Source organism: Parus major, chromosome 1, assembly GCF_001522545.3.
Source record: "Parus major isolate Abel chromosome 1, Parus_major1.1, whole genome shotgun sequence".
Classification (NCBI taxonomy): domain Eukaryota; kingdom Metazoa; phylum Chordata; class Aves; order Passeriformes; family Paridae; genus Parus; species Parus major.
Genome location: NC_031768.1, coordinates 26919090 through 26990030, shown reverse-complemented (window position 1 = coordinate 26990030; position 70941 = coordinate 26919090). Strand labels below are relative to the sequence as shown.

The 70941-nt window shown below is 38.0% G+C and overlaps 1 protein-coding gene across 1 annotated transcript; it reads left to right on the top strand.

Moving 5' to 3' along the window:
• The first annotated feature begins 11445 nt into the window (after positions 1-11445).
• Positions 11446-35092, top strand: SLC5A7 (solute carrier family 5 member 7). The gene is made up of 8 exons (XM_033513202.1): positions 11446-11789; positions 18456-18569; positions 21057-21212; positions 23849-23997; positions 27618-27761; positions 29544-29697; positions 30884-31101; positions 31891-35092. Exons 1-8 carry the CDS (start codon positions 11612-11614, stop codon positions 32512-32514), a joined length of 1737 nt encoding a protein of 578 aa, XP_033369093.1. The 5' UTR covers positions 11446-11611; the 3' UTR covers positions 32515-35092.
• The last annotated feature ends 35849 nt before the right edge of the window (positions 35093-70941 follow it).

The window sequence follows — 70941 nt, the reverse complement described above, 5'->3', positions numbered from 1 at the left end:
CAAGGCACTCTATTGAAGCACAAAGTCAGAGTCAGCAAGCAGGAAGGGCTGCTGAGTTTCAGAAGAGCTTCTCATTCATTGATATAAGTTTCATCAGTTTTGTAGGTAAATCCTTTCCTTTTATACTGTTTGAAAGTTACTCCAGTTTTGCAATCTTCTGCTAAAACCCACAAGGCCTTTTTCTTGTTCTCATTACTTCTAACAGCTGGATGGATAGCCTGTATACCACAGAGTGTGCAATAAATAATGAATCACTTTGAAACACTGCTTTCATGAAAAGTCACATACAAATATGATGTTTACTTGTAATTTGTTTAAGTTATAAAAACACTAGCTGAAAGGGTGACTTCCCAATAAATCTGCTAGAGTACTGGGTAATGGAGCCTAGCCTCTTTCCTTTTCTTACTTTTTAATTTTTCACCTCAGCTAATTTATGAACCCTTTCCAAAATCATACTCTAAGGCACATTTTTTAACAAATTCCCCAAGTGAAACGCATCTATGGATTTGTCACAAGTTCCTCCAATTTTTAATATCAGTTTTTCCCAGTTTCAGTTCAATGAGCAACAAATAATAGAAAAATACGAGCTTTCGTGATATTTACATTTGCTTCCCACATGTGTAAAAGCACTAATACCTTAAGGATCAGTTGTTTTTTTTTTTTCTTCATAAATAAAACAATAGAAGTACTTATTAAAAATGCAATTAATCAAAACTGCTAAAGAATTTTGTACTGAAAATGTCATTTTCAGCAGAGCTTTAGTAACATTCATGTATTTTAAACCAGATACTTAAGCTTTTTACAGATTCACAGATTGGTTTTGCTATGCAAGCTTCCTTTTTTCTTGCCCTGCTCTGACCCAGGTATGCAGGAACCACAGATCTTGAAAAGTGACATTCTCCATTTCCTGAGCACATCAATATTAGCCACTGGCACAGTTATGAAGATAAAGTATGGGGTTTTGACACAGAGAACCTCGAATCAGTTGCCAACCAAGAGCCCAAGAATTAGTGGTAGGTACAAGGTTTTCTGGTCAACACTGGCCATTGTAAACTCAAACTCTACTTTAAAAATCCTTCTTTCTCAGATGCTCAAGTATTGTCTGTCTTCACAGGTGGAATATTTTGGTCATTTACACTCTGCATTGCAGACCAAGAGTCCTGTAAAAAACTATAGCGTTTAGGGACAGTGCTTTGTTTCTATAATGCACCATGTTTTTATGTACTGATCCAAGTTTCAGTGAAGTCAGATGCAGTAATTCTGTCAGGGACTGAAGCAGCCTCTGAGTTGGGATTATACACTTACTGATATACAGAAGATACAAGATACTATTTGTAATTTTATCAAAATAGATTAGTGTGCCAAAACCTTTCTTACTGCATTTTAAATACATACTTAGATCAGAGAAACACAGACACAAAAAAGTATGGTTTGGATTAAAGCATTCTTAAATGAAAGAGGAGATAAAACATTTTTGTCCACAGTCAAGAACTTTTCAGTGAAAACATTTTTCAGCTTTAACTGATATATATATATATCAGTTCAATATATCTGTAGGTACCAAGATTCAGAGTTAAAGAAGTTTGTAAATCTATTAATGGAACCACTGAAATCCACAGGATTATCATGATGAGCGATTAGTTATCCATAAAGAGAACTTCAATTACTGAAAGTAGAGCCAAACTGCTACATAGGGATGCAATCGCTAAACAGTGATAGCAATGGACATATAAACAGATAACTCTCTGTTTTAAATAGATGTCATTACAGATACTGTAAACAAGATATTTGTATCTAAACAGACAGCACTGACTGAAACAAATCACAAAGTGATAAACACAGAGGAAAGAACAATGCCTTGTATCAGATATATCTGTGTACAAGGGCTACAAAATGCTCAAACACTTGAATCCCTTGGACTGAGATAAATGTTTATATTGTATCTTTACAAAGGTCCAGATTATCCTGTTAATCTAGTTCTCTTCCCTTTCTGCTCCAAATAATTTGAAACCACTTCAAAAGGAAGAGTTTTTATTGAAATTGGAAGTACTTTTTAAATCTCATTAATTCAAACTTGTTTTAAAACAAGAAAAAATATTCCAATTACCTTCAACTAATTATTACACTACTGTGTTCAATAACATTTCTGAATGTGCATTAGTAAAATAAACAAAAAAACAAAAACAAACCAATCTACTTCTTCCATGAAGTTTGAAACCACTGATAAAATAATGACTTGTGACTTGAAATACTGTGTCACTAATGTCCTAGTGAAACTGGACATTATTTCAGACCAGAAGTATTGCCTTCATTAACCTCATCATTACATGTGTAGGTTTTCTAATTTGACAATTTTGCATGAATTCAGGAAAAGTTTAATATTTAATTGTCATACAGTTTGCACTTAAACATTTTCTTTATAAAATCCTGAATACTCTATCTAAGATTAAGACTAAACCAGGAAACCCACCCAGATTTCCTTCACATTCCTCCAAGGATATATCTACTATGATATCATTTTCCCACACTAATTACAGGCACTGTATTCAAATTCCTGGTAGAAGTATATTTGCTTTTTAAAATCACCTCCTATTAGTTGACATTGACAAGAGAAATTACTTCAAATGTGATAAAATCAGAATAATTTTACCATTTGCTTTCAATTAGGCTGCAAATGTTATTTCAAGGTCTCTGACTTAGTAGTAGAGAAATAATACATTTTCTATTTTTATTTAGACAGATTATTTAATTTGAAAATACCAAATTGCATTTCTTCTAGATCACTTATAAATTAGATCACAGAATTAAGGGCTCTGAATCATGTGCCCTGATGGCTGTATGCAGCTTATTGGCTGCCAAAAATCTGACTTTTTTTTTTTAATATTACTTGCTTTTACAAGAAAGATTTCCATTTTTGTTTTTCCTCTGTTCATCCATGCACTATGTTTGTTTGTGTTATTTAAGATATCACTATGTAGGTACAGACTTCCATTTTCTTGGAGGAATGGAGTAGTGGAGATGAATCTTTGAAGAGACACTGGCCAATTTTAAAGACAGAATTTAAAAACTCTGTAGAAGACAGGTATCATGTTTACTCTGAAAATTTTAGAAGTGTGAAAAAGCATGGTAATATCATGATTTAGTGGGTTTGTCCCTGTCAATCTATGTATGCCTAACTTTCATTGTGGAAAAAAACACATTAGTTTAAATTACATTTTATGTGGCTTTCACAATAAGCTAAGCAGATGTAGACTTTAATTAGGTTTCTGTAAATGTAATTAGGTTTCTGCAAATGTTAGTAGATCTAGGAATTTTTCTGACAAGAGTTCATCAAAAACTAGTTTAAATTATTTTTAACTATTTAAGTAACTCTCTTCTTTCCTGAGATTTGCAATTGACTACCACTAGTTTCACCTTTTCTGTTATTACAGATCATGCACATAGCAACAGATTAATTCATTGCCCAGATAGGGTTATCTGACTTGTGTGACTATTTCAGCTATACTACTCAAAAAATATTGCTTTAAAATTTTTCTTTAAAATATTTGATTTATCTAATTTTAAAAACCTCACAAAATCAAATTAATTTTTCAAGATTTTTTCCTCAAGAGATCTTTTCTCAAGATATTTTCCTCAAGATATCAAGGATTTGGCTATATCTTTAGCCAAAATATATGGGTGTGAGTGAAGAGAAGCTGAGTCCAAAGAGTACCAGTTTTTGATAAAACAATTTACCCAGTGCCACAGAGAAAATGAATTATTAATTCTTGGGATCAGTTACTGATAGCAATACCTGGAAGGCCAGTTTTTCATGTTGTTCCCACTAGATATTTCCAAGGAAATTGCCACAGTTTAATCACCATAGGATTTTCTTCATTTATTTTTGTCAGTTCCTACTTGGTCAAATTTATGCACTGAAAATTATGTTTGTTATAAGAACACGAGCACCATACCTACTAATAATAGTAACATCTAAATTAAAGATCATGTATCTTTGGATCATACTTAACAAAATTAATTTCTGTATGGTTTAGTTTAGTGCCTAGGATTTTTACTATTTGTTTTTATTTTCGTTTGGTTTTAATTCAATTTGTTTTCTAATTTCTTGGTATATGGTGGTATCCATGGATTTATATTACTCATCTGAAGTTCATCCTGAGAAAGAACCAGCCATCAAAGGCTTTACCAAAATTCTTTAGAGGTTTCCTCTAAAGACAGAAGTCCTACCAGAACAAAGCAGCATAATGCTGGGTCTGGCAGGTTTTCTGGTAAAGGTACAGAAGCATGTTTTTCTGAACTCTTCAGAAACTACTGTTGTAAAGGTCTCTTCCATGCTGTCACCAAAAAAAAAAAAAAATCCTTCCTAAAATACGTTTGAAAACTTAAAGTTCCTGAAATGCTTCTCAATTTCTTTTTTTTTTCTTTTTTTCCAATACCACAACAGAAAATTTTCTAATAAATAATGAACCATTTGAATCTAGACAGGTTAACATCAAATCCTCATGACTGGCACCTCAGGGTCAAGTAGCAAAATGTAAAAAATAGCTGAGCATGGATTAAACTCATATTTGTTTTTTCTTCCATCCTTTTCAGGATCACTACAAACCATTATCTCTACGGTTTTAGAATGTTCATATAGTCAGTAATGGCTTCAAAAGTGGTTCAGAAACTTCTCTCCCTCCTTTGCTTTCTCCTTTTGCTCTGGGATTTCTTGTGATGTGAGATTTGATTGTCTCCAAGATCTGCAAACAGAGCATGTGCATCAGTTTGCTCATGACTGTGTGACTTCACTTGCTGGGGTGAAGCAGCCTCCACTCACACACTTCTCTTTCTGCTTTGGGGTTTACTTGGCTTTCTGTTTCCTGTGTGGTTGAGAATTACTAATGTGGTTTCAAGATCATCATGCTCATGTAGGCATGTTCCTTCTCTCTTGGGTATGTGGTTGGTCACTGACACACTGTAAGTTGTCGTACAAGGTGAATTATAAATGGTAGAAATGCTAGCCTGCAGCTGAGGGTGTTCCTATGCCAACTGTCCACCAGTTCAAAGGACCTTTGTTTTGAGCTTGATAAATGGTGGGTCTCCATTCAGACAGATTTATTGCTCAGGAACAGATTTCCCCAGAAATCCAATAAGCATTTCAATCAACTTGATCTCATTTGTTTCATGTTATTCAAATAAAGGTGGATCTCTGGTTTATCTATTTTCCTTTATTGATCCTAACTCACTGTATTTAAAAAAAAAAAAATCAAAATAATGACATGCATTACTTTTGGATAGCTTGCCAAACAGATATTTAGCATTATGTTTTATATTAAGAAACAAGTTTTCATTCTAGTTTTATTTTGTTAAAGTTATTTTGCTTATTTCTCATGTTGTTCAGTGATGCTGATCAGCAATGCAGGAAAAAAAAAGGAAAATATGCAGCTTCTGCATCACTTTAAAATAAATTTCCTTAGCACTTATTGCAATGGAGCTTTGATGTCACTGGCTTCTGGAAACAACGGAGAATATTAGTATTCAGTAATTATAATAATGCACAACTTCCTTACTTTCTTCATTTTAATCAGTATCATTCAAATGTAAGAGTTCACCATAAAGCAGTATATCTGATCTGATTTGCTCTTATTTACAAAGTAAAACAGGAAAAATGCAATACAGATAGTGTCAGACAAAATAAAAATAGAACATGTACTATTTTCTCTTCCAATCCCTTAATTTCAATGCTTTAATGACAGCTTTCTTTTAACAGGTATTCAAAATCTAATTCAGTTCAATTTGCCTGAAATTTCTCACAATAAAAGGCTTGTTTTTAATTGCATACAACTTTTCCAGGCACTAGGCTACAAACTGAAATTTTTCATGCCAGATGTCTGACTTAGATTGAATATTGATTTTCTTTTCTTCAGAACTTCAGAAAAAAACAAAGCAAAATGAAACATTAGTTGCTTCTGAGATTTGCATAAAGCATCAACAGAAATTGACTGGACCTAATCTTTTAAATATATAAATCTATACAAAGGTGTCACGTATTCCACTAGTGTGCTCTGTAGATAAAATTATCTGTATTTTTGAAGCACTAATTTTTTGCACAACAGAAACCTGGAGAAAATCACCAGTTTTATTTTCATTTCAAAGTTTGAATGAAGTGTACATGTAAGACTACATGGCTAATGAGAAATATAAAAACTAATAGTAAAGATTAACTGTTATTTGAAGAGACAGGCATCTCAAAGAAAAATTAGTATGTGGTTATGCAATTAAAGACTCAAAAAGTATATGGACAAGAGGACATTAATATTTTACACACAGTCTTAACTCTGTTTCTCTTATGTTTTTAAGTACTAAACTTCAGTTGCTTATAATTTTTTGTTTTGTTTTGCTTGTTCATTTTATAGTAAAAACTGTCTGGAACTATATCATGCTATCAAAAAACACATCTTATATCATTTGTCACAGTACAAAAAAAAGTGTTTCATTGACACTTTATCCAGTTTATTATCAAAAGAGTCACATCAGTGATCTACACTGTCTGGAATCCTAAAAGCTCAGAACTGCAGCTGTATCTTCCTAGCAAGGTAACCAGGGACTGCAAATAACTATCAAATACATCTTCCAAAAGAATTCTCATCCAGGTGGGGTTTTTGTGAGCTGTTGAGCAAATGGACTGATAATTTTTTTGGGAACTTCATGGTTAATCAAGAAACTGCAATGGGAATCTAAGATGGACACTACCCCAAAAACCACATGATGGAGAGGCCCTTTTTTTAGAATAATTCTACATAAACCTTTCTGTATGGAAAACTCAAAATACAAACCTTAAACTAAGCTGTAGTAAAAGTTATTTTTATTAAGGGAACACACCTCAAAACCCTGGGGTTGGTTACTTGTTGTTGCTGTTGTTTTTTGTTTTCTCTTAAGAATAACAGTGTTTTTAAGTAATTCTGTAATCCAAAATCATAAAATGCATAACTACGTCATGAAAGTTTTAAATATAGAAATCTATGAGAAATTAGAATTTTGCCTAGGAAGTTTATATAGCCATAGAGGTATTTATTGTTAAATGTCCTACATTGTGACTTAAACCTGTGACTTCTTTAATATAGTGAATCATAGCCCTCCATATCAAGGTTTACTGGCAGTAGACTTCAGTTTCTGCCCCTCAAATTTCCTATTATTCAAACTCCTCTGAGAAAGCAATTAGCAGGAAGTATTAAAATACAAAGCAAAACCTGTTTAGCCTATTTTTCCTTTAAAAAATGTGTTTTTTATTTTTATCAGCTCAGTTAGTTGTATCCAGGGTGACTTTTTCCCAAGCAAAGTCTTGGTGATGGACAGACATTTAAAAATTCAAAAATCTGTGCTATTAACAAGAGGGAGTCCAAACAACCATATGTAGGCTCAATAAATCTTAGTAAATATTGTAACACCTTTGAGTAAAGGACAGGTATTGTACATGAAAGCTAACTTCCATTGCTTCCACAAAACACTCCTGAATTGCTGTATCAAAAGATGTGATTAAAAGCAGGAGTCCATGTCAATTTTCATAAAATTGTAGAATTGTTTGGGTTGGAGTGGACCTCAAAGATCATTTAGTTCCAATCCCCCTGCCATGGGCAGGGACACCTTCCATTAGGAAGAGTGTCCTTTCTCAAATATAAATAAAACTAAGTTTCAGGATTTCTTTTCAAATGGCATGTTCTCAAGCTATGATCTTTTAAAAAAAGAATATTATGTTTAGGTGGAGTGCAATTGCTTTAGAAGACAAAAACTACCAATGTATTGCCTCTTTTCCTGGAAGAGATGACCTCAGTTCTAAATGTTTCGACAGCAGAAGTAATCCTCTTCGGAAATACGGTCAGGTCTCGTATGGAATGAGTCTTGCAGTTGCATGAAATATCTCTAGCATCAAAGCACATCTTTTCCCAAGGGATATAAGATTTGCTGTGCTCATTTGTGCACACCCTCAGGTATCATGAGAACAGAGCTCTGTGGGCTGTGGCTGCTGGATGCTGTTGGGGTGCAGCTGGCAGAACGCGCACAGGGATCCAGCGCAGCACAGTCCTCTCCCAAGAGAAAGCACTAGAAATCTACCTGATAGAGTAGCAGTAGATGAAAAAAGAAGGGATAGTAAATTATTAAATCAACTAATATTCACTAAAATAATTGTCTCAGTTCTTCTCAGCTACATCCAGGTGAAGACAATTTCAAAGCCCAAAGCCATATCAACTAAATGAGCCTAGAGATTAAATGGAAATCTCATGAGAGGATGTGTAATTTAACATATTTGTAGTTAGGTAACTACAGGAGTAAAGTAGACATGTAAAGCAAAACTTGGACAGAGTTGATTCATTGGGTAGACAGTTGCAAATCATTCTAGAGCATCAAAGAGGCAAAACTTGCCACAAGAGTCTACATAAATGAAAAATAATAGGTGTTCAGGATTTGTTTTAATGAATATCATTAAAATATGATTTATTTAAAATTAATTATTTCCTAGAAGTAATTATAATTAAAAAAAAAGTTTTCCATTCCATAAAAAAGTGTTAGTATAACCCACTAAGTACAAAAGAAATTTGTTATAGTCTTCATTGAAGATCAGAGTTGAGATTAATTTCAGAAAGGATTTTTTTTTTTTTGGTTAATATTTTTTAATTTTCCTAAGATAGGCTTGAGCCATGTTTTGCATTGTCAATACTTTTTCTCTTGTATTACACTAAACATAACCAGACTAAAACGTAATTAAAACTTCATGTGAATTTAGTTTAACATCTGTTTTAGCATTCAAGCATTTTCTACCATATTTTAATTGCTATAACTTGTTTTTTTTCTTTAAAACTGAGACACCCTCATTGATTCCAAGGAGGTGTATGACTTCTTGCTACTGTTTATATATTAACCATATGTACATATATATATATATAAAATTCCTTTAAATACCTATTTGTGTTTCCTCCATGGCAGTATTTCTGTTTAGGTGATGCCTTGATGCTCACCCATGTCTAAGATATGTCTCAGCTGCCTACTACTGGGAGGAGAATTTTACTGTGCACTCCCAAGGCAAGCATTGCACCAATAGATTCACAGAATCAAGAATCATGAGTCTTGCTGGCAAAAATAGTAACATTTCTAACCTTTAATTCTTTGGCCACCTTTATTTGTGTTTCTCAACTGAGGCCAGACCTGAAAGCAGTCTTATGCGCACAATCAATTTATGAGTGCACAATCATAATTTATTGCCCGTGAGGCACATAATGAATGGCTGGGGCTAATGTGGTGTGATGTGCTCAGCAGTTCGTGAGCAGGCAGACAAAGCTGCTCTGCTAGCCAAGCTGGCCAGGCATTTGGCAAATATGCAGGAAAGTGCCAGCCCTTGGGTCGTTCTTTGCAGTGGACTGAGCTTTTTTATGCATTACCACCTTTCTTCTCTAATTTTACATCTTCTCATATTGCAGTTTTCCTCTTGAATCTAAGATGATTTCAGATTTTTTTGTTTCAAGTTAGTTCTTTTGCCAATAGCATCTCTGTATTCCTGTGGGCTTTTTATTTCTACTTTTCAACTTGTACGAGCCAGTGGCCCATGTTATCTGCCTCTCAAGAGCTGACAGAGAATGCCACAGTTCAGCATGATCTTCCCTTTGTCAAAAGTGGGGCAAGGGCATATGTGGGTCCTCTTTGCACGTGTACTCTTATTCTCAGCACTTTAGAAGCTCACTGTCCGGCACCATTTGGAGACAGAGCAAAAGTGCAAGCACAGGAAAGCTGGTTTGACCGTAGCACTGAAGGGGAGGTTTATAAGAGGCACAGTAAAAAGGAGTCTCCCAAAGAACTAGCTGTCCCAGAGCTGGGAAAGGCCAATGCGTGGTAAAGCAGATTTGGAAGGGAGGTGTGGCAAAAGATGTTCCAGACCGGCCTCTCACAGACGTACCTTGGCTCTGTGCTTGCCCAGTGCTAGGCCCAGGGGTGGCAAGGAAAGGCTGCCAGGGAGGGTAAGGGGAGCACAGAGCCCACCTTCCCACTCCCTATCTCCGCTCTCTTCCCTTTCTCCGTCACTCTTTTCAATTTGTCTTTTTGGATCAGCCCTTTCTTTTCTTCCTCTTTCCCGTTGGTTCAATATGATCCTGTTCCTTCCTGTCTCCCCTCATTCCCTATTGTCTTCTCACCTCAAATTCACTTCCCAAGCCGGCTTCCCTGCCATGACACGACAATCAGTCTCCCTTGAGTCATCCTCACTTCCCCCCAACGTCCCCTATCACTCTGACGTCTTTCCCCCCTTCCTCCCCCCAGCTCTGACGGACGCGGTCCTCTCACCCCACTGAACCCTCCTCCTTTATAAAGGGATTTTCCTCTTTTTAATCCACGAGACCCCCGTCGCAGCCTCAGCGCTCGGCGCACCGTCGGCACCGCGGGGCGAGAGACGATCCTCCCTTCGCTCCGTCCCTCCCCCGCCAGCGGGAAAGCCCCGGGCGGGGACGGAGCCCCGGGCGGGGGGGACAGAGCCCCCGGCGGCTCGGCCCCGACACCGCCCCGCGGCATGGGCGGCCGTGCCCCGCGGGCTGCGGGCCAGCGCGGCGCCGGAGCGCAGGTGGGCGGCGGGCTGCTGGCCTTGCCCGACGGCGCGGGGCTGCGGGCGGTGCTGCTGCTGCTGCTGCTGCTGCTGCTGCTGCTGCTGCTGCCGCGGGCGCCGAGCCCCGGCAGGTAGGGCTGGCTCGGCCCGCTGGCCACGCCGGCGGAGCCGCGGAGCCGTCGGGAGCGCGGACGGGTCTCGCCGGAGCGGCTGTGCGAGAGCGAACGCGGAGCGGCAGGGTGGGGAGGGGGCTCCGGGAGAGGCTGGGTACGGGGCTGCCGCCGGCTGCGTCGCTCGGGAGTTTTCCCCCGCTGTAGTTGGTATACTTCAACATTTCTGCCTTCCGACAGCTTTTAAGCTTGCCGTTTGCTTCCCTTATTGTGAGAGAACAGATTCTTACGTTTCATGCTGGACAATTAAATGTTGCGGAAAAGAAATCGCAGATTTTAAAATACGGGAGATGTTAAAAGGGGGACAAGGCTTAGCATTCCAATACAAACAGTTAAAAGATGCGTTTTGCTGTTGTAGCTATTACTTATGCATAGTTCTAGTATTACTAGTTCTAGTACATTTGAACTATTACATAGTTCTAGTATTACTTAAAGCAGTTTTGTCTTCAAAACAGAGATTTTTGTAACAGTCCACATGGCCAAGATCTTCTATCTCTTGTGCCAAACTAGTCTGTGACTGAAAAGTTCCCAGACACTGAGGACTTGGTGATACCAAAATAATTCAGTGCTCAATAACTGACTTAAAAGCATAGTGTAGCATTCATCCACGTCGTTCATTCCCCTTTGTGCTCAGAGACCGTAACCACAGGTTGTTGCTCCACAGGCGTTTTAATTGGCATGTGACATTAATCTCAATTACATCTGAAATTCTCATTTCATAAATTCACCAGAATAGTCTCTTTAATAACCATATTTGTACAGGGTCTTTGTACACTGATTCTAACAAGCAGGCGTGTTAAAAGCAGATCTATTATTGCATTCTTTCCAGAGGTCTTAATGAAATAGTAATAAAAGAAACAGCTGGGACTTCAACATGGCTTTCCATGTGGAGGGACTGGTGGCCATAGTTGTCTTCTACCTGGCAATCCTGGCAGTAGGGATATGGGCTGCTTGGAAAACCAAGAACACCGGCAGTGAAGGAGATCGCAGCGAAGCTATTATAGTCGGTGGAAGAGACATTGGTTTACTGGTTGGTGGATTTACAATGACAGGTATGTAAAAAAACACTTTTTCATTTCCTAGCCAGCGTATAACTTGTCAGTTTTCCACCTGAATAAATTTCAGTCTGTGTGTTGAGTAATGCAAAGTGGGGAAAATATATATGCTTTATATATGTGCTTTTTATCCAGTTTTTTAATGAACAGCCAAATGAGTAATCTGTATAAAAACAACAAGTATTTGTAAATCTTACAGGAAGAATATATTTTCATTAGCTTTCATATATTTTTATTCCATATTCACCCGTAGATCAGATAGGTTTGGGACAAAAATATGGAATTAATACAGATTAATTAGAAAGTTTTAAAATAATTGTTATTGTTTTTAAAACCATCCATATTTGTGTGTTATTCTTGGGTTTGTTTAATCTGAGTAAAACAAAGTTTATAGGGAAAATGATGGGTAGGAAGGGGAGGGTGTACAACATAAATTAACTTTCTAAAAGAAAATTGGCACAAGTCTAAACTTGTAATTGTACAGATTTCAGCAAAATTATTTTGTGGATTATTTTAGCTTCTTTTTCAGCAGTTGGACAAAATAATGCATTACTCTCAATAGTAGTATCAGTAAGAAAAGGCTGGGTGAAGGAGGAGTTCTTCACTGATTTTGTAAACAGTGCTCTCTAACTCCCAGAGCCAGTCAAACCAGCCTGGCTAAATAAGATATTCATAATACTGTCTAAAATCTCAAAACTTATATTATGGTATTGGAACAAAAATGCATTATAGGAAGAGTGAATACACCCACCATTATATTAAGGTAAATTAATTTTTAGGCATGTTTATTTGTTGTTGTTCTTAATTTAATCTTAATCCTATTCAGGCAAAGCCCTTTCAATTGTCAAATTGAATTTATCTGACTATATTTTTTTTTTTTGCTGTTTTGCCCTATTCTGCTTTCACAATTATCTAATCGGGAAGAGAGAGGTAAAACTTGGGCCAGAACACTGCATTCTTTTTTTGAGATAAATTCACATTCTTTTGCAGGGGCATTTTGCTCATTCAAAGACTGAATATTTAAATACTGAGTAAAGAATGTTTGTAAAAGTCAATAAAGTTTGAATAGAGTCAGATGTTCTACTTTTTGCACTATGCTGTAATTTACTGTACCATGCATCCATCAGCTACTGGTGCATAAGGCATGATGAGCTCATAGAAAGAGCTGGTTAGACTGCTTTCTACTGAATGAAATGTTTTCAGGAGCACTGAAAACAGAATATTTTGCAGAAATATTGGTTGCCACAAAATGATAAACATTAAATCAGGGGAGTTGAGATAAAAAAGGCATTTCCCACAGAAGTGACTATGACTAATGGCTTTGCATGTAGAAGATACCAATTCTGGTCTCCTTAATCCAATTTTGCATGAATATTTTGTGTAACAGCTGAAGCACAGATGAGACCTGAACTGGGATATCCTATATCTCAGGCACATTCTGTAGCCTCCACAATTCACAACCACACACGTTCATCCTGTATTGTGCAAGCTCCAGAGATGGCACAATATCTCATCTTTGCAGTAGAGTATCAGAGTGATCCCAAAACCTTTGGGTATCTAAAGCTGTCATGGAATTTGTACTGTCAGGGCTTACACTCTCTCTCCCCTGTGCCTTCCTTAAATCTGGCAATTAAAGCTTGATATGGTGACTAACCTACACTTGTAGTCGTAGCAAACCACCTCTGGCGCATAAAACAAGGTCTGGGCACAAACCTGCTGAGCCAGGGGTTAGTCCGAGTTTCGTCTCAGTTAGGGTGTTTGGGTCACTCGGTTTCTAAAGTCATAACAAAATTATGAAAGTAAGCTGATGAAAATCCACAATAATTTTTACAGCTTGATAATATTTGCAAAATGGGCACATCGTTCAAGGACATACTCGCTTTTTTAAAAATGGTCAATGCTGATTTTTCACCTCACAACCATGACTATTCCAACATCATCTTTATGTTTTTCAGGTTTAATTTTCTAAATATAAACTAGAAAGCAAAGCCTACCCCACAAAAGGAAAACAAGAATTGTTTTAAAGGTCTCCAGAAAGGATACTTTTTGTATGTACATGAAGCACTGTGGGTTATGAGATAGGGCCTTATTCTCTCTTTTTTGCCTGAGACAAACTCTGCAATGTTCCACAGGTATTGGCTATGAAAGTGGTAGAAGTTTCTAGGGTTATTTAGTGGAGAGGATGACAGCACTTATCTTAAAAATTTAAAATAAAATTCAGAACATAAGCATCAAAGTCAAGATTCCAGAGTAATTATAGCTGATTTTCTAAATAACATAGAAAAATCTTAAAGCACTACCTATGAATAACAGTTGTGGATATTTTTGGATATTTGTGGATATATGCTATGATCCTGAAGAAGAAAAAGCTGTATCAACCGGCTACTGAAATGCTGAGCACAAAGCCTGTTGACAGTTGAGTGTGTCTGCAAGTAAGATAATAGAAAGAGTGAAAAGGTTGAATTGTGGATGGATCACAGCAGCTCATGTTAAAATGAAATTACACTGTACCAGAGTAGACACATATAATCTTTGTGTAATTTTTACATAATTATAGATAAAATGTTTCATTAAATACTAGCCTTCCTTATTTTTGTGAATGAATTTTTTTAAGAAGTTATATCTGCAACAAAATTGAATCTAATTTGATTTTGGTGATTGAGTTTAAACCTCGAAGGAAGTAGCTGATATTACATAACTAAATGCTTACAAACATGACCCACAGGTAATAATCTATTGATGTAATTTTTGCATTTTAGTTAGATAGAGCTATGTACCCTCCCACATGAAAAAGGAATATTACACAGTTCTATTTTATTCTAAACCTTGGATCAGAATTTTCATTTTACAGAACTTGATGAGTTTATTAAATAATTTGAATGGTCAGACAAAGAATTGTTCCTGAAGAAGTGCCAAAAGATTTGGTTTCCTTGTATATATCAATATATATCAAGAACTCAGAGATCAACTTCTGTGTCTCATGGGAACTAGAAGAAAAATTGCACTCCTTACCCTCAGTATTTGTCTGATATTTTTTTAAAGTGCATGTTTTAAATGGATGTTGGTATTTGCTGCATTTTTTTGTTCTTCAGATGGCAGGCAAAGAGAAGATTAAAATAGATTACCACATGAATGTTTCCATAGATTATTAAATATTGTATTCCTTTTGGCTGATTTAGGTAAAAACAAAAAGAATTTCACCAAAAATAATGGTATTAAACTAACTTTAAATTGTGGCTTAGCAAATGAGGATCAGAAAATTAATATCTAAAGTTGAAATCCCATCCTGTCTTATCCCTTTATTTCATTTCTATTGTATTTACCTGTGTCAGTGTACGTGCTCACTAGCCATTCACCCCCTTAGAAAAAGACATTTAACACCTTCCCGGAGCTCTGTGGTCCTTGACAGATGTTCCAGAACAGTCATGTGAACAGAAAAATTGATTAGCAGCAATTTTTCAAGCCCTAATCCAGAAATCAAGGAATAAAATTAAAAATAAAGGCTAAATCCTTCATGCCGCCTTACACAGCAATATCTGTCTGCAGGGCAGACAGTGGAGGGTAATGACCTCCACAACATCACACAGAAGGGAATTGACTTGATCTCCTCCAGAGGAAAATGAGGGAGCTAGGCATGGCATCCAAGTGCCCCTTGGAGAACATCTGACACCTCTGTGGCAGCCACTGGCAAATCAATGCAGCAACTGGAAGCCCTCTTCACCACAGCTGCAGCAATGCATATACGGACACAAATATGTGTGTCCTTGACTATGGAATATCATTCCCACCTGTAACCAAGTATATAATTCATGCTTATGCATTTTCTGGGGAAAGAGACAAATAAGATTCCCTTTCTAAATATTTACCTTTTGATATTGTATACAGGTGTTTATTCCATGTTGAGACACAATAGGCAACAGACATCCCAGGTAGTCACAGATTTTTCAGTAGAGAATGGTGTCTCTCAGGGGTCCTTACAGGGACCAGTACTGTTCAACAGCTTTGTTGGGGCTGTGGACAATGGGGTTGAGGGCACTCTGAACAAAGTTGCAGATAACACCAAGATGGGTGCTGTGGTTGATACTCTAGAGGGAAAGGATCCCATACAGAAGTACCTGGCCCAGTGTAAGAAGCCAAGTGTAGAATCCTCCAGCTGAATCAGGCCAAACCCAAACATGGATACTCAATGTCCTTTTTAAAGTGAGAGGCCCAGAACTGGACACAGTACTAGAGGTGCCAATACAAAGGGATGATGTTTTTCCTGGACCTGCTGTCTGCACTATTGCTGATGCAGGCCAGGTGCCATGGGCCTTCTTGGCCACCTGGGCACACCTTGGCTCATGTTCAGCTGCTGTTGACCAGCATCCCCAGGTGCTTTTGTGCTGGACCGTTTTCCAGACATTGTGTCTCAAGTCTGTAGCACTGCCTGGGGTTGTTATGAACAAAGTCTAAGACTCAGCAATTGATCTTGTTGAACCTCATGCACTTGACCTCAGCCTACCTCTCCAGTCTGTCCATATATTGCACTCCTGCAGATCAACCCTGACCCAACTTGGTGTTATCTGCAAATTTGCTAATGGTAGATTTAATCCCCTCATCCAGATAATCAGCAAAGATGTTAAACAAGACTAGGCCCAGCACTGACCTCTGGGAGACACTGAGAGAACTGGGGTTGTTGGCCTGGAGAGAAGAAAGATCCATGCAGACCTGATAGCAGCCTTACAGTACCTAAAGGGGGCTTATGGAAAAGATGGAGATCAGGGCATGTAGTGATAGGATGAGGCACAGAGCTAGGGAACTGAAGGGTAGATTTAGATTATCTATTAAGAGGAAATTCTTTACTGTGAGGAAAACACTGGAACAGGAACTGGAACACTGGAACAGGCTGCCCAGAGAAGTTGCGGATGCCCCATCCCTGGAAGTGTTTAAACAAATTTGAGAGGGCTTTGAGCAATCTCATCTAGTGAGTGGCATCCATGCCCATCACAGAGAGGTTAGAAATAGAAGATTTTTAAGGTCACTTTTAATCCAGACAATTCTATTATTCCGGAACTCTGGCAAACAAAGTATCATACTCCCCTCTATCTTAATTCATACTGTCAAGAGTCACAAAATCCCAAACGTTTGACAACTTGGTCTTCTCATTAAAAACCAGCCTTAACCCATCTTCACCATGTGGTCCCATATCCCACCCCCTATCTCTGTGATACACAATGGCTGTTGATAACCAAAACTCTAGTTGTCACAGGTCTCCTTGGGTCACTTCTTCTGTTGCAGTCTTTCTCTGCATGCACACCCCTCATCAAAGTCCATTATACCATTTCCAGCAACAGAATGGTTCTTTCCTGTGCTTCCAATTGCTGAAACGGGGACAATTGTAATTCTCTGGTTGCTGGAGATCTTTGATTCCAAAGCCACAGCGCAATTCAGCCACATAACCTCTAGTAGTACTTGAGAGATATCACAGTCAAGCAGAAAAGAGTGGTTATTCAGCTCTTAATGAAATTTCTTAGGGAATTTTATTACATTTTCTTAATTTGTTTTTCTCTCCAATTGTTTGTCTTAAAGACAAAATCGAGTTTGCTTGTATGATGGTGGATGATGGGAAAATTCTGAGGAATGTTTAAGGAAAACACATTTTGAAATATTGTGACTTTTTACACAGAAACCCTAACTACTCTTATATTGAAAAGTAAAGGCTTTTGATACAAGCCAAAACATTACAAAAATCTAAGACTTGTAATAGTCTGTCTGCCCTTGTTCAAACTGCAAACTTAGATTTATAAGACTTACTCATTATACAATAGAGATAAAAAAAAATTTTGCATGTAATCTGCAAACAGGAAGAGATAAGCTTTATTACTTGATTAGTTACAAATTATTTTTGCAGATGTAGTCACAATACATTTCTGTGTTGGAGTTATTGTCTCACATATACTGTTGATCCCAAATTCTCAAATGTAGAAATTTCCCTTAAAGGCAAAGAATCAACTTATTAAGTGTCAGAGGGTGGTATATTAAAAATAGTGCTTTTTGGAGAGAGAGAGATAAAATCAGATTGGAGATAACAGATTGGGCTATTGGAAATAGCACATAGCTGTTATGGAATATGGCTCAAGGAAGCACAAAAAAAATGAATCAAAGTTTAGAACTTACATAGCAACACAAAAAGCAACACTATATAGAAATATTTTGAGAAATCAGAGTTTATAAATATGCTTCATGTAGAAACAATTTAAAATTTAACAAGGTTTAAAAGGTGTTTTTTTTCATTAAGGTCCTGGTAAATAATGTATTCATAAAAAGTTTGCTTAATTTAAATGTTCTTTTTCAGAGTCCCCCTTATACCTCTTCTTTATTTGTACTAACACAAACAAAATAGTAATGCTAAATAATGGGGGACTCAGCCCTCACATCTTCACTGACTGTACAGAGACTTAGACACTTTGATGATTACCTCAGTCCATTTGATTTCTTTTTTTGTATGCTTAGGCTGTAAATTCAAATTAGGGCTGCCTTTAATAAAAGAATGCCATTCCTGGCAGTTGTATTGTTCATGTAGTAAAAAATAATATATCATACATAATGACAACTTTATTATACAATATGTAAGATTTTCTTTCTTTGTGGGCATTAAAGACTTTTCCATCTTTTCCTTTTCAGCCACATGGGTTGGAGGAGGCTACATCAATGGGACAGCAGAAGCTGTGTATGTCCCTGACTATGGTCTAGCTTGGGCTCAGGCCCCAATTGGATATTCCCTTAGCCTGATTTTAGGTAAGCAATGACTAAAACTAGTATTCCCTCTTTTTAAAAAGTTCTGATATCCAGTCAATTCTTTGAAATAAAAAAAACCTGGGGTCTGATAAAAGGTTGCCGAGGTAAATTGGATCCCTTAGGCTAGTGCGTTTGGTTATTGAAAAAAAAAAAAACCAAAACAGAAAATCTCTATAAATAGTTTGATATCTCAAGTCTCCTAAACTCTTTGTCAGTACCTGTTTGATTATTCCAACTATATTCTGCTGGTAGAGGGTAGGGAGGTATGTTTAAATTATCAATGCCAAGTTTTATATATTCATGTTTTCTTTAATTGCCTATATATCAGGAACATGACCCAGGTACCCAGGTATCAGTTCACCTATAAATCTTGGAATTAGACAAATATCCTTTTGGGTTAGGAAAGTGCTTACACTTTATGGATCTCCATCAAGAATCTAGGTAACTTTTCTAATTTTGTGTAGGAAGTATGTAGTACACAGTACATAGCACATTAGCCTGGAAACTGTCTCCTTAAAACTGGAACATGCAGCCCCTTAAAAGCAGTACGGTGCTCTAAATCACGTGTCAGAATGCAAATGCAGAATCCTGATATATGCAGGGTCAGAGTGTAAAATACAGACAGTATTGTAAGTTTTAATGCTGCAATAATAATGATGCAACTCTTTAAAAAGCATGTTGTTACAGAAAGAAGATACAGTGTTTTTCATATTTCCTTAACATGACTGATGTACTCACCTTTCTAATATTACTTAACCTCTCAGTCTATTCTGAGTCTATTCTCGGGGTCCTCCTACCTAATCTGTCCTGCTGTTTCCTTTGGTTGCTTATCCAGATCCTCTTTCACATTTTATTTCCTATACAACTTGTTTTCCTTCCTCTTTCTTTTTTTCCCCTTGAAAATGCTTTCCAATGGTCTGTCCTAGTTATCCTCCCTTCCCAGGCAGAAACTTTCCCCACTGCAGATGTTCCTCTCTGCCATTTGCAGGCCAGCTCCAGCTCTGGCAGTGGTTGCAGACAGAGGAAAGAATTTCTGTAGGCATGATCTGTACATGAAGGTTTGAGGGGAGGAATTCTTTATTCTTCTTTAAACAAATAGTTAATAAAAATTATAAATAAAAGGCAGGGAAAAATATTACTGCTTCAGACAGGAAGTATTTAAGATTGATGTCATCTCCTTGTTTGTTCTCCATACATTTTTTTCCTTATTTTTTTAAGCAATTTAGCTTTAAAGGTTAGAATACTTCCTATTTCCCTTGACAGCTGTTTGAACATTCTAATAGATTATGTTTTTTTTTCTTTAATTATCTTTCGCAATGATGGCATAACAAGTAGAACAGGAAAAGGATCCATTACCAAACCAAGAATCACAAAGTAAAAAAAAAAGCTGATGGGTTTCTGCACCTACCTGCCTAAACACAGCATTCTTATAAGCATTTTGGGATGACAGTGTGTGACTGAGTACCTTCTGCTCAGGGAACTTGATGAAATGAAGAAATATGAGTTATAAAAAGCAATACAAAGAAATTTGGAAAGTCTTCTGCACAACACAATGAAGAAATTACATATCTTGTCACGAGGAACCTAATTAAGGGCTGCCAAATGCCATACAGTACGTCTTATTGGGAATTGACAGGGTTTCCAGTTCATTATTATACTTTATACAGCAGTTTAACTGTGGTAGGAGTCTACTTGGTTATAGCCATGTGCAGATCTCAACTACACAAGTTTCCCTACATGGGCTCCTTCAGCTTTCCTGAGATAGGTCCTTCTTTTTTCCCAAGACAGAAAGAATTTGAGGAGGGGAAGCTTTTGCACATTTATGTAGATATCCAGCCCATATACCAGCCAGGCAGAGCAGAATTGTGATATGTCAAAATTCCTGAACATACAAAAGTGAAATAACTGTATGACAAATATTCATGGAATATGACACCAGCAGAACTCAGAAGACATCCGACCTATCCTGCAGGTGTAGTAAGGTTGTTTCTAAAAAAACATAATAAATCTGAATTGTCCTGAAAGATTTGCTTAGTGTGCACTAAAACACATGTGAAATTCTATTTCTGATTCAGGAGTCTCAGACAGTTTTATTTTTAGGACTATGTGAAACTTCATGCTGGATTCTGGTCTAAGAATCAACAGGATTAGGTCGAAAAGCCATTCCCTTAGGCTAATCCAAAATAAGACAAAACTCTGACAGCATCCATAATGGGAGATTACATAAACTGAGCCAGAAAAAAATAAGAAAAAGCCTCTTTTTAAATTATTGGACTATAGATATTAATGGAGTGCATGTGTTTAAATAGTTCTGTAGATGTATGTAAGAGTTTCCAGAGGATATTTTAACTATACTTTTTACTTACAAACAAACAAACAGTGTTGGTGACATTTTTGTACCCTTAACTGACAATGAATGTTTTATCCCTTAATGGTAATGCATTTCTAAACTGCAGATGGTGTCTTAATGCTGCTTTTTCTTTGTAGGTGGTCTTTTTTTTGCAAAACCCATGCGATCCAAAGGCTATGTGACAATGCTGGACCCTTTTCAGCAGCTTTATGGAAAAAGGATGGGAGGACTACTGTTTATTCCAGCTTTAATGGGAGAAATGTTTTGGGCTGCTGCCATCTTCTCTGCCTTAGGTAAGGAATAAGCAGTATAAAAATTTATTGCAGGTAGAAATTATTAAGAATATCAGAAATGCATTAAAATTCTGGCTCCAAATGGTAACTATTTAAGTCTAATAATTCAGACTGTGACATTTCTAAGACCCATGCTAACTAGCAAATAAATCCAATAATGCTACCCCTTTATTATTTTGATAAGGGAAAGACATGCAAAGTATCTATTCATTTTCACGTACCTTAAAGCTGATCCTCTTCAAAAAGCATGAAAGCATTTAGGAACAAATTTCTGTTAATAGTGAGGGTGACATAAGTGATTGCAAGTGCCCCTTTTGTGTTAAATCTGACCCAGCTTTTCTTTTACATCTCTGGGATGAGAGAAGTCGGTCAAAATTTCTCTTAATGATATGTAACAGCATTTCCAATGCATCTAAACAAACCAATCCTTTGCACATAGGAGGTCTACATATACAGAACATTCCATAACACAAATAATAGAAGTAAACCAGATGCTGATAATAAATTGAAGAATTATTCAATTCTAAATGGATTTATTCCTGAAAAAATGAAGAAAATGCTTAGGAGTCAAGGAACGATTTGGAGAATTAGTGAAACTATGACTCAATAGAAAATCACTCAACTTCTCATCCAGTCCTGAAAAAAAATCAGCTTCCAGGGTTTTTAATTATATTTCAGGCCTGAATTTAGCAACCCCTTTAAGAACAGAGAAAGCCCTTGAGTTGAAGCACCAGTAATTGACTTTTACCAGCTAATCATACTAATAATGCACATGCATGTGGTAATGCCTTCTAGCATAAGCTATTTTAAACAAAAATAAACTTTGAAGGTACTCTCCAACTGAGCTCTGATGAACTGTAAAGCAATGGGGAGCTTGTTTACCACAATTTCATCACTAAATCCTTAAAAGACTAAGAAAAAATGCATGCTGAGGTGATAGGAGTTGAATAACTTGAAGAACACTCAGAATATTTGGAATATTTTTGATTAAGGACAAGCCATTCTCTTTTATTTCAACACAAGTGGTCTGAATACCTTTCTAGATTTATATAACAGCTGACGGTTAGAGACAGTTAAAGACTGTCTCAATGAGTATAAGTATCATTGAAGATTTTGATTTTAACTATTCTGTGAATAATCTAGTTCCGTTTCCACACCTATCCTCACTGATGAATGTTTAATCCCAGTACTTTTCACTACTTGCTCTTCATCACAGCTTCTTGCTTGGCAGGGTTGTAGATGGGAAACACTGGCCTTAAAGCTGTGGAAAAGCTCTGAGCTTGTAATTCTTAAGTACATGAACTTTGAAGGCTCACTGTGCAGCAAAACCACATCTGTCAGCTCCCAGAAGCTCTTATATATCACTCATCTTGTTGTCTTCTAAGGCCAAAACTCTTCCAAATATGTGCTCCATAATATCCATCTACAATAACTGCAAGCACTAAAAGTTGTTGCAAGATGTTTCATTTAAATCATTCTAATTAGAAGGAGAGGAATTTTTTTAACCCAGTCTTAAAACTTTGCAATCACTTGAAATAGCTAATATATTTAAGGGAAATGTAAAACCATCCTGATAGCTGCTGGAGGAGCAGTGCAGGAGGCCACAAGCTGATCAGGAGGTTTCTTGAGTGCACTGGCAACAACTTCCTGACCCAAATGATCAGGGAGCTGATGTAGGGAGGTGCTCTGTTGAACCTGGCACCTAGACACAAGGAAGAACAACTCAGAGATATAAAGGCAGATTTGGCTGCAATGTTCATGAGATGATGGAGTTTGTGGTCCTAAGAGGGGGGAACAAGGCAAACAAACCACCACTGCAAACACAGACTTCAGAGGAGTGGAGCTGGGCCTTTCCAACATTCTGCTTAGAAGAACCCTGTGGGAGACTGTCCTGGAGTCCAGAAGAACTGGTTGATATTCAGGGATCACCTCCTCCATGCTCAAGAACAGTTCATCCTAACAAAAGGGAAAATGTGGACTGCTGTTGAATGGGATGGGGCACCTCGTGGCAAAAGATGTGGAAAAGGCTGAAGGTATTCAGTTCCTCTTCTGTTTCATTCTTTGCTGGTAAGACCAGTTTTTAGGAATCACAGGACTCTGAGAAGCCTGGGAAAGTCCAGTGCAAGGAAGATTTGGGAAGAGAACCAAGTGAGGAAACTGTAAAATACGCTGGACAGACACAGTTTCATGGGACTTGAGGGGATGCATCCTGCAAGTGCAGTGTCAGCTGGCTTGTAGCATTGCAGGAACACTCTCAGTATCCTTCTGAAGACTGTGGCAACCAGGGCTGTGCATAGCTGGTTTTCCCAGACAGAAGACAAGAGAGTGAAGTGAACAGAACAGACCTTGAGCAACTTCCAGTCATGAAGTGCTGTTGGGACTCTTCTCTCCTCCATTTCCTAAGAACCTGCAAAATGACAGATGCTAAACTTAGACCAACAGGAGCATCTCTTTTCCCATTTCCTTCAAAGGTGGATAAAGGGTGTGCAGAATATAGAGGGGGGGGATTATTAGTGCTAATTAATTACTAAGTGTCAGACCAGAACTGATAATACGCAACTTAACAAAGGTGGGCCGTCCCATCAGACGTGCTGTGAGATACACACTAACACACAGTGCTTTGGTTTTCCCCTTAGGTGCGACTATAAGTGTGATCATTGACATTAATGTCAATATTTCAGTCATTATTTCTGCCCTGATTGCCACTATGTACACACTTGTGGGCGGGCTTTATTCTGTGGCCTACACCGACGTAGTTCAGCTCTTCTGTATCTTCCTGGGACTGGTAAGTTTGGACTTTTTTGCCCTGTTTTGTCAAGGATTTTGCCCTGAACAGCTAGAAGGGTCAAGTGTGTTCTGGGGTGTACCAGGCACAGCATTGCTAACTGGTCAGACTCACAGAGTGCTGACTTTTAAAAAGAGTCTGCATTTGCATCAGTGTACAGCCCGTACTTTGGAAATAGTGCTGTCCAAGAGGCCTGATTCTTTTTGGCTTTTTTCCAGCCAGTCTGGCAGTCCAACCACTCTTGCAATTTTCCTCTTGAGTATGTATCTAATTCAGAATAGGACTGGTGCTGACTCTTTCCCTGTCTGTCTGTAGGACTGTGGCTTGGGTACTGGAAGGAAGCATCAGACGCAGGAAGCTGTTGGTAAAATAGTCTAGAAATACTGTCACTGCACCTGCAGAGTTCATACTCTACTGCTTCTCTTTTCTGTGGTTGTCACCTACACAGCTTAGTTAACCTCCTGTTTACTTAGTTAACCTTCTTGGTTTTTCTCTCATTTGCCTCCACCACCCTTGGAGACCACAATACATGAAATCTCACCAGATGTCTTGCCTGTTTTAGTGTGGTGAATATCCCTCATCAGCTATTAATGATATGCTAGTGGGTAGCCTTTTATTTACTGCTGTTCTTTAAGCCCCACACTGAAAAACATCAGTGTGACAGGGTCCAGATCACAAGGGTACAATTGAAGAAACTGCTGGCTTTGGCAGCAAACAAATTTTATTTACAGTAATAGACAGGTGTGCATAGTCACAGGTGTGCAGAAAACTGCAATATGCTAAAATAAATGGAGTGGCTCAAGATGAAGGAACCAAAGGGCACCTTGGGGGCCTGGTGTTCTTTCTCTGCTTTCAACAGAGTTCTTGTGCAGCTCTAAGGAAATTGCTTCAGCCAGTGCTTATACAGGTGGTCATTAACCAGCTGTGTGTGTGTACTTATGTTGTGGCATCTTACTGTGAGGACTATGGCCTTTAAGTGATTTAATGGAAATGGTGCTAAATAGCCTGAAAAAGCAAACCCAGGTTCCAACTGGCCACCTCAAATGTAAAGCTATTCCAGACCTTCTTCCCTCATATCTTTGCTCTTCATCTGAATGATGGGAAAAATACTATCTCTTTCGTTAACATTAAGTGTTAATATTTGTGAAACATTGAGTTTCTACAGATGGCATGTATTACAGAAATTCCCAAAACTGGAGGTAGATCAAAGTACAGAAATTGTCTTCCATTGTGATCAAATCATGGACCACTAGAGAGCTTGATCCCATGGGAATAACATTAAAATCAGCATGAACCCGATGGGGGGATGGGAAGTCAATGAAGGTTGTACAGAAGTCTTCTATATTATTAGATCTATAGCTCGATACTGTTTTGCTTAATTCAGGTTGGGCTCTTTACATAATTTCCCATTTGAACAGCCGTAATGTAATGCTGAAGAACCCATATTCATGAACTCAAGAGTGTGATCAGTGAAGCTGAAGAGTCGGTATCTAAATGTTCATGCTCTAGGGAGGCAGGTTTAGATGAGATGTGACAGTCTCACAGTAGATGTCATAGCAGAGGATGGCACAGGTTCAGTTATGCCAGCAACTTCACCAGGCTCTGGAGCAGTTTTTACTCCTACTGTCACAGAGCTTTGCTGCTTCTTCCTCTAATGTCTGGTTTCTCTCCTGTTCTTACCCAAGACAAAAGGCTTGTTGTAATCACCCCTGTTCCTCCTTTCAGCCACAGCTTTTCCCTTAGGCTTTCATAACCTCTACCCCAGTCACTCCATGTCCATCTTTTTCTCTTTACAGTCTTATGTAGTGTCTCTCTTTCCTTCCTCACCTTTCTGCACCCACACCTACAATTGTCATCTTGTCATATTTATCTTGCCTGGTGAGACTTTCCCTGAGCGTGTATCCCAACTATTATCTTTTCATCTCATCTGTATTATTAATTCCCCATTCTAAACTCTGTATTTTCCCAAATAATTCCCAGGAATAGTTCAGGGCTGTCATTTTTTGCAGGAAAAGGAGTCTAAATATATAGATGTGTATGCAGATATATAATTATACATACATACATATTTATGTGTGTGTCTGTAAATGATGACATCCCAGTAAACTGCAGGGCCAAAGAAAGTGTCTTGATCTGGTTTATTTACTAATGAAAAGGTAATCCTTGAGACCACAAAGAGCTAGGTTACTGTGAGGAGCTGGATTATTTTACAAAACCTCGTAATGTGTTTGCAGTACTATACCAATGAAACCTTGGGCTGTGGCATGCAGACTCCAGACAGACTTTTAGACATTTACCTTACTGAAAATCTCAGCAGAGTATGGCCAAACTACATCTGTTCTGAAGTTCATCACTTGGATGTTTGACATTTGAGATTCAGAAACAAGAATAAAAAAAAAAGTCTGTTTGACATCCTTGTTCCCCCTGAATTTCTCAGGAAAGAGAGTATTAATATCCTTTAATTTTGACAATATGCTTATTTTCCCTCAAAATATCTTGAAGACAGTTGAAAAATTTTGGTGCTCTTTCAAAAAAAAGCTCAGGCAGCGATTGAAATGGAAATCTTTCTGCCCAACTGCTTAAATTGGTAAAGTTTAACTGAGGTGAGAATCTTATGGTACAGGACAAACTGCCTGAATAACAGGCAGTGCTACAAAATATTCTTCACATACTATTGTAATAATTGTGCAACAAAATAGAGAAAGATATTTGACTTTCCCCTCCCTGCTCCTGTCGCCCCTGTACACTTAACTCTGGTCAGTTGAGATTGTGGCAATCTGTGTGGTTTTGGATATCACTGGATCCTTAAGGATGCTGTGCTTGTGATGATCTAGTCCATAAAGTGCAAAGCCTGGTTTTCACCTTGGTCGAAGCTGCTGAGTTTCTCCTCCACAGAAAGTCAGTGACTTACACAATTGCAAAATGATTTTGCAAGTAAACGCACATAAAGTCAGTCGACTAAGGAATTGGGGCTTCTGGCAGAAACCATCACTGGCAAGACTTTTTTGATTTAGATAAGAAACAAAGAGACTGAAAATGGTCAAGAGATCCCTAGAACGCATCTTTCAGAAAAGTGCTGTAACACTGGGCTAATATTAGTTCTAGAGGAAGAGAGATGAGGCTGCACCAACAGCAATCCTGTCTTTTCATAGTCTTCCAAGACTTAGTTTAGTATTGAATTGAAAACAAATTTGCAAGCCTTCTGATGTGATGTCTCATGCCTGTATGCTGCCATGTCCTGATGCTATTAAATGAAAATTTGTAAGTAAATATTTCTCTACTGTGTGGTCCGGGAAAGAGTTTAAACAATATATGAGGAGGTTAGGTAAAATAAAACAAAGTTCTATAAATGTGTCTTTGCTGCTGATTTTGCAGTTTCTATTGATTAATTCTCTGCACAAACTCTCCAGAACACATGTGAGCTATCCACTACCAAGCCCTCTGGATTTCAGAGATGTCCCATCTGCACAAAATCTGACTTCTTGCAAGTCATCTTGATAATTTGGTATTCAATCTGTAGCAAGCAAGAATAAGAAGACTAGATGAGTCTGAATATTAAAATTTTACAGATTTAGAATATCTTCTTTGCACCTGAGCACATTGTTTCTCTTTGGTTTCAGTGGATCAGTGTCCCCTTTGCCATGTCCCATCCTGCAGTAACAGACATTGGGCTCACGGCTGTGCACCAGGTGTACCAAGCACCTTGGCTTGGATCTGTCAACTCACTTGACATTTACACATGGTTGGATAATTTCTTTTTACTGGTAAGTAGTGATCTGTATGAAGGAGTGAAGCATTTAAGCACTATGTTATTGTGACAGGTGAAAATAATAAAGTCTAGTTAAGAGTTTCTATCAAACTGAGAAGTTTTACCCTCTTGACTCCTGCTTGATATTTCTGCACATTTGAATGATTTCAGGGAGATATCAGCCAGCATTGCCAGGAATGCAATTTAAATATCATCAGGCTGAAAGAGCTGACATGTTAAAATTAAATAAAAGTGTGCAGCTAATGGTTAACTGATGTCATTGTTGGCAGAGGAATTCATATATTGCAGAAGGCAATAAATACATTATACAAATGATAAAATATGCCTTAGGTATAGGTGAAGAAACAGCTGTGCAGAGATGGATGGCAGAAATTCATACATGCACACATGCCAGAATGAACCAAAGTCTTTCATTATTTAATGCCTATATATTACACGTGGTATCAGTGGTTATTAAGTACTTTCCATTAGAGGATGTAGAAACACATGCTAACATTTTCCATTCTCAGTGGCCCTGTGCAAATTTACACTGGTTTTATTATCATGTACTTTGGGATTACATTTTCTGGGTTTTTTTAAAATCTTCTCAGCCAAAAATCTTCAGGGTTCTTTTATAAATAGTCTATTAAAGCATTTTATTTTATTCAGCATTCTCTCAGAAATCTGAAATATGACATTAGCTCAAGTGGCTGTATTCTCTCCTGTAAGCCCGAAGGTTTCATTTCTGCTGTTGACCAAAGAAAAGTTCTAATATTGCCAAATTATGACATATTTTCTTTTTCATCTTGTCTGTTTCATTATTGCTCAAGAAATTTACACCTTCTTGGAAAGCTTTGATAAAGGAACGTTATTATCAAGGCAGCAAAGAAAAACAGTCATAAATAGCAAGTCAAAACCAGACTTGTCTGTGAAACTAATTTAGTCCCTATGTGTGCATGAAGCTATATGAAACACCTGAATACACACTTTGTGGTCCAAATGCCTCCTGCCTCATTTAGTGTATAGAACTAGGTTATGAAATTTGCTTGGTTTTTTTTTCATGCTGTTACTTGCTTACTTAGTGGAGACAATTCAAATCCTGCTCTCAAGACACAATTGTTAGCACTCTAGTTTTCAACCTTTGGTAATACTCTTTTGTGTCATATTTTGCAGAAATAATTTTAAATCAAATCAGGATATTCAGTTACATATCTGAATAAAAGAGGAGGGTTTTCACCATAAAACAAAACTTTTCTTTTTTTGGTTTTGTCTTCCATTTCTATTGGTATTGTATTTGCTGAAGGCAGTGGGAGAATAATTTTTCAGATTACAGAATAATCAATGTATGCAGAATGTCTCGCTTTCTGCAAAAGACTACATGAATTCACAAAGGAAGATAAAAACTTGCTTTGACATCATGTCAGAGTCTAATTTTAGTGGAGGAGGAGTACTGGAGGAAAAATTCTTCAAATATGAAATATGAAAATAGTGCTTTTCATAAAGCTTTATCAAGCAAAGTGTTGATGCTAATCGTATAAAATCATATAAAAAAAATAACATCTAAAAGAATGGCATTTATGTGGACTGACACAGGTTTGACATTGCTTGTGAGAATGAAAGCTGCAATTATTACTGGCTGGCTGATATTATAAATGAAATTATTCACTATTAATTATGATAAATTATAAAGTAACAATATGGCTTTCAGCATTCAAGTGATCCTTGTACATGTTCTCTATATGGTGATAGTAAAACAATTCAGCTACCCCCCAGCCACAGCATGCTGTTGTGTTTGCAGACATTAGGAGGAATTCCATGGCAAGCATATTTCCAGAGAGTTCTTTCCTCATCTTCTGCCACATATGCTCAAGTTCTGTCATTCCTGGCTGCTTTTGGCTGTCTCGTGATGGCTATTCCTGCAGTGCTGATTGGTGCAATCGGAGCATCTACAGGTAAATTATTAAAAATCAGTAGTACAATAAATGTAAAATGAATGGTGCAATAAATGAGTGAAAATAAATCTTGTGTTAGATATAGGTGACATATAGGTTAGATAGCCAGGTGGCATCATTTTTCAACTCATGACTCCTTCAACAGTAGACTACACAGAAAAATAATGTTATAGAATATTACTCCCAAAGGAAATTGTTCCTACTGCATTGGATGAAATTAAATAATTTTGTACATTCTAGATATCTACAGACACAATACTTCTATTCAATGTTTGTATTAGATTCTGGTACTTTTATTTGGTTGTACCAGTAATAAGGGGAATGGGAGCTGTTATTTAGTCTGGAGAAAAAGAGACTGAAGGAAGACATTTTGCTCTCTACAACTACCTGAAAGAAGGCTGTAGCAAGGTACATCTCTCACATAACAAGGAACAGGACAAGAGGAAGTGGTCCCAAGTTGCAGCAGGGGAGGTTTAGAATGGATACAGGAAAAATGTGTTCACCAAAAGGTTTGTCAAGCACTGGAACAGTCTGCCCATGGAAGTGGTCGATTCACCATCCTTGGAGCTATTTAAAATATATGTAGATGTGGCTCTTGAGGATGTGGTTTATTGGTGGGCTTGGTGGTGCTGGGCTGATGGCTCAACTCAATTATCTTAAAGGTGTTTCCCAACCTAAATGATTCTGTAATTTTTCAGAAATTTCTTACTTTGACCAATATATCCTTGCCAAAGTTTTTTTGTCATAGTGAGAGAGATCCCCTTCACAGTGACTGTGTAGCTAAACTGTTAAAAATATTCTGTTAGAAATGTTTACATTGCTTTGAGCCCTGTCTGTAATCCAGAAGAGTAGTTAAACACATCACAAAAAACCATGGATCCCAGACTTATTTTATTGAATAAAACTACATTTATGAGCAATTTAATGTTTATTTTAGAGACACGGAAAAATGCTGAGCAGAATTAAATCTGCCTAACAGAAACTAGTGTGACACTGCCTCTCTGACATGCCATCGGTCTGGCTCCGGTAAAAGCTTGTTCACTGAATGCACATGAAAATGTGGTACTATCGGTAGCTTGCTGTGCATGAAGTCAAGAGGTGATATGACTGCTAATGTTATTTATTTTATTATTTTTTATTAAATATTTATTATTTTTATTATTACATCCTTGTGTCCATATTACAGCTTGGAACCAGACTGAATACGGTGTGCCGGACCCCAAGAGCAAAAAAGAAGCAGATATGATTTTACCCATCGTGCTGCAGTACCTTTGCCCAGTCTATATCTCGTTCTTTGGCCTCGGTGCCGTATCTGCTGCTGTGATGTCCTCAGCTGACTCCTCAATTTTATCAGCAAGTTCTATGTTTGCTCGGAACATTTACCAGCTTTCCTTTCGGCAAAATGTGAGACAATTTTTTAGTTTTTACTTCTAAAGAAAATTTTAGGTGAGACCTGAACTAGGTGATACATAGACTACAAATTCATAATAAAACACCTCTGTCATGTTCTTGCCTATAACTAGAAAAATAATTTCATTACTAACAGTATTTTTAAAAAACTGAAAATCATAAAAATAATTCTGGTTGTGATTGATAACAGAAGTAAAAAAGCTGGCTTGGGGAGGGCAGCTGTCAAGAGTTCTCATGGAACTGCAGTTTATCCAAATAGATAATTACCGTTCCTACAAGTGTAGGTTCTACTTAAATTCTTCACAAAATGAGACATTTTTCTAATGTTTCATTTATTGAGAATTTTTTGGTAACAGAATGGTCTAATGAGTTGGAGTTTTTCTTAGAAAACAGAAAATAAGAAATTATGATGCTGACAGGTTTTTTCTATTTGACACGTATTGTGATTCTATTTAAAAGTTATTTCTTACACTGCTGTTTTTATTCTTTGACTCATCATCAAGCTTTTTGCTACATTCAAAGAGTAATGGTTTTGGGAATGGCAACCATAACCCTTTTTTCTCTGAGCTTGAGATTGAAATAGAGATATTAGTTTTCAATTATTATTGAATGAATCATGCAAAGCTTTCTTTTACAATTCAGTATTTTATATTGACTGTAATTATATTGACTGTGATTTATATTGGCTTATATACAGTCAGTATTATATTTTGACTGTACATAAGTGTAGGCATACATGTAGGGACATGAAAAAACCACCTAACACCGCCCTTTCTTTTGTAGGCTTCAGACAGGGAAATTGTGTGGGTCATGAGAATCACTGTTCTTCTGTTTGGAGCATCAGCAACAGCAATGGCACTGCTGGCTTCGTCAGTGTACGGCCTCTGGTACCTCAGCTCTGACCTGGTTTATATCATCATATTCCCCCAGCTCCTGTGTGTGTTATTTATTAAAGGAACCAATACCTACGGTGCCATTGCAGGATACCTGTTTGGCCTCGTCCTCAGAATAACCGGAGGAGAACCGTACCTCTACCTTCAGCCCTTGATCTTCTACCCTGGCTGGTATCAAGATGATAACAATCTCTATATCCAGCGATTCCCATTTAAAACACTGGCAATGCTCTCCTCCTTCTTTACTAATGTCACAGTCTCCTACTTAGCCAAATACTTATTTGAGAGTGGGACTTTGCCACCAAAGCTGGACTTTCTTGATGCTGTTGTTGCCAGATACAGTAGAGAACACATGGACAAAGCAACTCTTGTAAAAAGCGACAATATTGTATTAAATGAACTTGCGCCTGTGAATCCACGACACAGTCTAACTTTGAGCTCAACTTTCACAAACAAGGAAGCCTTCAACTACGTTGATTCAAGTCCAGAACTGTCCAACACTGAAGATAATTAAAAAATCTTGTAGCCACAGGCAAAACAATGAGAAGCAGGATATTCTACAAAGAATAGTAAGAAGTGTTTTATGAGAAGAAAAGCAAGAATTGGGAATAAATGCCACTGCACATTCTTTAAGTTGTATCTAGGAGCAGGAGCATCCTATGGGAAGAACTCTTTTTCTGCTATTATCTAATATGTTGGATTAGATCACAGAGTGTTTACTAAAGTATGCACTCAATCCCATTCCTTTTATCCAGAGCTATACACTGTACAATTAAAAAAATATTAAAAATTTAAAATATATGTAGAAAAAAATGTGTAACAGTTCTTAGCTAGGATATCATATGAAGAGATTATAATACAGTAAGTCTGAAATATTATCACTCAGCATTTTATTGGCATTAACTGAAAATATATTGCCACAGCTATAAGTGATTTATTACTAAAGAGTTAGTTGCTTGAGCAAAGACAGATAGACAACTTCCCTGGGGTTTTGGTCTGCTAATTTTTTTCCTTATAAAGAAATTTAAGTAATACAATCTAGTATTTTATTATTTGTGTGATACAGCAAAATGTACAAAGAGTAATAAATTTCTCATAGGAGTGCTAAACATGATATATTAATTTTTAAAAGTTAAAATTAAATCACCAGTTTAAAATTATGTTATACCTGATGTGAGACAACCTTAAGCAAAACATTTTAATATAGATGTTCTCTTTCTTCTTCTGTGGTTAGTGACTGTCACCAAAATTATTAGAGCAATAACTGGAGTTGAAATTCAGCTTGTGAAAAATGGCTCTTATAGAAAAACTCATAAACTAAATAGAACTTTTCAGTGTTGGGAGAAGAAGCCTTATCCTGACTTATCATCAAAATGAACACAAGCAAAGCAGTCTGACACCAAGCTACTTCACCAGTGAAATAAATATTGAAAAGTAAAGAGAATCAAGAAGGCTTGAAAAGAGAGATGTGAGGGTTCTCCTTGCAGAAAAATCCCAATTTTCACTTACTAAAAAAGCTATTCCTAAAGGTGCCAAAAAGTCTTTTGGCTTGGTCATGCTGGAATTACTCTGGAAAATCCAGGTTTTCCATAGAAAATAACATTTCCTCAAAAATGTCTCAAAAAAAACCCAAACAGGCTTGCTGGACATCTTTCCACATCTCTAAGTGTTTGCCTCTGAAAGCAGCTTGGAGAGGAGCTGAAAGGAATGCTGAACCCACAAACATGGTGAGAGGCACCGTGGTGTCTGGACTCCTTCCCTGACCGCTGTCCTCCTGGCCGTCACACTGAGCCTGCAGAGCAGCAGCAGTGGCCAGGTGCAGACAAGACTTCGCTCACAAGTGGAAATGCTGGCCAGAAGCAGCAAAGAGGGGAGATGAGGCCTCTGCTGACTTTGCCCAGGCCAGCAGGAACATGCGATGTCGTTTCTACTTGCCCACGGCCAAGATGATTGTGTCTGTCCCCATTGGTATGTGCCTTTCTCAGTGCAAGCTCTAGTACCTATATTTCTCTACAATTATGAGTTATGCTCCAATAATTCTTTTTAAAATCTGTGAATGACGCAAAATGTTCATTTGAAATCCAGATATCCTCCTGTTGCTGGTCACCAGTGAAATTTCTTTTTTTGGCACTCGCAGCACGAGGAGTTATACTGGAGGATAGGAGATGTAAGAATAGGTTTTGCTGCTAAAGGAAGAAGCCATCAACTTGTGCATTCAACATTGACATAAGCTTTCACATGGTTGAATCCTTAGATATGTTTTGCTCCTTTTGTGGAGTCTTAACAGCAGATATATATATATATATTTAATATGTAGAGAAAATTAATTTCAGAGATGTTGATTTTTATTTTTTTTTTCCTTACACTGCATTTAAAAATAACAGTGCAACTCAGTTCAGAATACTCATTGTGATCTGCAGTACTACTGTGCTTACTAATATGGAGTGTGCTCTGTGTGGAGGGAATCAAAGCCAGGATCTGCACTAAAAACTCAGAAAAGCTGTTATAGAAAAGAAATGAAAAATTGCTGCGAGGTGAGTGAATAGGTCATCAATGAAATTCAGGGTGCTGAGTATCACGAACGAAACACGAGCCCAGCAGTATTAATTCCCCCATGAACCACAGAAGAGAGATGAGGAAATAGACTTCAGAGAGGAAAGAAGGGAGGAACAGAGCCACTGCCGAGTTATTCTCCATTTTCAGCCCAAATCCACTAGTCTGAATCTTTTCTTATAGGGAAATATCAAGTCACTGTTTTACCTGCTTACATAGCCAATGCCTTATGCTGTTGTTCCAAATTAAGTTAGAGGATCCCATTTTACAGTCACCTGTAGGCCTTCCTAAAAACTTTTCTCTTACCTCAGTTTTGTCCAGGAGTTGCTAGAATTTCACTATGAGATACTGCATAGTGACCAGATGTTTTGAATACAGCAACATTTCTATATTACTTATTTCAAAATGCCAGCTGTGGGAAAATAAGAAAAAGAGAAGGGGATTGAGCTGGAATAATTTAAGAAATTTTGATTGAAGCATAAAAATATTTTTCTTCAATCTATTTAATTGTTTCCATAAAAATGTGAATGGTTTTAAAATGCTCAAAAAAAAAAAGGTAGGTGAGAAAAAGAAGTGTTAGTCCAAAAATTTCAAACCAGATGCTTTCAACACTATCAGAATATTTTACACTTTCTATCCTATAGATCTTTTTTTAAATTATGTGATTTTATGTGGTTTTCCTGCTTAGAAGGACTACAAAAGCCAAACCAAACAGCCCCATGCAAAGACTGTTTACAGGTTTTACTGCCTTAGCTCAGATGTCCTACCATTAAATTTGTACAGAGCCATTCATGTAACCAAAGGCTATATCTGTGATTGATAGCTGTGGGGAAAAAAACAAACAAAAAACCAAAACAATCAAACAAAAACTATGTTACTTCCACAGGCAAAATGCCAACAGGATGTGATTCTTTAAGCAGATTTTATTTTCAGAGGAATTATCAGTCTTTCTCCCCTTTTGCAATTTGTGGACAGTAGTACTGTGCAGTAAATTGGATTTATAATCAGTGAAGCAAACAGCTCATTTTCAGACACTGAGGTTATTGTTTCTAAGCCTAGAATTTTAAGATAAAATATTAGAGATGCAGTCATATATTTTACTTTCATATTCTTAACATTTGTGAATAACATTTATTTGACAGGTTTTTTTTTACCTCCTTTGCATGAGATGTGTTCATAAAATCAAGGTTGATAACATAGCTGACATGTCAAAAAAGTTATTTCATCTCTACTTGTCCAAATGGGATGGTAAACATGTTATAAGCAAACCATACTTTTGTGAACCTGAACTGAATGTAAACTTTGAGTGGATCAAATAAAGTCAGATTTAGTCTTTTATTTTCATATAGTACAAGAATTTAGGATTTCAAATAGAAGTATCATAGGAGAAAACTGTGATTCATTTTTCCTTCTGCCCTTCAAGTGTATTGGTAAAGTTCCACGTGCAGTTAGTAAGTTATTGTAAGTCTGCTATTAATCAGGGCAGTATTTGTGGATGTAGTTTAAAAAAAAAAAAGTATATTTTTGTCTGTGTCAGAAATGTTCTATTAAGACTATACTTAACAAAGCAGATAGGAAGCATAATATAGATATATATGTTTTAACTTCATTTGTATTGTATTCAATAGCGTCCATGCATTTCAGGAAAATACTGTCTGGTTTTGGGTCTGTTTTGTCCATCTATTAAAAATAAAGATGTTTATTTTATTATCACTCAGCATCACCTGAAGTTCTGTCCCACAAGCATAGCCCCACAAATATGAGGTGGTCCTGGCAAAATGGGGTCTGGTCCTCACCCAGGCAATCAGCACAGTCACAATGGCTACAGCCCTACACCAAAACCTGGCTTCAGTGCTGGAAACAGAGCTCTCATTTCAGTAATCTCCTCCTTGTCCTCACAGTCACAAAGAAGAGAAGACCCTGAGCTCCAGGATAATCTGCATCCAGTGGGATTCCCTCCTGCAGACCCCTTGCCAAGGACATTCCTTTGGGGGTTCCACACTGGGAGAGGGGCTGTGAGTTTGACAAGGAGCACAAAACACACTATGGGAGCAGGAACTCCCACACCTAGGAGACTGCAGCTGTGATCCGCTCCTGTGTGAATCCACTGGAGAAAGGGTCTGATAGCTTTTCCCTTTGTAGAGGGACATGAAATCATCCTGGGCATTGAATATGCTATAAATATAATTATTTAGAAATACAAAAATTTGTGGATTGAAAATTAAATCTGTGCTTTTATACTCCTATTAAGAGCTTGATCATCTCAGGAAAGATACAAATGGGTGGCTTTCCAAATGCTAATGGTATTGCCAAATAACGGCACATGCCAAATATACAGAGTATTTATCCCCCAAATGCTTTGAAAAAGTACATGCACAATACTATCCACTCAGGGAGGGGGAAAATAAGGTACACTGAATTGTTTTGCAGGGCACTGAGGTGTTCCCTTATGGAATAAGCACAGTGTGAGGTTTTCAAAGAGTGTCAGATAATGTAGACATTTCCCTGAGGCCGTAACGCTCTGGTCTCTTTTGCAATTTGTAGTTTAATTCCCACTTCTTTGAAACACTGAAGCATGCTTTAAGACGAGACCCCTGATAGCCTGTAATTTGTAACTCAGAAAAAAAGCAAGTCCGTAATCCTACAGATTCAAAAAAAGAAGAAAAAGCCTTAAGTACCGTTGTGCCGATGGTTGCAGTGGAAACATTAATTAATGGTTTTGCCACACTGCATGATACATAAAATGCCATGTTCTGGCCAGCTCTGGCCAAAAACAAAGCAAAACCCTGCCTAGGAAACTCTGCTTAGGGACTTTGGGGCTTTTAACCTTCAGGAGCCGTTCCCAGAAAAGGCATAGTTCCCAGGGGTGAGTTTGCACCTGACTGTCTGGAGCACTGACCTTCAGCAACCAAGACTAGAAAAACAGATAAAGAAAAACATCCATCTAGGTTTCAGGAGAGAGACATATTCTATGTGAAAAACTGGTGTTCATAAATAAAAAGTAAAGTGAATGTAAATGAAGATGTAGTCAGATATAAGGCTATGCTAGAGAAAATAGTAGTGGAGAGCAGAGGAAAAAAAACATATTTCTGTGAATTAAAGAATTGATCAGGTTGGCTATATTCAATTGATTTAGGAAACACTGTGAGGTCAAAAGGAAACAATGAAGTTGTTTGTGGACTAATGCAGGAAATGTGGGTAATGAGATGGAAGAACTAGAGCTGCAAGCAAGATGTGGAAACCTCTCATGCAGAGTAGAGGAATGACGATAGAATGGCTCTCAAGATGGAAAAGGATTTGAAAAGGCCGTTTTCTGTGGTTCTATAGGCCTAAAGAATTTAACATGAATAAAATACACATTACTATTTTTAGTGAAAGAAATCCTACTTCAAAATGTAACCATGTACCATCCTGTAAACATTTGAAATATGACAGAAACTGGGAAAGAAAGACACTTGCACTGCCCAAAAATTAGCAGGTTTAGTTATATGTGTAACAGATTTCTGTCACAAGCACAGAAAAACAGTGCTGGTATTTAAACTTTGTACTTAGCGCAAAAACACATCATTGAAAAATACCTGGTGGTAGAAAATCACTTTGTATTGAAAGGTAAGAGTGATAAGATTGTCTTTATATACAAAGATCAATGAGAGGAATATTTAAAATGGAAATACACTAATTAAGAGACAATGTATTAGAAAGATATTAATTAAAAGACATATGAGTATACAATACTATAGAGTAGATTTGCAATGGGAATTAGAAATAAATTCCTTATCATATGATTGAATTTCTTAAATAATTGGGATATTGTGGACGAAAAGCAAAAGTAAGGGGCTAAAAAATGAGCTAAAATAGGTAGTGTGGATGAAACAGGAATGATGGCCAGGTCCTGCATGTCACAGACCTACATCTCATGTTCCATCATCCTGGTCCTAATGTGCATCATTCTAGGAGTCTAAGCACACTTGAAGTAAGCTTTAGTGGCATCCTTCAATGTATGATGGCACTGAGCCACTTGTTCATTCTTCCAAGTAAGAGTTTTCCGTGATTATGACTGAAGCACTAAAATTCACTTACTTCTTTCAAAATGGGAGAGGTCATTTTTCTTGCCAAGCTAATGAATTTCATTTCAAGCAAAAGGAATTGAATATATCCTGCCAATTTGCTAATGGAATATAATTATTATCTATGTATTAATAACAGAGATTAGAATGCTGAACTGCACTTTGTGTTATTCAGCAGTTCACATCCATCAAAATATTGGACACAATTTCCAAAAAGACTGAAAAGTAAAGATACTTCCAAAACATACATGTCACTAAGGGCATGCCAGTCAAGGCATGGGGCAGCTCCAATTATCTGGCTTCCTGTGGTTTAGATAAAACACAGATGATCTTTGATCAGTGCTATTTTGTCAATAGTATCAATTTTTTCGTTACGCCACCAACCACTGCAGAGCCATGAGTGTGTAAGGCTTGTCCTCCTGTGAGGCTGGGCAGGAGCATGGTCATGGTGAAAGGAATGAAGAGGTGCCTGCTGCCCACCAGCCTCTAGGTCTTGTTGCTGTCTCTCCATCCATTGGTAACTTGCGCTGTTCTGGTCTACCGTCAAGCATAGTGAGTATGTCCTCAGCATCACATGAGTTGTGAGGGTATGAACTTGCATATAGCCTACTAACAGTCAGTCAACAATGGGAGAGAGCCATCTTGGAAAACCACATCATCCCACAGAATCACACAAAAAATATATCATCAGTGAAGTTCTGCTCAGTTTGATTGTTTTGCTGAGAAGCTCCACTTTGCTTGTGGAACTGCCCAACATAACACGCAGTTGCTCCTTCAACAATGTTAAAGTTTCCTTCTTTTCATTCCTATATTCCTATATATTTTCCTAAATATATTCCTATATTTCATTCCTATATATTCCAGCATCTTTGGAATCTAGAATATCTTAATTTTACTTCCTCCACAATGTGCTCTTCCCACTCTGGTAATGATCAACAGCTACTTTTGCCAACACAAGAAGTGCAAGCCTAGTTGCTCAGCACATAAGAGGAATGTAAGTAGTTAGCAAAGAAAAAGATTTCTAGCCTCTTCAGATTTTTTCATACCCACAAAGATGAGGTGAAAAAAATATGACAGTGAAGTTAACTGAACACCAGAAGTAATACAATTTCTCAGGGCTTGTGTATCAGAGAGCTGTGTAAACTTTATTATTCTGTGAGACTGCTAGAAAATATTATGCTCCAACAAAGCAATGAACTAATAACTTCTGCTTCATTCTTATTTCCTGCCCAACAGGAAAGTAATATTTGAAGACATGATATTCTTTTACATCAATTATCTGTTCTGCTGGAAATTGTTAAATGTACATTTTAATTATTATACACTGAAAATATACTAACTGTAGATTAGTGACAACTTCAATAACTAAAGGTAAGACAGCCAACCTAAAAAGGACAACTTTATTCCTTAAGTTTTAAGGTAGGCTATTAAAATTATTTATTTCATCTGTAAAAAACTGGACAGAACACCAGGCAGTGGTTTATGAAAGCAGGAAAGAAAAATAACTGTGGTTCCTAGTTAAGATGGCAGATTGTTTTGCTCAAAATAACACCAAGAAAACTGACAATAAAAATGCAAATGTCTGGAAAGTCATCCTATACCACCTCTGAACTGTAGCTACAGGACAGTAATGACAACTTCCTGGTGTCACACATGGGAACGTGCTGTTGAGCAGGATCAGCTGTGTGTAGAAACACCTACCACAGGGGACGAGGAAAGGAAGATTTGGACTTAATGAGTTAAAACTCTAATTATCCAGCAATCATGTAGAGGTTGCTGACAGAGACTGATTGTTATTCTACTGTGTAAGTTAATATGATATTTGCATATTATCAGATATTTATGAATGCAGTCATTCTAGCAGCTATGCACGTAAGGAGTCTGTGTTGAGGAAGCACAATTACCCAATTTTAGGACTGAAAATAAAATTTTTATTTTCCATCAGTTTAAAATCAAACTTTCTGCGTCTGGTGAAGTGTCTTCAGGGATTTCACTTAATCAAAACCACTTATAATATGAAGGAAATGTCATTTTAGCAGCGTAACATAATATTTGAATAAAGAAAATAAACTAGTTCTATTTTCATAAGGAGCTTATTTCCCTTTTTAAAAAAGAAAAGATGAAGCCTCCATTCCTGAACAGGACCTCTCACAGGATTTCAATGCTAACATTTTAAGGGGACCTCATTTTTAAAAAGAGCTGAATGTTTGTTCCTTGAATACTAAATCAGGTCAAAACAGAAATAGAAACTTAAGAAAACCTGGAATGTACAAACAGTTCAGTCCCATGACTGATGAACTGACTAAAATATATATTTAGCTTATCTTGCATGAATGTTTGCATTAAAATTTAGGAAATTTGACACTGCCTTTTTATAACTAGCTTTCATTCACAAGTGGTTTCTATTCAGGTGTACTATGTGAAAAATACATGCACCAGAGCAAGGCAAAACCAGAAATTTGTTGTCTTGTAGCCTATACATTCAGAAAGAAAGGCTTTGTCTGAGGGATTTCTCATGTCATTCCCTTTTACTTAACCTAGTAAAGCATTTACAGCTGCACTGCTCATCCATTTCCTTCTCAACATCTCCTGTAGATTTATGTCTCTTTCCAACAACCTAAGGAATACTGCAAAGGTTTTTAATGAATCTAGAGAAACTGTCAGCAAAAAGATTTATTTAACAACATGTTTCTAATTTAAAAATATGGACATAAAAATGCAGAGGTCTCACAGCAATTACAGTATCTACAGTCATGAGAAGAAATGTATGCCACTGAATAGCAATACCAGGACAATGCAGAGCATTTCCATTACTCAGTTTAGTAATGAAGGTTAATGGTCCTGTCTCTGCTGTCACCATATGCCAGAGTAATCCTGGAAACAAGCAGTGGGGATGCAATTGAAGAGTTACCAACTATAATTCAATATTCAAAAGTAAAAGTCACATTAGTAATAGATTCTTGTTAATCACACAATGAGCCATTGTGACATTATCAGTGCCATTGAGTCATTATCAGTGAGGAAATTCTTGTTTACAAACCCACTTGAAATACATGGTCTGGCATGGTTTTCAGCCACACAGAACACTGTAGGGTAACAAGACCAAATAAAAAATATCATGCTTTACTAAAGGATTAATGTACAGAGACAAAGCAAGGTGGGAATAATGATAGCTACTAATAGCAAGCTAACTCTTAGTTCTAAATCAAGGCACCACCAACAAATTAAGATGGGAATGGATTGATTAGATGTGTTTGTTCTGCACCTCATCGCACCTATGCTGTAGCCAGCAATGACCTGTGTACAAATATTTTGTAAGGAGAGGTACTAAACTTCTAGATAAGTAACAGAGTCAGGCACCAAGAAATTTCTTTTCTAAGTGCAGGTCCACCACATCATATATATGTAGCTGGAAAAGAGGGTCTGTGACAAGGAGGACAAGGATAGAACTCACGTTGGATGTATGGTTTGGATTTCACTAGATGATGCATTAGAGGAAGCTGAAGTAGGCCTTGGAATCATGTGGCCTCTTAAAAGTGTTCATACTGCTTCTTTCCCATCTTTTTCCTCCCAATCTGTCACTAATGGCATGAGATAATGGAAAGGTTTGGATCTATTTGTTGGATTTATTTGTTCTACTGTAACAAAGGTTTGCACCAGACTATTCCTCTGGTTTGTCTAATTTCTCCTTATATAACTTCTCGTCATGAGTTTATGTTCATCTTTACAACTATTGCAAAGGTCAAATGGCTGCAGCTTCACTGCACTGAAGAAAAATATAAATATTTGAGAGACTGTCCATGTTCTGGAGAGTTATTCCCATACAGCTGAAGAAGACAACATATGTAAAGCTACCAGGGATTACATGGGAGGACAAGTGTGGCAGCGGCCTCAGGGGAGACAAAGAGTTACATTGTCCCACCCCAAACCCCTTGTGAAGGGCGGCCCAGGTGCTCTGATTGGGTTTCAGTCCCTGGGGGTTCTCCCTTGCTGTGTTTCTGATGGTTCCTGACCCTGAACTCCACCCTCGGGGGTGGGGACCCTCGGGGGTTCTGTCCCTCAAAAACCCCTGCTGTGCCTCTGTTCGGGGCTCTCTGTTCTGGACCTGACTTTGTTCCCATGCTGAATAAATGATTTCATGAACGGGGGCCCGTCTCGTTGGTGTTTGATGCTGGTCCCCAAAATCCTGCTGCTTCCCTGGACAAGATCCTGAAGTTGCTGGCTGCAACAGACAAGGGCAAACATTCATACAAACAAGCTGGGCACACAACTCCTGAGGTTCAGCTTATAATTTTGCTATTAAAAATAAAATAATAAATGCTAAATTAGGCTACATGCCTCTTAAGTGTCTGTCTTATAACCTGAGTAGTGGGACCAGGAAGGGAATGTCAGAACCAGGGAACTGGAAGGGTGGCAGATCCATCCAAAATGTCTTCTTTGGTGTCTCAGACTATCTTGGGCACTTTTACAGAATGATGATGCTACTGTTTCAGTTCAGGCCAGTTGGACAAACAGCAGAGCAGAGGAGGTGAAGTAGGGTGTCCTCCTATGTCTCACATGTTGCCTGGTCAGAAGTCACTGCACCTCAAGTCACTGCACCTCTTTGCTTTTGCTTGTCCTCCACTTGTTTATTTTGTTTTGCTTTAAGGTCTCTAAGGCAACATCTCTTCCTATGTGTCTCCAATGTTCCCAAGAAGGCTTAAAGTTGTCTAGAATACCTATATGCTATTATAATATAAATAATGAGAGAAATAATGAATACATCCCTAGCCTTCTGCTTCGACAGCCATTTCCCCAGTACATTATTAGCAAAATTAATTCGAAAGTTGGCTGTTCTTAGACACTCATTTGTTCTGAGTAATGTCTGACAGGTTTTCTGTGACCTTGTGCATACAGTGCAGTTTTAACAATTTGACGTGCAGAACTATTTCCTGTAGTAGAGGATTTATAAAAGTGTCATGTTGCTGTGCAAAGAGTGTCTTCCAGTCAAACACTCTGTTTGGCACAGTATTTACTGCTAAATTGATAATTGCTAATTGGTTATGATAATATTATTGTTTAAAGAGGCATTTCATTTCGCACAAGCTGCCTACCTGTTTCCAACATGCCTGTAGTTAGTAGGAAAATTAGAAACACCTTAGAGGCTTATAAATTTCAGCTCCCTGTCTCAATGCCTGAAATGATCCCCTCTTTAATGAAATGTGAATCCTGAAGGATTAGGAGGTAATAAACTTTGTAGTTGTTCATTTTCCTAAGATCTGCTCTATGGCTTTTATAATTTATTTCTGCTTTTATTATCTAAGGCTCAAGGTTTTACACCTGATCTAGTAGATATTTGAGTTACATTGCTGGCAATTTCAGAATAAACAACTGTCTGCTCTTTCAAATACTGAAATCTATCTCTTTGAAGCCAATTATTAAAGAAATCCTGGAGTAATAGCACATGCCCTAGACAGCCTGTCAAACATACATTGCCAACAGCATATATTTATACTAATCCTGTGTTAGAAAACAACCATTCCTTGGATTTCATAGCACAAAACTCTAATGGTAAATGAATTTTTCATCCCTATGTAGGTAATTTTCTGAAGGGCTTTAAACTATAAGCTCTTTAAGTCAGGACTTATGTTTATACTTGTCTCCTGTTCTTGGCCAAATATTTTTAAAAGACCTCAAACCCTTAACACAATACCAGTTTTTGCATGGTTGAAAGATCCAGCTAAGATTTTCTGTCTCCTCTTGGTAGATTTTTGCTTGAGTTTTTCAGATGGAGGGATATATAATATCTAAAACACAGAAGTAATTTTAATAAAAGTGCAGAAAGACTGGCAAAAATTAACTGCTTACATACATGTAACTTTGCAAGTACTTTGCAAGTATACAGGGAAAGAACTTAATTAGAACAAATAGAAATTATATATATTATGTCATTTTTAAGAGTGAAGCATGGAATCTTTGCAAAACTAAGCATCTGAAGCATGGAATCTTTGAAATGTACAGATTTGCAATAACAAAAAAAAAAAAGTTTCAATCAGTCCTTTCACTCCATAATTCCATTTCTTGTAGATTTTTTAAATTATCTAAAGAGTGGTGTAAGTGTACATGAAACTTCAGAGGGGCCTTCATGTTAACTGTCAGGAATTCCATAGTAAAAGTGCTGTGTTCAAATATATATATATATATATATATATATATATATATGTATTGCTCACTTTAAGCATTTTATTTCATTGTTATAGTATTCTTTTCTTCTGAAATTATATGAATCACATGCAGGTATTCTTTTTAATACTCTTCTTTAATTAAAATCTTGGAGGAAAAAGTGTAATTATTTGCCTTCACTCTCCAAGGTCCAGCTGAAGAAGAAATACTTTGCAAGTCAATCATTTTTTGCAGACACCAAAGTGAAATCAAGAAGTAGAGTGAAGTGTAAATCACCACCATCAATTCTGATCTTGCTGCAGTCAAAGCCCCCAGTGCAAGGTCATTACTGGGGGAAATGAAAAACTTTCAATGCTGAAGGTCTTGCTTCCAATAAATAAAATTCCCAGATGTATATTGGTCCCTTTCCACTTTAACATGTAACGACCAGCATTTTAGGGGGCTGTCACCAGCAGTCCATGAAAGATTTTGAGGGATAGCTTCGTTTCTGCAGTGCTTTTGTCTGACCACACTACTATTAACCAGCTCTGCCAAACAGTAGCCTCTCAGGCAGGTAAAGTTAACCAAAAAATTTCAAAATCATTCTGAGAAAAACAGTGGCCATTGAAAGGGCCACTGAAGTAAGGAAGGGTGTTGGCAAAAAGGCCACCTCTGACTTGCACAGGAAAACTTTGGCCTGCTTAAGATGCTGGTTGAGCAAGTCCCTAACTTGGGAGGCAGTCCTGAAGAGTAAAGGAGTCCAGGAAGGCTGGATGTTCTTCAAGAAAAAAAATCTTATAGGAACCAGAGGAGCCCATCCCCATGCCAGAAGATGAGCCAAAAAGGAAGACCAGCCTGGCTGAACAGAGCACTTTGGCTGGAACTTGGGAAATAAGAAGAAATTTTACAACCTTTAGAAGAAGCACCAGACAACTCAGGAAGACTGCAAAGGTGTCATGAAATTATTCAGGGAGAAAATTAGAATGGCCAAAGCCCAATTAGAATTTAGTCTGGCTACTGCCAGAAAAAACATCAAAAAATGTATCTGTAAATACATCAACAATGAAAGGAGAGCTAAGGAGAATCTTCATCCTTTATTGGAACCATAGTGGCAAAGGATGAAGGAAAGGATGAGGTGTGTAATGCCTTCATTACTTCAGTCTTTAATATTTATCCAGGTACCCAGCGCCCTATTCTGGAAAAGAGTGATGAGCAGTAGAATGAAGCATCCATAATCCAGAAGGAAATGGTCAGAGACCTGATACTCCACTTACACGTGCACAAGCCTATGGGGCCAGATGAGATCCACACTCAGGGAGCTGGTGGAAATGCTCACTGAGACACTTTCCCTCATCTATCAGCAGTCCTGGCTAACCAGGGAGATCCCAGGTGTTTAGAAGCCAGCAAATCTGTTGTCCATCCACAAGAAGGGCTGGAAGGAGGATCTGGGTGACTAGAGGCCTGTCAGTCTGCCCTCAGTGCTGGGAAAGGTCATGGAGCAAATCATCCTGAGGGCTGTCATGCAGCACGTACAGGACAGCCAGGGGATCAGGCCCAGCCAGAACAAACATGGGTTTGTCAAAGGCAGGTCCTGCCTGATCTCCTTCTATGATAAAGGCACCTGCTTTAGTGATGCAGAGTTACAGGCTAAGGGCAGAGTGGCTGGAAAGCTGCCTGGTGGAAAAGGACCTGGGGGTGCTGGTTTGACAGAGGCAGCAGTGCCCAGGTGCCCAAGAAGGCCAATGGCACCTGGCCTGTATCAGCAATAGTGTGGCCAGCAGGACCAGGGCAGTGATTGCCCCCTGTACTCAGCACTGGGGAGGCCACACCTCAAATCCTGTGCTCAGTTCTGGGCCCCCACTGCAAGAAGAACACTGAAATGCTGGAGAGTGTGCTGGAGAGTGCCCAGAAAAAGACAGCAAAGCTGATGAGGAATATGGAGTCCAAATCTGAGGAGGAGCAGATAAGAGAGCTAGGGTTGTTTAGCCTGAAGAAAAGGAGGCTTAGGAAGAGACATTAATGCTCTCTACAACTACCTGAAAGGAGGCTGTAGCCGGGGGGGGGGTCAGTCTCCTCTCAAAAGTGACACAAGATAGGACTAGAGAAATGGTTTTCAGTCACACCAGGGGAGGTTTAGATTGGACATTGGGATAAACTCCTTCACTGAAAAGTTGGCTAAGCATTGGAACAGGCTGCTCAGGGAAGTGGTGAAGGATACTGTCCTTGAAGGCCTGTGTCACTTGGGGACATGGTTTGGTAGTGGACTTCATTGTGCCATGTTAACAGTTAGACTCTACAACCTTATGCTTAATGTTTCTATGACTCTGTAAAATAGATCAGAAGGAAGGTAAAACAATACAGCAATCCAATATTTAATGAAGATGTGATTGTATGTTTGAACAAAGCACTGAGGAAAGGTGAAGCTGTGTTACAGCTCTGTAGCTGCCCTGCACTGAATGGGTAAAAAGAATGAAAGTTTTCAAGGTTAAAGGCTGTCTTGGCACAGGTGTCATATTGCCCTGTACCTTTTTTGGTCCTAGACTATAAAAGCACTCTGATGTCAGTATTTATGTAGGACAGCAAAACAGATATAAGATCACACCACATCACTAGCTAAGTAGTAATAAATCAGAAGAGAAAAAAAGAGTTGCCATAGTTGCTTTTCCCAGTCTAAAGCTGACAGTGTATTTTAAAGGGGTATTCTTTTTTTTTTGTTTTAACAAAAGAAAAATCATTTAATGCTGCTAAAACTTTGCCATTTGGCAGGCTGGTACACTCAGCTATGAGAGCTTCTCAGCAGACACCACAAATGGCTTGTTAGCTGATGCTGGAAGGATATTTAATATCTTGTTTTCTTTTAAAGAATTAACAAGATCCTGAGACAATGCATAGATATCAGTACACAGAATAAATGAAACAATGTGTAGATCCATCCTTCTTTGCATACTCTGATATTTAGATAGCTTGCACAGTTTCATCTCAGATATGAAAAATGGTTTCTGAATGAGTCTAAATTGAAACACAGAACAACATGAACAGAAAACTCTGTTTCAAAAGACTTATTTATTAGGGAGAATGGAATGGAATGATTCATCACTGGAAAAGTGAGCTGTTGGAATGCTCAGTAAAGACACTTAGTTTTCCCCATCAGTAAATGGGGAAATACCTCTAGAGGTATCTTCCAAGGGAAGTCCTCTAGGGACCAAGGGCAAGCTGCCTAAAACTTTGACATGACTATTTTAACGTTAGTTAAATCCTTCATCCACATTCAGGATAGTTGCATTCTCACAAACTTCTTTAATACAGGTCCCTGCATCTACATCCTCTCTACAAGCCTGGATATATCATTCATTTTAAACAGCTCCTCTGTTCCAAGTCTGTGTCAGGATTCTTTCAAATACTTTTTTTTTTTTTTTGTGCTTTTAAATCCCTTAAGATAAAAAATATTTTAAAAGACATATTCTCTACTATTAATAATAGGAAGATGGATTGCTTCTTGTATAAAGTTTTTTTTCTTTTTTAAAGCTTTTTGCTTAAAAATTTTAGCTTTCTGTGTTTCTTAGAAAAATGTGTAGTTTCTGAATGAAAATATCATCTGATACAGGAGACTGCCCTAATTAGGGAGTTTTACCTATTAGAATGCACTATCATCACACAATATACTTGGCATTTATAAGCCTTGTGCACCAGTTTAAAATGATGTCAGACTTATGTCCAGAACTTCAATTGCAGCCAAAAGTTTTGGTTTTCTCCTAAAAAGCATCTTGCCAAATACTTGTGTTGCTGACATTTTCCAAGGTGATTTCTGATCTTGGTTATTTTATTCTCATGAGTCAAATTTTCTAAGCCATTCTCCATCTCTCCTTACAACTGCTCCTCATGGGTGATCTGCACATGCAAACACGGGTCTTGACACATCTGTAGCTTGCAAGAAAATTTCACAAGTAGACAACTGAAAGTAAAATTACGTTAAAGGAAATAAATTATCATGCAAACAAAAGTGTTTATATTGTTAAAAGGTCTGGAACTATTTGTTTGATTGGCTAACATATATTAACCAGCCTTGGGAAGGTATTTGTGTTATAAGTCCAAGGTATTGATATTATCGTCATAGCTGAGTGACGACATTGCAATAAATTTTTTTGCAGTTACAGACTTTAAATACAGAATGGCAAAAAGACAAATGTCCCTGAGGGGCTTTTAAGAAGCAGAAATCTTAATGAGCTCATCACTTAGAAAAACTGAATACCTGCCTAGGGACAGACAATGTGAATGGTAGAGGAATCATGTGGTTATATTTCTCTTCATGCTTAGCATCCAGCTAAGCTCATCTTGTGTCTGCTCTTGCACAATGCAACGTGCACTGAAGCAAGACTGAGGTATATGGGTTATATTAACCCAAGGTGATATTTTGTTTTCTAGTCATTCATCTAGTAAAGGATGAGAATGAACCCTCCTCCAACAAAACAGGTTTTTTTTTTCTTTTGCTGTTGTTTATCCTACTTAGCCTTGAACTGCAAATGTGGCTTTTAGAAATCTTAAGTGCTTCTTCAGGAGCTAAGTGAGTCGGTAGTGTTTGGTTTGTAACATTTAATCATGCCTGGTCAGAAATACAGCATCCACTAAAACACTTACTTTTATCACCTCTCAGAACCTATAAATGCAGAATACTGTCAGATTGGAGTTTGACTCTTCACCAAAATCAGATTATTCTTTTCTTAGTGGCTTCTGGGAAGTATTTATAAGCCCTTACACATATAAAACTAAAAATATGTATGTGTGTCTCCCTGTTAAACAACTTACTAAATGTCTGTGACAAAAACCATTTTAATCTGGAATATTTCAAATGTCCTCCATTCTTCCTTACAAATCCATTTGTCCTTACAAATGGGATATGTTTTATAGCTTTTCTGTGAGCATCAAGCTAAATCTTTCAAGGATCTAGATAGAAGTTCCTCCAAGGACCAGTTAAGTCTTCATGATGTGAATTGTTTTTGTTTTTCTTTCTTTTTGATTTCTGCTCAACTATCCAGGGACTCAGTAAGTCCCTTTCTCCGTGAGATGTTCAGGATGGAGCAGTCAAAATTGAGATGTGGGGGAAGGAATCTTCCTAGTAAATAGACTCAGGAAAGGGACGGCTGTCTCCTACAGAAAGCATTAAAGGTCTTATGACTTCAATGCAAATTCCCAGCTGTGAGTGTATGCCTGGCTTTTTTCCTTCTCCAGTATCACTTACATGTGGGTAACAGCAAAACCAAAACAGACCCTCAACTCAGGATTCAGAGATCAAAATCATTTTCATGCTACACATTCTCCTTCTGGCTGCTGCCTCTTATCACAGTAAAACTAGTCAGGCATCTCACCACTGCTCAGCCTCACTGTGTGATACCTCCCCTCCCTGGGGGCTGACATCAGCCAAAAAAGCAGGTGTCTCATCCCATGGTTAAATCACCATGCAGTCAGCATCCTACAGACGCTTCAGACATCTAGGGGCAGACAGATCACTGGCTCCCCAGCTTCGTGCTGGGTGCTGCAGGAGCACTCTCAGCATGGCTAGAGTTCATAACTATGGTCAAGTGTCATGCAGACATGTAAACAGTTTGGGGTTTTCACAACGTTTCTGTAAGGTTATATGGTATAATTTTAGATTGGGCTCGGCCTTCAAAAAGAACCACATCTGCCGATCGAAAAAGAGGGAAAAGAAAAAGATACATGGGAGAGAGCAATATACCAAAGGGGTGTGTGAACACCACTGTAGGCACAAACTTGCATTTCAGAGAAAAAAAAACAAGAAAATAAAAGCATTTTTTTAATATTAGTGCTGTGGTCTGTTTCTCCAGCTGCTTTCTTTGTGACTTCTTGGATTTACAGCAATGTTGCACACAGCCTTTTTTTATTTTTTTTACCCCCATCTTTCCTATTCTCTTAGCCTTCAAACTCCTTTTACAATTTCAATTATGTGCTCCAGCTGGAGACCTGAGCTATCAATGACTAACAACCATAGGAGCTGATTTCACATAAACTAGGCAAAAGTCCAGCCTGTGACTCAGAAGCAGTCATTCTACCAGAGTTCATGACCTGCAGGAGCTCACTGTGGCTCCACTACTTGTACCTACAGCACTCCAGTTATTACAGGGCTGAAAGCTGTACTCCAGCACGGGAAAAATCATCTGAAGCTTGTCTCCCTTCATCCTACTTAGAGCTAAATGGAATAAACCAGCAGAGCTGGAGTAAATGAGCCATAGCAAAGCTGATCTTAACCTCCACCCCCCTGATTTGGCAGCCAGGCACTAGGGCAGGAGACAAGATAATTCCAGTCAGCTCCAGTGGGCTTTGTAATGCAATTTGACAAATCAAATAGATAGCCTTTATTAATGTAACTAAATGAATTATTGCAAATGGGAGACGTGGACATTGATCTGTCTTCATATATGCATTCTGCTTTGGGGGAGGGGAGATAGCCTTTAAATTCAAGCTGCTGCTGCCTGAGGTAGGAAGTGGCTGTAATGAATCTGTTCTGCAGCTCTGTAGTCCCAAACTGCCCATTTAACACCAATACCAGTAAAGATAAAAGGGAAATACAGAGGAGTACTATGCATGCAGGGCTATCAGTGTCCACATTTGGACATCCAAGTGACTATTCTGGGACAGATTTTCCTAAACATAAATGTCTGCTTTGATTTTCTGGTGCTGAAATGGGACTAACAAGGCTTGTTGAAGACTATGATACCAATGAAAAACAAGGATACCTTGATATTCCTTAATAATAACAACTCTTCCTACATAAACTGCCTAAATAATGTGTTTTACGGCACAAATAACTTCCTCAGTGAAATCATCCAAGTCCAGGTCTCTCAAATCATGCAAAAAAAATCAGAACCTAAAGAAACCTTAATATTCCTGCCCCATTATCAGGACTGTAATAGAAGAATTTCCATGGGGAAAAACTGGTCATTTTATTTGAAACAGTACTTTCTCATGTCTTCCCATTCTCCGAACTTAGCTCTGAGAAAGGTAGAGAGTTATTTGTGTTCTTCCTCTCTTGTGTTTACCCAGAGTTAAAGTCCCTCTGTGCAGACACCAAGGAACTTATGCTGGTGAAGCATAGCATGGAAGACCTCCCAGTACTGGAAGAAAAAGCAAAATAGTATAAGCAAAGCAAAGACTGGTTTAGTATGCAGTAGAGGAAGTCTTCTTGGAACCATTTAATGTGATGAACTTCTGGGAAAGCAGATTAAGCAACTCTTGGCTTTGTATAGATACCACTTTCAAGACAGCAACATATTTTGTTGAGCCACTCAGCTGAACATGTCAGATTCTCTCAAGTGGTTCAGCTAGAACAGTTCAGCTTTATAAATACTACAAACTGGGGATGAATTTCATTTTGTCACCATCCAGTAAAACACTCTCCTTATTCAAGTGTGCAAAAATATTTGGGTTTGGGTTCTTTGGAGTTTTGTTAGTCTTACCAAAACAGAGAGTTTTGGTTCAGTTTGGTTTCCTTTTATTTAATTAATTTGACTAACAGTGAGTAGTTGATTTAAAGTACTTCTGGAAATTTTTATAGTATTTATACAAGGGTTGTTTTTTTCAAAACCATTCTCCTGACATCATAGTGGAAGAGTGTTAATGCAAACTTAAACTATGTCGTGTACAAACAAAATCCATGTCTCACAAGTATTAGGGACAAGTGTGACTGGGATTGCAATTATAATTTAGATTTCTTTTACTAAAGGTGTTTGATTTGAAGGTATGTAATGCATCAGCCTATTGTCACAAGGAACACTATCTGTACACCATAACAAAAACCTACATTTTCACCAATTTTGGAATTTCTGGACAGCAAGGATGCACCTAAAGGTCTTCCACAGCTTTTTACCAATGCCAGTGCCCCCCTTTTAAAAACAGAAATCCTGGCTGCAGAGACAGGGAACATCACAGCTATCATAAAAGCAAATCCTCCCAGTACAAAGAGACCCTTGGTAGTACAAAGTCTCCATCAGCCTCCAGGCTTCAGGTCATTTCAATAAGCTGTACAAAAAGCATAAGTAACAGGTAAGTCTCCGAGAAGAAAGCAGTCATTTCCTTCTGTCTTTTTCTGCCTTCCATTGGAACGGTATTACAATGACCATTAAAATACAGACTTTTTTGGGATTGTAGTGGATGAGAAATCACAGCTCTCAAAGTGGGTCCAGGAGACAAACCTGAGGGCTGTCCTGCTTCCCCTCTTTTGCATTTCTGATACAGGAATAACAGTTCTGTCACACTCTCCCCATTTTGAGAAATATGTGACCATTACTTTGCAATTGCAGCTGTTTTTTTCCACAGTGAGTTCTTGGTATCTGTTTGATGATCCAGTATACCATGATATAATACTCCAGAGACCTTGGATTACTTCTGACTTCATCTCTGCTTTATGTTCTATAAAGATGCCTCTTCCCTCAACAGCCGGTGCTTACAGACCTTCCTAAAATATTGCTGGGCAAATTGCACAGCCTTCCAAATTTAATTAACTGCTCAAGTCAGGATATCTCAAATTAGTTTTAAAAGGGACCTGGGGCAAACACTGAAGCAGGTGAATGACAGTGTTGCATACTACAGTAAGTCATCAGTGTGTACAGCTCAAATGATCCCAGCTCAGGCTGATGGTACTGTACAAATTCACTATTGCTAGGAAGTGTATGAAGGAAAAATAAGAAACAGAATATTATACTCAGGTACTATTGCTGTTTGTTGTGGAAATAGGAATAGAACTATTAATCCATCCTCTTCCATCATACTTTCCTTTTGGGGATATGTCATTTTAGGCACAGAGGCACTTGAGGTATCTTCATGTCCCAGAAAAATGCTGAGCAGCCATTGAGCAAGACCACAGAGAGAGGTTCCTAGCAGCACTTACATAAGAGATGGAGCTTGCCAGAGCTGGCTTTAACTAAGAAACCCAAGAGAACACTGACAGTATAAAGATCTTTTGTATTCAAGTGCTGAAAGACCAAGCAAGTAGTAAGGCTTTGTCTGAACTGGCAATTGCACCCGAGTAAGGAGAATTAGGTGCTGTCTGCTTTCACTTTGTCTAATACAAAAGCATGTAACAGTGAAAGCATAGGTAAACTGGATCTGCAAGACTTTAGATGCCTCTCTGATCTGTGGTGACAGGAGATTACTTCCTACAATATTTACAGTTTTATGGCAGTGAATAATTTGTTTTTCCTTGTGTTAATGAGTTTAATAAAAGGGGTCTAATCTTAAGCTGCATGATGTGGATGGATTCTTTTCCCCCTCACAGCAAAAACATTACTTCAGCAATAAATTGCATGGGAGAAAGTGGTTTTGATGACCTGTTTACTTGGGAAAATGCAAAAAGTAACACCTAAGATTTTACTGCTTCTTAATGCCAGTCAGACTGAAAGAGCAAAAGGAATTGCTCTGGTTTTATTAGCAATGTTTATTGCTCAACACATGAGAAATTGGGAGAGGACAGGAGCAATAATCTGTATTTTCATTTGTTTACAGGTTCCCTTGGGATGAAAGTATGCATGTGTATTTTCAGTGAAAATCCAGGGCTGAGCTCACTGCTGTGCCTAGGGAGGCAGCATCTGGATAGCTTTACTCCACTGTGTACTTTCCTCTTGCTCACTTTTTCTCCCTTTGTAAATAGGAATTTACTGTAAAAGTTTGCAAGTTGCATTTGTCTTTTAGTTCTATGTTTTACTATGTATCACCAATAGTCTAATAAGACATTAAAGCTAATTACTCTTAGTATTTAAGCTTCTGTTCCTGTCTTACCTAATGGACTTGGGAACTATTCCAAGCATCTGTACTCTGCTGCCCATGCCATCATTGGCTCCTGAATATCTGTAAAAGCAAGACTCAGGCACACAACCTTCCTGCCCTCCACTGTGCACAGTTTCCATGGAGAGAAAAGCAAATTGCCTGGAACAGACAAGGATGGCATACCCTTGAACTGGTCCCATTCCAGAGGGCTGAGGACTCTGTAGTCTGAGATGTACTTCAGCACACAGCCACCACTCAGCTGTGGTGAGAAAAAGGATGTGTCCATTGGCTTTAATGCAAACAGCACATCCTTAAACAGTGTGGGAGATTTGTTTTCCTTAAGAACCTGTAGCCAATTTACATCTGCCCAGAGCTTGTGGAGGGTCAGCTGGTGACATGCCAGGCCTTCCATTTGCTTTGAATCATTTCTTCTTACTCAACTGAATGTGCCAGGTATGTCCAGTACCTCTTTAGCTCTCAGATCTTAGCAAAACCACTCTCAGCAAACTAAAGAATAAAAGAACATAGCACTTGTTTGGCTTGCCCCTGACAGCTGTGGCTCCTTGACCATTGTAACCACAAGTTTCACTCCATACCAGAGCTACCTCGTAGCTTTCAAACCAGTCAAGCAGTGTGGTGAGCAGCAAAGCATTGGTGTATTTCTGTCCAAACTAGTGGGATCCAGCTGGAATCCAGAGTCACCAATACAAAATCTGTTTTCTTCCACAAAAAGAAAAAATCGTCCTAATCCATTATAATGTGTGTTCATTAATTGGTTTAAGAGTTTGCCTGTGAATTTCACACAGAAATATAAAAAACCTCACACATCTGAATGGCAAATATTCTTCCAGGTATCTGGAATTCTGCCCACTTACAAGTATTTTCATGGAAATTTGCAGATGTGATTTGGGCCTAGCAATGCTGAGGAGCCCTTGTTTCTGTTAGGCATGTCAAACCTGACAGGGACAGTATTTTACCACAGTGCAGAACCTGTCAGCAGAAGATGACATTTTCTCTATGAGCTGTCATGTACAATTTTTGCAATTAAATAGGCCCAAGTCTATTTAGAAGTATAAAGGACTCTTCAAAGAACACAAGTCTGTTGAACCCATTGTGTGCCCTGCAGAAGAGAAAGCACCTGAGGGGGAAGAGAGTGGCCTGAGGTTTGGGTCTCTGTGGCGTGGAGTTCCAGAGGGACTCTGTACAGATGAAGAGAGCAGCTTGGAAAAGCTATTTTCCATTGTGAATCAGAAAAAAGCAACCCAGGGGCTGTTTCAATGTGAGAGAAATCAGCATAGCTTCTGTACAGTTAGAATACAAATGCTGCCCTAGGACACTTAGGGTCAGAGTGAGATCACATTGAAGCAGAGTCAGCAGAGAGGAGCATCCCAGTAACTCACCCTAGATAACCAGAAAAGTGATGGATGCTGCACTGACCACAACACGCTCCCAAAGCATAGCAGTGTCACTACTGCAGGCATTTGTTTTGCCTCAGCTCTCAAAGAGGAACACAATTTGCTCCAAAGAAAGCGGTCATCCCTGGGTGCAGCTCCATTAGGTGAACTACCTGGAAAAATGAGGAAAAGAACTGTTGCTCTTCTTTTTGCTTACATTTCCATGCCTAGATTTATGTTTGTCAGATAGTCACAAGCTAGGAGAGCCTTAAAATGCTTTAATGTTTGTACCAAATAAATAAACAAAATTATATTCTTGGGCAAAATTTTTCCACTCATCTGCCTTCCAAACTGTTGGCATTACTCCCAAGGAGGAGTCTAGACATGAGTCTGGAAATAGCCCTTCATTTGTACTGTATTGTTGCAAATCTGAGGTCATATTCATGTATTCAGAGCTCTAACAAAGCTTCACCAACTTTGAATAAGCCTACTTCGGATGATGTGATAATATGTAGAGACATTTCAGATAGTCTAAACAAACAGGTATGACAACAGAAGCAATGCAGATGTACCTTCATAATAATAGCCTAAGTTAACTAAACCTGATACTGGGTTAAGGCTGCTTTCAGCAGTCTTGATACCTCTCAATCTAATATCCCTCTGTTATCCCTAGAGGTAAACCAACTGCTGTTATCCCAAGAAGCAAGACTAGGCAGGGGAGAAGGACCCACAGAAGAAAGAGTGGGATGGACCAGGTGATTGAGTGGAGCAGTAGAGCTTGCACACATGCAGCACACAAAAGAAAAAAAAAAATCTGACAAGGACTCCAAGTGTTTCTCTCCAATACTGACACATAAGATATAAGATGCCAGTCTGACATACCAGACAGGCAACACCATAGAATCAGAATGGTTTGGGTTGGCAGGGACCTTTAAAGGCCATCTAATCCAAATCCCTGCAGTGAGCAGGGACATAACTCAATCAGGTTGATCAAAGCCTCATCCAGTCTGACCTTGAATGCTGCCAGGGATGGGGCAACCACCACTACTGTGGGTAACCTGTTCTAGGGTTTCACCATCCCTCATCATAAAAAATTTCTTCCTTGTATCTAGTTCCTTGGGTTTCTTTCGAATCCAGTTGAGCAAGAGGCTGTTTCAATAAGTTGAGGCTTAACCTCAACTCACTAAACCTTATTTCCCAAAGCCTGGAAATCTAAATGTTATTATCTCTGTGATTCATTCTGTTGGACACTACATCACTCATTACACTGACATACTGCAACCACCTCAGCATCATCAGCTCACAGTAAAACCCTGAAGAATGGAAACCTTAAAACTGAAAAATTAGTCCTTATAAAGAGAACATTATTGTAAAACTCAGTGTTTAAAGTAGAGCAAATCTATTTGAAAACATAGGATGTTTCAATTATGATCAGTCAGTCAGTGGGAATATTTATACTTCAACAGACTTGGCTGCTACCATGCTCACATGGTGTCTGCAGTTCATCACACTAAATTTGTTTACAGACCTAATGGACAGCACCATTTCCATGGACACACAGTGAAAGGAATACAAATATGAGAGGGTCCAATAACTGCTTCAAACAGATACTCTTCTGAAACACCACAAATAGGGCACAAGTGCCTAAGTAATCTTAGATTTGTTGTTCCTTGGACAGATTTCATATTATGGAGTCCACTCTTGAATGTATGAGAAGATGAATGAAAGGAAAAGGGATTACTTTATAAAGACTGTGTTAGTAACTCATTTCCAGACTCCTTAATATAATGAGGTGTCAGCTACTAGGCTTTCACACCATCCTATCTTGTTACCCCCAGGCTTAAACTCCTGAACAATTAAGTAGCATGCATTCACTTCAACCACTCACTTCAAAACAAGCAGGTATTTCACAGTTCCTTATGGCTTGTGTGCGTCTCAGAATACTAGGATTAACTTCACTGTCAGTCTACAAAAGCAAAATGTTTTCCAAAAGCCTGTATGAGCCACCTTACTGAAATGGCGCACATGTGCATCCCATAGCTGTCAGATTGAGCAGAAGGGATTCAACACACTCATTTGATAATATCCATCCAACCAATATAATAATGCAATTTATAATGCTGTAGTACAAAGCTCCCAAATTACTTCAGAATACACAGTCACAACTCACAAGGGGAAAATGAATAAAAGTATTTTACTTTTAGCTCTTGCAGTCCACTTTCCATTTCCTTTACACTGTTTATACCCTTGTTTATAGAGAACTATGTACGTGTCTTTGCAATAAATAATCTAACCCAACACACAACACCAACAAATTACATTATCACAATATGGTGAATACAATACTTCTCAAGCCTATCCTGCTAAAATTCAAGTTTCAATTCAGTCGTAATAGTGAAATTATATCATAAACAACTACTTGTCTCCCAAATATTAACGAGGTTATCTTTCATCCTTAGAATCAGATACATGTTAGAGATACAGCTGGGATTTTCCTTGAAAATAAAGATGTCTAAGATTTCTTGCATTCATCTTACAGGGCTATTTTTCATATTTAGTGATTTACCTCATTTCCAACTAGCAGTTTGTCTCTCATGTTAGCTTATCTGAAGGTCAAACATTAAAAAATAAAACTAATATTTAATCCTGGTAACATTTAAACATTACAGATAATTATTACATTTCTCCAGGTTCCAGAATTATTTTCCAAGCTACCAATGTTTAACTCTCTGGCTTTCCCTTAAAATCAGTACTTCTTGTCCACAACTAGAAACTTCAATTCTGCTAAAATACTACTCTCAGTATTTCAACCCAAAATGTTAATGTTATCACTAGTTATAGAAATAAGGAGTTTATTCATATTCCATTCATAATCAACACACAATTTTATATCATATTCTTGTAATTAAAACCACAGGACTTCATCAATTCATACCTAGCAAGGACCACTATAGTTGCTCTATTTTATTGTTAAAACAAATGTGGCATGTCTTGCATATTCTAGATTACCAAAAGGAAAATACACTTCTGGTTTTTGTGTCTAGTACCATTAACATGAATAAATCTGATCATATGTAGGAAACAAATTATTAAAGTTATTTCTTAACAGTAAAAAAAAAATTCTGTGGTTTCATATATATATATATATATATATGCATACACACACACACACACATGTTGTATGGTCTGTAATTTTCCTCTGTGTGAATAATACACTCCACACTGATCAGCAGGCTTTTGTGCTTCAGCAGCAACAACTCCTGTCATTAAGATTTAAGTTGCATGGGGCACTTGTAATGGAATTATAAAATCTATTTCTAAAAGAATGATTGATTCAATTCATTACCAGCTTTCAGTATACAATAAAAATTTTCTGAACCTTAGAAAAAAAAGTCATGAGGCAAATTCAAGTAATAATAAATCACCTGTATAAATGTTAACAAAATGGACTCAAGATGCAAAATTCACTATGCATGGCCACAGTGAATGCTGTATAAATAAAACATATTTTCTTTTTCACTAAGTAACAGTTCAAGGAGTTAAAATAATTCAGTGCAGTAGAAAATGGGTAAAAGCTGGCTGTAGCAGAGTGCACAGTAAAGATCCTTATTGACTGATTAGCAATTTGTTTCTACAAACACTGCACAGCAGTTGCCCTATTTTGCAGCAGGCTATTAGAGCCTAATGAAAAATGTGCATTTTCGTTAGAGTTAATGGTCTTGAACAGAAGCCCTGTGCTTCTACAAGGCTTTATTCTATACCTAAATTATGGATTCATGTTTGCCATTACAGCTATTGTCCCTTGTTTGTACAATATATGCACATTACACAGTTTTGTATTTACGATGTGACTCCAGAGAAGATGAGGAACAAAACCTGTCACTCTCAGATGGCAACAGGCACTGTCCTGTGAGAATACAAGCCTCTGTCAGCAGATGGGCTGATGCCTGAAGAGCAAATTTAGACAGGTGTTTCCTGCTTTTGACATTTCAGGCTCTTGCTTAAAAACTTCAGCACAGGGAGTGGTCTGCTGTACATGGCAGCTGAGTTACAAGGAATGGCACTGTAGGTGAAGTTCTGGATTAATCAGAGACCAGGGCACTGGCTGGGGATTCCACTGCCTGGGAGAGCACAGAGCTGTGCAAGGTGCAGGCACCACAGCAGGGAGAACAGGGCAATGTCACAGGGCAACCTCTCTGCTGTCACCAGGCACAGGACACAGGGTGCCAGCACAGCCAGCAGCTGTGTACATGTTGTACAAAGCAGAAAAAAGCTAAGGATGATATAAATGGGCAAGCAAAATAAAAGACGTACCATTTTACTTTTTAAGAGATTATAACAGGAGCTTTCCCCTTCCCACTCTGGGGATAGAGTTGTGAACTGGAGCCACAAAAGGTAAAAATCACATGTTGAGATAAAAACAACTTACTGGAAGCAGCAATGGCATATGAAAAATTAGCAGAAACAGCAATAGTATTAATAAAAGAAGGTGTAAGACAAGGAAATAATTTACATGGAAAGCAAAACAGTACTGGACCATTTCACTCACCGTGTTTTTTCCTCAACTGGAAAGGAGAGAGTCCCTTACTCCCACTCCTGGCTCACTTACTTCTGCCCCTGGCAAGTAACATAAATTTTATTTGTTGAATAAAATTAGCACCTGGCCAAGCTTTCCTCCACCTCTGTAAAAAATTTAGTCTAAGACCAAAACTAGAACAATCAGTCATTGCCTATTTCTAGGTATGCTTTAGTAAGCCTACACTGGGCTGACTTCTTGTGTGGAGCTGCATGCTTTACTTCGTGTTATTGCATATCAAATTTGAGGTTATGTGGCTCCAAACTAAACTTTGTGTTTACATGGATATGTGGACACATATACATGTGTGTGTACACATGTTGTTTTGTTATTACAGCCAGTTATTTATCTGATCTGGTTCATGTGCATTGGAGACAGTGTTCACAAATGTCTTTGGCCCACATCCATGTATTTATGCCTGACTATGAGATTTGCTTTTATTTTCCTTTTTCTTTTAAAATTTATAATTTTAGAATTTAAAAATAAAAGAAGAACTAATAATAAGAATTTAAAAATACATAGAAGATGAGTAATAAGTATAAGAATTTAGAAACACATCAAAGAAGCAGAGAAGAAAAGTAGTTAGAACAAGGAGAGTAAGAAAGGAACAATTTAAGAATACAAAAATTAAGATAAAATGTAATGAATAAATAAAACTAGAAAATTTGTTTTATTACATATTGTATATTTATATTACAGTCTATGATACAAAAACATGAATATACAATATGTTGTAATTATGATACATTATAATTTCTCAGAAAATAACCAAAAAAAAGACAGAACTGTCCCAATTGCTGAAGAATTTGTGTATTTTCTAATAAAGTTTGTAAGGCACAAGAAAAGAGTCTCCAGATTTCATTTCTTGTCCCTCAGAGGTACTGATGTACTTTCACACTCAGTGCCAGTGTGAAATTATAAATATGACTCTTTAGCCAGAAAGGCTAAGGAAGAAATACAAATGAAAGCATGGTTTGAATAATTCAAAGAAACCGGGCTGGTATGCCAGAACACATTCTTTCCCCCAGTAAAATTAAGACCCCTCTCCCCAGCCTTATAAGGAAAGCTCTGAAGGACCCTGAGATAACTAAAAATATGCAAAAGCAGTGATTTCTATAGGTTGCACACAAATGTTACTGTATTAGTATACTTAGAAAGATTGGTTAGTGAAGGAATAGAATATTCAAATGTATAGATTATATAAGTAATTGTAAAAGAGAGATCTCTCTCTTGGTTCTCTTGGTCTCTCTTGTTTCTCTTGGCTCTCTTGTTTTCTCTTAGTCTCTTTTGGCCTTCTTGCCTCACACTTTCTACACTCTTGCTGCTCTCGCTTTCCTGCTCTTCTTTACCCTTTTTCCCCGGCTCTCTCACTTCTGCTCTGTTACTCTCTTTCTTAGCAATCTTAAGTCTTGAGCTCATGTATTTATATTTTACCCCCTTTTGTATTGTTCTCTCTGAGCCCGCTTTGAGCTCTATCTACTGGCTCATAGCAGGCTCTCTCTCTCTCTCTCCCACGCCCTGAAATAAACTTCTAACACCTAACTCGACTATAGAGGTCTCTGCCGTGTCTCAGACCGTCAGCCCCCCGAGGTATCTCTTACCCCAGTGAGTCTCCTGTGAGCAGTGACTGCTCAGCCCCAGCACCAGCAGGAGAGTTCCCAGCTGAGCCAGCAGGGCAGGGCTGTCCCTGCTCTCCCAAGGCAAACTAAAGATGCACAATGAGCCTGGCTGAGAGAGAACTGTGCTGGGAGCCCCTCCGCACAGGGCTGTGCAGCTGTGACAGCAAAGCCACCACAGCCCTGTTCTGGTGCTGCCCATGGCCAGGGTGCCGAGCTGGGTTAGAAAGCCAGCACGAGTTTGGTGTGGGTGAGGAGCAAGCTGCTCCTTCCCAGGCTTGCTGTGGCTGTAAAGGTGCTGCAAAGGCTCTTCTCACCATTTCCCTTCTATTTTGCACACAAAATATCCACCAGAAGGAACTTCAGCTGACCCCGTGGCTAAAGCCTTGCCCCTTCTGTCCTCTGGTCCTTGCCCAGGGCCTGCTCAGCAGAAAGCAGCCGTGGAGTCACTTCTGGAGTCTGTACAACTTCTACACCGACAGAATGGTTGGACCTTACAGCTCATGTAGCTCCAGCTGATTATCTCCTGCTCTGTCTCCCTCTCTCTGACAGGTGTTTCCTCTTTTTTTCTCTACCTCACACTTACGAAATCCGTGTTGTTGAATATAATCCCTCTGTTGCCATCCCATGGCCTCATTTGCCTCTTAATCAAGGCTGTATTTGAAACAACCAAGTGGAAAAAAAAGCAATCCAATAAATATAGACTGTATTAAAAAAAAAATTCTCATCATCCTCAAGGGAAATTTAACAGTCTCCATACCAAGCAGGTCTTTTTTGAAATTCCTTTCCTGAAAGTGGCCCACAGAGGAAGCTGTGACAAACTCAGTTACTAAAGTAAAAGACATTCAAGTGATTTTGGTTAGCACTAAAAAGTCTGATTCCTAAATATTCTGTGTTTAAACAAAGCCACCTGGATAAGCAAACAGGCCCTGCAACCAGCCAAGTGCAAGTGTCACTGTGACAATTTGTGCAAACTCTTACAAAAGAATTCACACAGTTTATGCAAATACTTTGTGTCTGAGTGAGCTGTCTGTTTTCCTCTGTTTCTTCTTTCTGATCATCCTTAGGGATGATTTTGGGACTGTTTTTTTATTTTCTTGTCTGCTGTTTATTCATTTTGCTATCCACTTCTTCAGCTGAAACCAGGCTTGTGATGATAATGATGGTAACAGCAGAAGTGAATATGGTGCTTTTTTTTGTACGGTTAAGATTTTGATTCCTTCAAAAAATTGCTATTGATTGCTCATCAAGTTATCTGCTGCAACTCATTATTTATACTCACTCCAGTTCAGACTTTTGGGAGAGAATTATGTGGCTGATGATGTGAACAATTGCTCGGTATATGGAATGTTATTCTTTGATTGCTAAGCTTCCTATAAGAAAATCTGTTATTAACTTCTTAATTTTTGTGGGTTTTGCTAAGAATCAAAAATTCCTGAAGCTATTCTCAATTAAATAAATACCTGTTTTCTTAAAATAAAAAACATATAAAAGGAAAAGGATGTTCTTATCCTGTCTGCACACACTGATCATTTCTAACTGTAAGTTTCATGACTACCATCACAGTTATAGGCCCATAAACACAGTCCATGTACTCTGAGTTTGCACATAACAGAACAAACATAACACTTATTGATATTATATCTCCTTTCACTCTTGCATGAGTGGAAGCATCCAAAACATTCATTTAACCTAAAATTTTCTCAAGCCTCCTGAAAGTGATGAACACTAGTGGCTATTCTCTGGTCAGATGATTGGAAGTCCAAGGACTACTAAACAGGTGTACTGAGAAGTGTGCTGTAGCAACTTGCCAGTTCCCCATCAGTGAGCCACAAGTGTTTTGCAGGGTTTATAATGGCTTGTTGGCTGGAAAACTTGTGCTTCAGGGCAAGGTCATTCATACTGAACACAAAAAACCCTGGGCCAAACCAGTGCACACTGAAAATACAGCCTTCTCAGATCTCGCCATGGGCACTGCTCCCTTCCAGTACAGAAGGCTGCTGCGTTGTTTCTGATTTTTATACACTATTTATAACAAAAAAAAATAAAAAAAAAAAAAAAGCAATTTTCTTCTGAAGCTAGGGTCCCCAAAAGTCTCAAATCTCCAGTCTTCTCATCCTGCTGCTCAACATGTTCCCACTACTTCAGATTCTATTCACAGCAGTAATGGCTGGATATTTTTTCAGCAGGAGCCTATGTAAATATCAAGTCTTAAAAACATAGTGCAGGCAGTTCACAGACAATCACATTAACTGAAAATATAAATTACATTGAGAGAACTGATTTATTCATTCTGATTGCCTAAGTATCACCTAACACAGGGCTTCTCAATCTCTTTTAATCTCTTTAAATTGGAAGGACGATGGATCTTTATGAAAATTGCATAGGCCAGCTTAGGCAGTGCTGTCTCTGTAGTTTTTATTTACACCAAATGGAAATTAGATTTACATTTTAAAGGTCATAGGTTGCCTACAGTTGCCAGCTTATTTTCAGATAAGAGCCCATGTATGGAAACATGTAGGCAATTTTATTGGTTCATGCAGGTTGCAGACTGCCTGACAACGTCTCATACAGTTTGTTAAATACCAACACATGGCCTTCAAAGGCATGAATAAAGAATTATTTACTGGTTCAAATAATTTGTGATAAGAACACAGGCACAGAGGTTTGACACATACCAGCAAGACTACAGGAAAGAATACATGATTGGAATATAAAGCATGCAAATAGGCACAAACAAGAGTCAACATCTTAATTTGGGGATGGTAGGAATTAGGATACGATGAAGGCATGCCAGTTGTCCCTGATTTTTAGAATCAGCTACAAAGGTTCATGATCAAATGCACACCTTTCTTGCCCACTCCCAACTCATCAGGTTGAATCTAGTCCCACCATTACAAAAGGGAACTTTTGGGGTGGCTGGAGAAGTGCTTTGGTTTTACTCCAAAAAAAAAATGAAAATTCTGGTCTTTTACTTACTCCCTTTGGGGATAAAGGGAGTAGATCTCTTCCAGGTATTACTACTCAGAGTTAGAAACTTATCTAAAGCCTTAGAGGGAAATTAGGTGTATTCTTCTTTGCCAGCTCATTCAGAGTTATTTCTAAAATCTAACTTTGCCCAAGCCACAAGGCATAACCTTCTATGCCTAGGAAATTCTGTATTTCAATAAGTTTTGTAACTTAAAATGTGTTACTAGAGGCCTTTTTATTTTTCTGCCTAATAATTCCCTTGAGAAAACTTGTACATTTAAAAACTTTGTTATCTTGAACTCAGTGTGATTTTTATGCTCCTTGGAGGAGAATCTCTTCAGCTCTACAATATCTATTCTTTCAGGGACACATTTTGCTCCACACTGACAGCACATTAAATTTATTGGAAGCCGCACATTTGAGAAAACTGACATAAATCTGACTGTGCTGCTGCCCTTTCTGAAAATGTAGATTTTTTTTTTTTTTTTTTGCTTATAAGCTCTATTATTTTATAAAAAGTGAGAGGAAAAAAAATGCTATTACAATATTTTAACCCATTACATTTCCAGAAACTGAAAATTGTTTTCATGTTTTCCTGAAAGAAAAGAATCACAGAATAATCTTCCCAGTTGGGCTGCTTTCAGCAATGAACTTGGCTGACCCTAGAAGAAAAACAAAATTGCATTATGTCAGACAAAGTCCAGATGCCCTGCCTTTTTCCACAACAGCTCTTGTATATAGAAGCTTAAGGATAAGGCTGTTAGAGGAAGTCCTAGAGACATATATCCTAGGTAAAACCTTAAAATACAGAGGTGAAATAAACCCACTGTAATTTTTTTTTTTCACAAGCATATCTTCTGCTCTGTTGATATTGCTTCTTAAATTGCTACCATTAATTTAGTGAATTAGTCATCAACTATTTACAGCTAGACACAGAGGCATTTGTCATAAACATCATAAGAAGAGAAGAAAAATAGCTTTTCCTAATACTATTGTGTGTTTAATTTTGCCATATAATGTGACTGAAGTCATTAGTCACTGATTTATTTCTTTCTAGAAAGGGCAAAAGATCAGTTATAGAGCTGTCCAACAAAATCATAAAGTATGCATATTTTCTGCTGCATAACACAAGCTGACAGGAGATACTGTCTTGTATCCTGAATCTGTAAATTTTAACAGAAGACCAGAAAAGGCTGCTTCCTCTAATATGGTCCTTTTCCCTCTCTTCTGCTTTGTCCTCTCCAAGATGAACATTCATCTTGGTCTCTCAGTCTCTCATCACAGAAATGATGCTCCAATCTCTTTTTGACTCTTTGATGGACTAATTTCAGTATGCTGATGTCTCTCCCATACTGGAGACAGCACCCCAAGTGTGCTCTCACTAGTGCTAAGGATGCCCTCCCTCACCTACGGACCATGCTCTTCCTAAAAGGTACCATCAACTCCCTTTGCCACAAGGGCACATTGCTTGATCACAGCCAACTTCTCTGCCCTGCAGGACTTCCAGGTCCTTCTCTGCAAATGTGGTATTTTAGACAAATGTACATGACTGTCTACTGTGCACCTTTTTCCTCCACACATACATGAAAACCAACATAGAAACAAGAAAAAAATTGACACAGGAGGCATAGGATTCTAATAATATCCACAAATCTAGTAGGCACTTTAAGTCACACACAGTTTTTATTCCCTTCACTGTGGAAAAAATACCAAATAAGTTGTTTCTCGTATATATTTTATTAAGACCCAAGCTCAGCACCCGTGGGTAGAGCTGGATGGGGCTCTTTCATCTCTCAGTAAGTCATTTACGATGAGGCATGAGTGGTAATTTGCTATCTTAAATAAACATGTAGCTGAGTGATGACTGTGGAAAAAGGGTATGCAAGTTACAGTTTGCCTGGAGGGATTTAATTTCTCCACTGAACATTCTCATTCAGCATCTGAGCTCTGCAGCCTGGTGATTAATCTTCCTGAATACCAGACTCCTTGTAACAGGTTCTGGAGGTTCCTATTTGGAGTGTGCAGGACTGCTAATTAGAAAATACACAGAATGTCTGACATGTGTGGTCCTAAATGAGCCTAACTTATTAAGTATATTTATTAATGCCTTTTTCAATAAGATACACAGAAATATTATGGGTAAAGCTATTGGATGCACCTAGGAAGAATAATTAATCTTGTAAACAAGCCAGCAGAGAGTGGAATATAAATCAAGGCATCTGCTACCTCATGTCACCTTAAGTGTAAATGAAATTTTTGTTGTCTTTGGTTGAATGTGATACCTTAGCAAAACTCATCAGCATGTTTACAGCAATGTCAAGATACTGTAGAACAAAGAAGGAATTAATACCCATGTATATGAAAAAGTAAATGTTGCAGTAATCAAATGAGACAGATATCAAGAAAAATAGTGTGTTCTATCATACTATAGCACTAAACCTTTGTCTCAGTGTATAATGGATGTTTTGTCTATGGTGTGTAGTATTTGGCCATTGGACTGGATTTACCTCTGCTTTTAATCCAAAGAACTACTTAAGGATTCATCTATGCTACAGGGTATTATAATGCCTCTGACTGCAAAAAATCATAGAAACAAATAAAAATATGGCTTGATGTTAGACCATGAACATATCATAAACAGATTAGGCAGACAAACATAATAATAAAAGTGTACAGAATATGAAAGACACAACTCTGAGTGTCTCCCTTATTGCACTGATGAAATTCAAGTAGGAACCAAGGAGACAATTTAGATTTCTTCCTATACAAGCTTCCCAGAATACACCCCTGATGAACCTTGATTAGGTTCTGGTCAAGTTCCAAGGCATGCTCTGATTCTGATGGAAGGCAAAGTATTTCAGCTTTTCTATTCAGACAAAAATAGCTGGCATCTGTTGGCTAGTGGAGGCCATAAAGGACTAAGGTATCTGTCATCAGTGCAAGACAGCTGCCAATGACAGTGCTCATATTCAAGCTATACAAAAAACCCCACTGTGATACTTTTCAGAAACATTCTGAAAAGCCCCTGAATTCTCACTGTCAGTGTGACTGGGAGCTTTGCTTTAAACTGGAAAGAGCATTTGCTATCTGCTGAAATTTGAGAAGGATGTGACTTTTGAGCACAGAGGTTGCCAGTGCCACTCCTTCCCTTTGCAAGGAGATCATACAGCCCCATACCATTATTAAAAAGACATTTGTTTACTTTGGCTACTTTAAACCAGTAAGCTTTCCTTCCACCCTCTGTGGGGACAGAGTCCAAGGAGACCACATGCTGCTCTGTGCTGCTTCTCACAGCAGCATAACTCAAGCTGTGTTCTTAAGCAGCCCATGTCATAGTCTTACAGGCTGTGAATAATCTCAGACTAACTATTTCAAGTGTGATTTAGGTATTGCTTTCTCGGAACTTTCTCTTTACTCTTACTATCCATCAAACCTCCTGCAATTCTTAGGCATCTTTTTAATATAGTGAGCTGAAATGGATGTTATGCATTAATATTTTGTCTAGAAAACAAGACAGTAACTGTTTATTATTACAGCCATGACCTACGTTAAAAGCATTAAATAGTATCTGTGAAGTTATTTTAAATTTTTGAAACAATTCTTCACAGAGTTACAGCATTATAAGAACTGTTAGAATCTGCAGGCTTTGAAAGAAAGAAATAATTTGTTAATCCAATTTAGCAGATGATTTCTAGAACTTTACAGTGGTAGGATGTACTTTTTCCTGCACAGTCTGGGCTACAGCTTCTTAGGGAAATGCAATGACAATTAATCTCTGCTCAGTATTCCCACAGCTCACTGTGTGCATTGTCCACTATGTCTCCCATTCACAACGAAACAGCATCTGTAGGACTCACTGTAAATGCTAAACTTTTTGTGATCTTTATATAGGAATGATGGCACCAAGCCACTCACTTTCTTCCTTTTAAAGTACAAAATCTCCTTCAGAAAACACTAAGTGACAGGAACACTAGCCAGGACTGCTGCAAACAATTTTGAGTGGACTGCATTTCCTTTCCATTATCCTGGACCAACACCTTTAACTCAGACATGATGCTTTTCTCATCTAGGCCACTCCTATGTCCAGCTCCAGCAAATCATCCTCTCGTATCGGCATTCTGCTCAACCACCCACTGGAGTCTCCCAGCACAGATGAGCAGCCTCAGGAAAGTTCAATATGCCAAGCTCCACTCAGCAGGGTTAGGGGCTACAGGAGTCTGAGAGGCAGCAAAGATCTTACCTCAGTAGCACCATGCAATGAGAAGTTTCCAGAGCTGCCCCCTCTTTGAGATGTGGAATTCACTGCATCTCCAAACTTGACTTTGCTTTCTCCAATGTCAGTATTTCATTTTCTGTACTCTTCAGCTACTCTACATTTTGTTGATGTCATGTCAATCTGAACAAGAATTTCTTGAAGTGAGGACGTAGGACACAAAGTTCACTGTGGGACTTGCCTTGAACTCAGCCTCATTTATGTTTGATTTAAAAGATGGTTTTCTACATTTTTAACAAACTCTATGTTACAAGTTGAAGGTTAGATCCACAGTACAAGTTTAACCACTTCTAACTTGTGGAATCTTGTCTAATTCAAAAGAACAAGGTCAGACATCCTGGCATCTTTAGATAACTAATGGAGAGAATTAGGCACAATTCCAAAGGGCAATACAAAAATATCACATGCCCAATACAGAAAGCAGCCAAGAAATTTTAGTTGATTAAAAGTTTCACCTCCATCCTAGGCAGGGGTCCTTTCAATCTTGAAAAGGTACCTTCTCCTAGCAGAAAGTACCTTGAGATGCTCTCAGGAAGAAGATTTAGATCCTGAACTGTGTTAAAAATACATGTTTCTTAGGAGTAGATCTTTTCCTATATCTATAAAATATTCTGAATAAGAAAAACACTTATTAATTACTTGCAGCTCAGCAGCCAAGATCAGATCTTTCAAGGCTGAGAAGAGAAATGTAAATATCTTACTTTGTAGCCTGCAGATTATAACATTAACCTGAAGGATGGGAGGTTTGAGCTCTGGCTTGCAGGGTGACTAATTCCTAGTGGTCTTGCCAAGTAATCTCAGTGTTTGGACTGTAGACATCTCGTAGGGCAGAATAAATTAAAAAGAAGTGTTCTATGGATCTTCACAACACCAGCAGAAAAATGTTCTGCAACTCAAAGCAACACCTGATGCTCTGAAAATACCTTAGAATTCAATGATATCCCACTATGGAAAAGTAAACTTCATCATTAAGGTGCAAATATTATGGTGTGTTGCTAATGCTGCCTAAAAATACTATCTCTACTTCTCTTCACCAAAGCAGTGCTGCAATAGGCTTTGCAAACTGAAATACTTGATTGAAATATTACATTAAAAATTATATATCTATATTACTCTCACACTTATCAGATGTAAGGAGAAAGATGGGTATTTGGACAGTGGCGATTTATTATACTGCCAGTAAGAAAACCTAAAATTAGAAAGCAATAACTGGCTTTCACAGTAGCTCCAAAACTCTTGAGTTAAATTAGTCCTCAATTAAGTCTGTTGCATTCTTTTGATAAGCAGGAGTGCAGGATTTTTCTGCTTAAATAACCTCCTCATTTGATAAGCTTTCAGCCAAAGCACTGAAAAAAAAATAAAAACAAAGAAACAAACAAAAAAAATCGCAATACTGTTGAAAGACCTGATGTTCTCCTTGTTTGCAAGTGCAGTGAATAACTGGTTCATGCGTAGGCTGTAGAACATGTTTTAAATTACCTCTACAGAGGCTAATAAAGCAGCATTTTTCAGTGTAAGTAAATTTAGATTAATTCAAAACCACAAAAATAATGATGCCTACTGCTTTCCTTTTCTCT

Bases quoted from the DNA above. Each gene is read 5' to 3' on its own strand.
- SLC5A7 (XM_033513202.1), top strand. From the start codon at position 11,612: ATGGCTTTCCATGTGGAGGGACTGGTGGCCATAGTTGTCTTCTACCTG. The intron at 11,790-18,455 runs GTATGTAAAAAA...TTTCCTTTTCAG, and splicing joins TGGTGGATTTACAATGACAG to CCACATGGGTTGGAGGAGGC. The intron at 27,762-29,543 runs GTAAGTAGTGAT...TTGTGTTTGCAG, and splicing joins TGGATAATTTCTTTTTACTG to ACATTAGGAGGAATTCCATG.